Consider the following 50,923-nt stretch of genomic DNA (forward strand, 5'->3'; position numbering starts at 1 on the left):
ACATGATGACTGTAGTCAATAGTACTATATTGAATGCAGTACTGGAAATCTCCTAAGACAGTAGATTTCAAGTGCCCTTATGACAAAAAAAAAAAACAGGTAAGTATGTGAGGACATGACATGTTAAATAGCTTGATCGAAATAATCATTTCACTATATATACGTATGCCAAATCATCATGCTGTATACCTTAAATATATTCAATTTTTACTTTAAAAAAAAGCAATGCTATGAAGAAAAAGAGAAAGTACTAAATAATAGTGAGGTATCCCCAAATATCTTGTTTCTCCACCAGCTTCAGTCAAAATGAGCATCTATTTAGATTAGCAGACAGTATCAAGCAGTAGATAGTGCTGAGTAATTATTGATCTCATGCTAGTCACACTTCTACAAAAAGTTCAAATAATAAAATTGCAATGATAATTAAGTTTATTGGTAAAATTTCAGGTTCATTCTTATATCCCTTACGTTTATCCTATGAAGCTAATAGTTGGCTTTTGCTCAATTTTGGATGAATATTGATTTTAACATTTGGTTGTTATGCACAGGGTCAAAATAAGTACAATGAGCTACCAGGGGCAATATAACATATATAAGCAATAGAACTTCAGGTTCTAATTCCAAGATTCATACAAAGGCTCTGTTTGCCTACACACTGTTTTTGGAAATTTTTATTTGGTTTCCAATCACTATCAAATTAGAATATTTTGTATGATGTCCAACTACCTTTGAAAGATCTGGAGGGGTAACAGCCTGGGCCCACATTTCACAGTAGCCAGAGGTAGGAATTCTTAGATTGATTGAAGTGATGGCCCCAATTAATGGCCTCAGTTTGACTTTGAAGGTCCTCTCATCTAGAGAAGTCTCTTTCACCACACTTTGAATCTGGGCAGACCTTGTGACTTGCTTTGATCAATACAATACAGCAAATAAGATCTTGCACACACCCAGTGTGTCTCTTGAAACTCTGCCATTGTCATCAAGTAAACAAGCCTAAGTACCTACAGGAGGATAAGAGACCACCTAGAGGAGAATCCAGTTGTCCCAGCCTAGGCCTAGACCAGCCTGCTCCTAGCTAATCTACAAGCTGACCTCAAACACATGAGGGAGCCCAACTAAGAGCAGAAGAACAGTAGATTTATAAATAATTAAAAGTGCTTATTGCTTTAAACCATTGGGTTTTGGTGTGGTTTGTTACACAGCAATTACTAACTAATACAGAAGAAAATGGATAATCGCTAATCCTAATTAGATAACATACTCCCAGCAAAACCAACATGTAACACATACGATAATTAAGTCCTTTATATATATATATATATATATATATACATATACATATACATATATATATATATATATATATACATATATATATATACACACACATATATATATGGATACATATATATGTATATACACATGTATATAATCCAGACCAACTGGATTCTCCTCCAGGTGGTCTCTTATCCTCCTGCAGGTACTTAGGCTGGTTAATATGTATATATTACATATATGAGTGTATGTGTATATATACATACACATATATATATGTATATATATATATATATACATATTTCTTCAGTTTAGTTTTACCTGGGGTTGGGGTGACAGAGAAGAAGGAGGCTGAGTGAACAAGAAGCTTGGGCACGTGTGTTTAGAACTGGTAGTTGGGGTTAGGTGCTGGTAGGCATTCTGGCGTGGACTCTCTGTCTCTGCCTGCATGGTAACAGCCAGAGCCTTAGCCTGGAAGTCAGAGGATGTTTAATTCTAGTTCTGCTGCTTGCTGACTGTGTGAACTTTAGCAAATCCCACTTCCTCATCCATTAAAAGAAATTGGCTGTAACGATACCTGAGTGGCCACCTCGTTGGCAGGATGGAGTGAGATGGTGCTGTGAATGCACCCTGAAGGCTGAATAATAGTCATTTGCAAACACGTGCACTGGGTGATGTGACGATGGGATCTGGAGCCTCAGCTGATCACACCCTAGTTTGGTGTGGGCTATTCAATATGTCTGCTACAACTTAAGAAATTCATCTAATAAAAAAAGTCAGTGTTTGATCTGTATGATGCCAAATACTCAGATTTTATTTTATAAAATAAAGAAAAGTTTTGTTCTGCTTATAAAGCAATGCATGTTTTACTCCCTACTCCTGTCTCCCTGCCAGTTGCAGGTATAAAGCATTCTGTAAACACAGCCATGACCTTCTTAGCTGCCCATGTGCATCTCTCCTGTTAGTTCTATTGTCTTCTGTGGAGTTCAGTGTTCTTACTACCTTGGGCTTACCCTCTGGTAGACCGTCAGGAGGTGACACCTAATGTTGTGCAGGGATTCTAGTCCTGTAAGTTGGATACAAGTAACATGATGTACCATCTGGTATGAGCTTTCTAGTGTCCTTTTTCTAACAGAGTAATAAGGGTAGTAAGTTAATGAACCAGATTATTTTCTACTCTTTTGGAAAAAAACTTGTTACTTGCCTTGACTCTGTCAAAGAGAGGCAGATTTATGCTTGGCTGGAGCATCAGTCTTTCTAAAATATTATATACCTGATGTAATTGTAGATGTACTTACAACAGGAAGGGGAACTAATATGTGTTGAATTCCCACTAGAATATGATCTCCCTGAGAGCAGGGTTGTTCACCACCAAATCCCTACACCTAGAAGAGTGCTGACCATAAAGTCTATTGAACACATTGGTGAATGAGCAGCTACTCTCTATGCCGTGACCTTTGCCTACATCATCTCCTTTGACCCTTGATAGCCAATTATTCCACTTCATAGATGAAGTGAGTGAGGCTCTGAGAGGTTAAGTAATTCTCAAGGGCCACAGTTGTTAAGTGGTAGAGACTTAAAGACTCTTTCCATTCTACCATCAAGGTTTCTAAAAAGAATTGATAGCGGGCCTGCCTCAAAGGCACATGCACCTCAGTTACTCTGAGAAGGTACCTTCTTGTGGGATGATGGTCAGGCGTCTTCACAAGAACGAAGCATAAAATTCCGAGGACAAATCCCTTCAGCCAGGAAGCTTTGAGGGATCTCCAGGGTTTTCTTTCCTCGCTCTGCAGGTAGTAGATGAACCATGAGCCCGGTAGGCAGCTCTGGAAGTCACCAGGAGCTGAACTCATGGTCAGTGAAAACACTAGAGGTGTCCTGGATCAGGCAGAGGTAAGACTCTGTGGATGATGGCAGCTGTGAGATTGTGGCCCATGTGGGGACTCATAGCCAGTGAGTATTTGCACATGGGAGAAGGGAAGTGGCTGATGTTTCTTCTGTCTAAAACATAACTGTCTAGGGAGTTTCCTGGCAGTCCAGTGGTTAAGATTTGGTGCTTTCACTGCCATGGCCCAGGGTTCAAACCCTGGTCAGGGAACTAAGATCCCGCACGCTACGCAGCACGGCAAAAAAGAAAAGAAAAAAAAAAACCCACAACTGTCTAAACTGTTTGCCAGAAAGTGTTCAACATGATGTTATTTTTCAGGTGTTCCCCCCAACGGGAGAAAATACCATGCTTCAATCAGGTAGGATAATCTCTCCTCTCCCTCTCTGCCCTCCCCCTAAGATACCCCCCTCACCCCACCTTGCCAGTTACATGCACTCTTAAGTAGCTCTCAATTCAGTTGTGAACAAGCAATGAATGGATACTCTTAAGTGTTAAGTGGAATTTTAAAATGCATTCAAAATTACACAGGAAGCACAAAAGCATGGAAATCCCAGCCTTGGAAACTTTAGGTAATTAACTATATGGTTATTCTAAAAGTATCAAAACTGTGGGTTTAAGAAGTAAATAAATGATCCTATCTTGCATTTCCACAAGTCAGGTTTTATAGTTGTGTGAGGTGGCCATCATTATCACCATCATCACCATTATCAGTTAATAGTTTATGGTGCTTCAATTAAGTGACGGTACTGTACCAGGTACAGTCAAGGACTTAACCTTTCTAAAAGATATAGTCACTGTCTTTAAGGAGTGGTTCATCTCCTTTTCTGGGGCAGAGGTTAAGACGAAAGTTTTTGATGTGGTGATGAGTTTGGAAAGTCGATGTAGCCTTGAAAGTCTCAGGAAGGGAGAACGTTGCAGACTGTTGACTTCTAAAGTCATTGCACAGATAACCAGTGTGGCTCCAGCGGCTTACAGGGAAAAATGAAATGCTGCAGAGGTCAAAGAAGAGTGAGGCCTGAGAAATGGGCACTGGATCAGTCATGCAGTGACTCATTCTATAGTGAGCCCAGGGCAGGAACTAGACAAGAGGTTAACAAATCAGGTGGGACCAGGAACTGGAGAGAGGGGCTTGATCACTAAAGGAAACCAAGAAGTAGGGTGGTAGCTGAGGGAAGGAGCAGGGCCGAGGGAAGATGTTTCTAAGAAAAAAATTCAAAAGTGGCAAACTTTGATAATGATTCAAGTTAGTGAATGGGTAAAAAGGAGTTCGTTATATAATTTTGTCTACTTGGCAAATATTTTTTTTTGAAGTACAGTTGATTTACAACGTTGTATTAGTTTCAGATGTACAACATAGTGGTTTGATATTTTTATAGATTATACTCTATTTAAAGTTATTATAAAATATTGGTTATACTTGGCAGATATTTTTTAACTTCCTTAATAAAAATTTAGGAAAAGAAAGGTAAGAACCTAACATCTGGGAAGAGGGTAGAGAAACGAGTAAAGGGAGGATACTAAAAATATATGAGATCACACAGTCTCAGAGGAGGTGTGTTGGAATGGAAACAAGAGCACAGGTGAGAGAATTTACCTTCTTATAGGAAAGATAATAAAAATCAATGAAAATAAGGACAAAATTTGTGTTGAAGAGGAAGTGTTGGTATAAAAATATAACAAAGTTAAAAGGAAGATGAGGGACTTTCCTGGCAGTCCAGTGGTTAAGACTCCATGCTTCCACTGAGGGGGTGCGGGTGCGATCCCTCGTCAGGGAACTAAGATCTTGCATGCCGTGCAGCCAAAAAAAAAAAAAAAGGAAGATGAATAAAGGAACTTGAGCTTCCTTTTTCACAAAGTGGAATGAGAGATTATAAGATGCAAAGGAGTGGGGATGAAAGGAGGAAGGACTTGGGGAATGTGGAAAGGGCTAGAATAACAGTCATGGAATGCAGTAGGGACTGAGTGAGTATGAGGGAGAAGACGACTGCTGAGTGGTAAGGCCCTTCCAGTGGACATCAGCAAAAATTTTTAATGGACCCACACTTTGAGAACTACTGCCTTAAAGCGCACAGAAATCAGTAAGCCAGAGTGATGAGAGCCCTCTTGCAATCTCAGAACCTTCTGAAATCCCCAAGTTGGCAGTAACTATCTCCAGAACAAAGTTTGCTAGAGCAAGTAGCAACTGTCCAAAACACCCCACCCAGGGCAGATCCAGTGGGAAGTCAAAGTGAAGGTGTCCATTTGGCCCAAAATACATATACTAATAAATGTGTACATATTCACCGTATGGTCCTAGGATCACAGGTATGTCATAAGACATGACCACCAGCATCACCTGGAAACTTGTTAGAAATGCAAAATCTCAAGCCCCACCCCAGACCTTCTAAATCAGAATCTACCTTTTAACAAGATAGTAGATGAGTCATATACTCACTAAAGTTTGAGAAACCGTGGTCTTTAATTTTTGCTAACAGCTTTGATATACATATAGGTAATCACAGTAATGCTAATCTCAACAAAGGAAAATATTGGGCCTCTGCAATGTCCCTCAAGCTGTACGGGGTACTGTGAAGACCACCAAAGACCTCTAGGATGCATTCTATACCCTCTAAGTTTAATCAGCATAGTTATTACTGGGAGGATTTTTTTTTTTTTTTTTTTTTTTGCAATTATAGTTCAGTCTCCAAAGGAAAGCAGTTTATTTTAACTTTGACTTTCTGTGATTTGGAGCTGGTCATTCGATTTCAAGTGAGTGATGCTTATCGTTCAACGCGGGCTTCTGAACACCACCACCAGCAGTGGAAGGGCAGCCCAAGTCAGCCACAGAGTAAGTAAATACTCATCACACCAGCTCCCTACAACAAGACCTGCCTTTTAAATTTTGGGTTTAATATTTTCACCACCCTAGTATTTAGTCTTACCCATAATTTTTGCTCTCTTTGCTCAGTTCTTTTGCAGCTGGGAATCAGTCCTTAAAGTTAGTGTGAGTATCTTTGGGCAGCGGGCCAGTGTGAGCCCTCCCATCTCCCCGAGCACTGCCTTCTCCTTTTATTAAGACAAGCAGTGTGCGGGCTTGGGTTCAAATGCTGACTTGAAGTTTTCTACTGCAGGGTCCTCAGCAAGCTCCTTACCCCTCTGAGTCTCAGTTTCCTCCCATGTAGGAAAGAGTGAGTTACTGTACCCACTGCAGAGGGACACTGTCACGATTAAATGAGCTAATAATGAAAAGCATTAAAGCCACACCTAGCAAGTAACAAGCATACAATAAATATTAACTATACAATTTTGTTAAAATTTTTTTCTTGGCAATAAAGTTTCAAAAGTACATTACCTTCTCAGAGAAGCCTCAATATTTTCCGAATTTTGCTTGTTTTATTTTATTTTTTTACTGTTTTCTAGCATATTTGTGAATTTTTAGGAAGTAAATATGACTGGGGAAATACCTGTGCAGAGGCATAGACCAAAAAAATAATATATAATTTCATAAAGTCAGCTTTATAAACATAAAAAAATAAATGCAGTGTTCACGTTTCTCTGCCTTTTAAAACCATGAGATGAATTTCTAAACTTAGTCTACTTTAGAACCTGTGAGTATATTTAATTTTAAAAAGAGGATGAGTAGCCTCAATTAGTGATGTTCCACTTTACGGAGAGCGGGTGGTGGCCGAGTTTCCAGCAAAAGCTAACTTACCACCTACAACCATAGCAGCATAAGGCTAAAAAGAAAGAACGCTGAAACCAATCGATATCTGAGCAGATCTCTCAGAAGAGATTCATCAGCCAGAGTTCATGCCTCTCTGAGGGGTCAAGCTGTGCCCTTTTGTACTGAGACCTGGGAGGGCCACAGCACACCCCTTTGAGTCATGAGGCAGGGTATGCTTGCTCATTCTGATTTTGAAAACAACTGGAGATACTGACGTTTAGGTGTCGATGGTGCTTGCAAAATCCCCAAGTCCAAATCCTAATCAAGCTGTGTCCACCCATCTAAAATGGAGAGAATTATCCAGATTAGTCAGCCTGTAGCTGAGAAGGGCCCTGGATGCGAACCTAAGTGCACACAGGCAGCCCTCCCCGTGTTGATCGAAGCACAGTGTATTGAGGCATTACGTCGTGGTAGTTAAGAGCTCGGCCTCTGGAGCCAGATTCCCTGGGTTTGAATCCTACCTCTACCACTGTGGCTGGTTAAAGATGGCCACAAATACTTTGACACTCTTTTCACACAGAGGTGAGGTCTATGCCCCTCTCCTGAATCTTAGGTGACTCTGACCAAGAGGATATGATAAAAGTGGCCCTGTCCCAGTTTCTGACTCAGGTCTTAGGAAACTGGCAGCTTCTATTTCTTGTCTCTTGAGCCACCATGTAAAATCTCACTACCTTACTGCAGAGACCATGTACGGACCCCTGAGATTACGGGGGGAGAGAGGGACGCTACTGAACCCAATCTTACCACCCTTCCCATCAAGCCACATGGCATGTGAGTGAAGCCGTCTTGGACCCTAAAAACCAGTGCAATGCAGCCCCTAGCTGATCAAGAGCGAGTAACCCCAATGACAATATGTAGAGCTGAAGAATTACCTGATCTACTTTAAGACGAACAGAAGAACCTAGTCTACTTCTGCTCAGGAGCAGTTAACTCATTTAACCTCTGCGCGTGATTTTTTTTTTTTTTTTACCTCTTGTCCCAAGTAAAAGATTGTAATACTGTTGAGGGCAGAAAGTAAGTCAGATTTATTTTGTTCACTAGGACAGCACTTGGCACACTGGTGGACACGTTGTGGGTGCTTCAAACACACTTACTGATTGCACTGAATTGATGATTCTTCATCTATTGCCAGGCGAAGAGTTTAGCAGGCTGAGAAAGCATCACCCAAGTATTGTGCACGCCTCCCGCAGGTGGGCAGAGTCACCTGGAAAACATCTCCAAGTGCACTGCTCGTTGGCTTAGGGATGGAGTGCCTGCATCACCGCCAGGAACCCCCGGACTTTCTGCTGCTTAATCCCCTGCCATCAAACTCCCAGAGGGTGTGGTCCAAGAGGAGAGCCACCAGACTCATGTTCTTCTCCTTTTTTTTCTGCAAGGATCCCTTTCTGTCCCTTCCAGGGCTGCCAGCTGCTCCCACTTCTGAGGTCTTCTTCCTGCAGGACAGGATCCAAAGTGGGGCTCAGTCCCAGCCACCTCCTCCTCGCTGTCTCTGAAAAGGGGGGCTCTAGCCCTTGTGGTTCAAGGGCTTCACTGCTAAACAGAGTGAACAGCAAACGTCAAGCATGGGTGTCACAAGATCAGTTGCCAGAATCTCATGAATGCCTAGAACAATGACCCCACCCTTCCTGAGGGTGAATTTCACCAAGCCTCCCTCCCCTCCCCATCCCCTTCCCCCAGATTAGGTGTTCCACTTCCTGCTTGCAGGTCTAAAGGCACAATGAATAGCTGAACAATAAATGAATTAATCACCCTCCAATTGTCTGAAGTCAGGGCATTCCAGAAGGGTGACAGTCAGTGTTTCCCTTTCTCCACACAGGAAATAAATGACCTCAGGCCTCTCCCTCATAGTTACTCATGTACCGCATCTTCTCAAAAATCGTGGAAGAAAACTGAACTGTGGTCCACAGTATCTTTTACTTTCACCTGTTCACTTAGCGATTGGTAACTCCAGTTACTAGTCTGAAAAGTCTAGGACATCAGGGCTGTGTTGCCCAGTGTTATTCAAATGCCTTGGGTAACTTCTAGGGGCTAAAGTCTCTGAAGAAAGAAAAAACTGCCCAGTTCCCAAAGGAGAGCTGCCTAGCTCCAAGGGGGCATCTACAAAGATGAACTCAACACTTACATCCTGAGAACTTTTGTCTTCCTCCTGGCACTATTCTCAGAACTCCTTGTCAAAGCCGGTGGGTTACAAAGAAAGCTCATTTGCACCTGCTCAGAGTGATGGAAAACAACTTCCAGCAAAGTGATAACAGTCCTTACCTGCTGGTGGTAGGAATACAGCTGGTTTTCCTTTTCTTTCTTTTACTTCTCTATTTATGTGACTTTTCTACCCCTCACCCCACAGAAAAAATCCTGTATTACTTTGTAATAAGAAAAAAAAATCACAATTGTTTGTCGTTGTTCAGAAGGAAGTATGTCCCACTGTACCCATATACTTCACACATGGCGTCATTCTATTGTTTATATCGAAAAGATAATATTTTGTTAATTTCTAAAAGAGAAAATCTATTAGGAGACAATAGCCTGGGTTGTGGCGACAAAGAATCTTGTTTTAAAATCTTAACTCCTCGCCTTATTATGCTGGGATGAACTTGCAAAATGTACTTAACCTCTCTGAGCCCTAGTGCCTTCCCCTGTAGAAGGGACATGACATCTTCGTGGTTTGTGCTTAGTACACTATGCATGCTCAATAAACATTTGCTGTTTTTCTTCTCGTCCCAACCCTGAGATCTCAGAAAGTATCTTTATAGAGCAACCAATGCACATTTCACAGAATCTTCAGAAGGAAACTCAGCGTCCATCCTACCTGACTTCTCTGGAATCCTGTCCACAGCTTCCCTGGTCAAGGGTCCCTGAGCCCTGGCAGAACACTGCCCACTGCTTCCCTGGAAACAGCTGGCCAACTCCATTGTAGGACAGGTCTCACCATGCTAATGATGTGACTTGCTTTTTATTTAGCTACAGATTGACTATGAAATTCTACCTACTGTCTTATTCTAACCTCTAGGCTCTCAACAAAGAGCTAGCAGGCTCCGTTTCCACCCCATAGTCCTTCAGCTGTTACATAGCACCAGTACTGAGCAGGGTCATTGCATAAGGTGGGGCTTGGGATAGGCATGGCAGAGACTTTCTTAAAGTGACACAAAGCAAATTAGTAACCGAATCCTGCCCTGGGAAGTTGGCAAAATTTCCAGTAGAGGTCCCATCTTACCTCCTCTTACGCTCCCTGACTGCTCTGCCTCCAATCCACTCATCAGTATCTTTCTTCTCCTCCACCCAACGCCGACCTCCCTTTCCCCTTATCCTTTGTAAAGGTGGAGCTTTTTATTCCTGCATGGAAGCTATAGGTGAACAAGGTGATTGGGAAAACAGTTTTTGCTATTTCTATCACGCCAGGTTGGGAAAGAGATAGAACTTAATAGAGTAGCAAGTATAGAAATAGAGTAATCAGGCAATAAAATAAATAGTTATTCTGATTTTATCCTTTAAAAAATTCCTGTAGGCCTGAGCTCAGCAATACCCAACAAGACCATCAAATTGTTGTTTTCCTATTGAGGAAAAAAGAAGCTCTTTCAAATAACTCTTTTGCATGCTAGGCTTTCAGCGGAAAAAACAAAGACACGCACTGTAGACCATTAAGTACTCAGGAGACATGATTTCAGCTAGGATGTAACTCAATTTTACAGTGATTTATAAAGGGCCTGGGGGAAATATTTCTTGATTTGTGTAGGGCCATTGTCAGTTTAAAGGTGCAGGAGTCCCAGATGCTGTTTGTTCCAGCCCTAAGTTCAATCGCAGCAAGGTTGAGTGTCTTGTCTGTGCTGGTGGATTATTAACAGAGGTTATTGGTCTCCATGGCAAAATGATTGCAATGAACGTAATCTTATTTATGAGGGTGCAGAAAAAAAAAAAGAAGACTTCGGGTCAGGGAGAATGTATAAATGTCCATCGCCATCGAGGTTCTGCTATATTTGAGAAGCTGAAGCGAACTCCAAGGACACAGTTCACAGGCTGATTTTGCTTCTCCGCTCCAAAGTTCGGATTGATCTGGGGACAATTATTACGCCTCTGCGGCGGATAACTCAGAAGAGAGCCTGTGAAGGAGGCATCGAGGGGGCTCATATCGAGACCTGCATCCTACCTCCCCGGCATGTGCACTGCGAGGTGTGCCAAGTGCCTGGGCAGCACCCTCATTCCCCTCGCTGTGGCTGGCTTCCTGGCTCACCTCCTGCTATTTTTCCCTGGAGGAAAAGTGATAGACAACAATGACCACCTTTCTGACGAGGTCTGGTATTTTGGAGGAATATTAGGAAGCGGGGTCTTGGTGAGTAAGGAAACCTTAAAATCTCCCCAAAGGAGATTTTCCTCTCCATCCTTTTAAAATTGGGTACTTACTGAACAGGAAGAGATTTAGTTGCTAACGAAAGCCCAAGCATCGCATGATGAAAAGTGAGCACTTTAATCTTTTCCCTTCCCCATTGGGACTTGCCAGAGACACGTGCACTAAATTGACTAAGTAATGAAATCCCCAAGCTTAGGCTGGCAGCTCCCATGGGTCAGTTGACTTCCCTGAACCAAACTGAGAGCCGCATAATATCTTTAACAAGATAATGCTGCGGTGCTGGGTTGAGGAGGTTGGGGAAGGAGCACACATTTTCTAGTTAATCGATTGACTAAAACCCACCAAGAGAAGGAGGTGTCTGTGGGTTCCTCTTCCACTCTTGTGCTAATGATTTCTTTACCCCTTGTTTCCAATAGCAGTTGGGGACCTCTGGTTTAGAGAGAGAGAGAGATTCATGTTTCATGACAACTGAGGACAAGTTTCTTATCCCTGTCCTAACCCACCATGTAAATGGAAACTTGGGGTGTCGTATCTTGACATCTTGCCTTGGAGCTGCAGTTAGGCCAAACAGAACCTAAAGACCCCATAATACTTGTCTACCCACCAGCCAGGCTCCGTTAGCTCTTGCCATCCTCTTTGGTCACCGAGTCCCACGTTGCGGATGTGGTTCCTCACACAGGCAGGCAGGCAGGCTCGGGCCCCCTTTCACATGCCAGACCAGACCCACCCTGAGATGCTTCTTTTGCCGGTAGATGATCTTCCCTGCGCTGGTGTTCTTGGGCCTGAAGAACAATGACTGCTGCACGTGCTGTGGCAATGAGAGCTGTGGGAAGCGCTTTGCGGTGAGTTTCGGGGGGGGGGAGGGAGATGGGGCGGCCACCAGAACTGCTCTGGGGCGCACTGCCTCCTTGCGCTGGACATTGTGGGGATGAGTTACCGGCCGCAGGCAGGACTCTGGGGGCAGCTGGTACAGGAATGAAGGTGGGATTCTTGCTGGTGCAAAATAACAATAATCATAAAAATTTAAAACCATAGCCCTCCTACTTATAGGGTATGAGTACCATTTAAAATGTTACAAACAGGCAGGGATATCAGAGTTGGAAAGTTGCAGTGATGCCATATAAGGAATGCATGCTCGGAAGGCAGAGATGGGGGCTGTGACTCTCCCTCTGCCACTTCGAAGCCCTGAGACCTTGGGCAAGTCATTTCCCTTCTCTGGCTCTGCATTGTCTCACCTGTAAAGGGGAGCTGGGACAGGATAACAGATGGTAACCTCCTCTCCACAATAGCCCCCTAAACTCTCCATCCACACCGCTGCCTGCTTCACTGCTTCAGAGGCTCAGCACTTCCCTACCTGTACCTGGATTTTGCCTCTGGCCTTCTGTTTCCTTTCTTGTTTCCTGCAGCCATCCATCTTTAGTGGGCAAGCTAGAGAAACTAGGCTTCACCATTCCAAGCTGGAGTGGGAAGAAGGCTGGGAGTGGGGTTGGGTTCCATTTCCACAACTGGGGTGCCCTCTGCCTTCCTCTGTTCATCTATAAGATGAGGAAGTTGGACTAGATCAGAATGTCCCAAGTACAGACAAGCTCTGCTAGTACACAGATGTGCTCTATCTTCCAATAACATAGAAAGTTAATTTTGATTCTCCTTCAGTCCTCTCGATTCTATCAAGAAAACTCTTATTTTGATGGAAATGTCTGTACTATTTCTAATCCTTTGTAACCTCCCTTTCTACCAAGTTTCCAGCTCCAGGAATGCAAGAAACATTAACTAGAAATTCAATAATATTTTGTTTATGTGTGTTAATGATTCTACTTTTTCATTCATAGAGGTGATATAAATGAATAAAATAGAGAGTTGACGTACAGAAAAATATTGAGTTCAGGTACATTGACGTGGCCAAAATGAAGAAGGCTGAACTGGAATTACTGGCTGGATGATGAGTAAGACCAGCTCCTGCTCTAATTTCCCAAGATTCAATTGTCCATCTAAGAGAACCCCAATGATGAATTATACACTCTTACCTTAACCTCTTAAAGGTAAAGGTGTAGCGATCTGTCCTGAAACAGAATCATCTCTAACATTTCCTTCTCATCACTATTTGCTCAGTCAATTAAAAAATATCTATTGACTACATATGAAGGGCTGAGGCTCGTGCACCGCAAATACAATGATGCTTTTCCATGTGAGATCGAGGATCATTCAAAGAGAATGTTCTCACCTTTTTAACACCATCAAGCATTGGTTATTATAGCAACGTTTAAAATCATCATTTACAAAGAGATGTAAAAATCAACCACAATTCATTTGATACAATTATGTAACATGTGATGTATATAATGATATTTTACTATACTTAATTATAAAGGAAAGGAATAAATATGTAACTCATTTTCTCTTTGAAATGTAATCCCACTATACCTTGTGGATTTGGGGGCAATAGGTTGGAAATAAGAATTTGAAAAAAATTAGCAATTAAGAAAGTTGGATGAATTGCTTAGAAATCTAACAGCTCATTCCCTGGTGCTGAGTAGAAGTCTGAAGATTAGCCAGTATAAAACCAGGGTTTTTGTTTGTTTATTTCTTTTGTTTTTAGGTTTATACATAACCAAAGTGAGATGCGAAACAATATTCAAAGTATTGTGCCAAGAGTGTTTTTAAATTAGATTTATGTGAAGTCCAAGAGGAAGGCAGAAAAGTCACATTTTTACAAGCACCGTTGAGTCAATACAATCTGAAACATTTGGTCTGCCCAATTCAAGTTGTCTGATTGGGTTTCCTCACCCTACGGGGGGGCATCTGCCCTTGGTGTGGGTAGAGGATGACTCCTCCCAGCCACTGGCTGACCGTCCACAAGGGCAGTGCCCGTCAGAGGACCAGCTCTGCCAGCTGGAAACCAAGACACAGCCAGAGCTGCCCTGTACCAGGGGCAACCACACTCTAGGGGGCGAGCAGAACGATTTCTTGTTTGGGGTTGATTTGTTTGTTAGTCAGCTGCCAACTTTTAAAAGTAGAGAGATTTCACAAAAAATATCTAGATATCTTACTTCTTTTTCGAAAAACAAAAAATTAACCTGTTACTCCTGGGCCTCTATTTTGGCACAAAAACAGCCTGCACTGGGCATGACTGAGCTCTTCACCCACCCCTAAGGGCCACTGGATTCATGCCCCTGCTTTAGAGCCAAGTTTCCTTAATGTCCTGAGGTTCTGGAGCAATCATCAGTTTCTAAAGAAAGGTATTTACAAACATTTTGTCAGACAAAAAGAAAAAAAGCTGTAGCATAATTTGATCGGTACTATAATGCTAAAGACTTGAATTAGTTTTCCAAAGGCTCACAGCCTTCCCCTCCGGGTGTTTAAGGAACACTGGGCTTCTGAGGAACGTGGTGTAAGAAATCCTGTGGGTAGAAAGGTCTGTGAGGCAGGAACAGACTAGGCCAAGGGCTGCTGAGCTAAATCCTGTGGCTGTCTTCACAGCTTTGCTCTCCATCATTTGTTTCCTGGCCTCTCTCTCTCCTCTCTTCTTTGCTGCATCTTTCTGGAATATTCCCCAGAAGTCAGCTGCATTATTCTCTTCCCTTCCCTTGGGTAGTTAAACCAGGACACATGAATCAATAGTGGAAGCAGGATGTGATGGCTGTAGAGATAAAGCAAGACAATGAGCTGGAAAAAAAAAAATCTTGAGGTCACCCAATTGATAGTTTCATAGTGAAACTAAAAAATAGAGGCAAACTCTCCTCTGAGGCAGAGCAAGACTGAAATCCAGTCCCAGGGATCTGCAATCTTTTAAATAAATTAGGGTAAATGAGAGTTGAGAAAAGGGAGCCCTGGGGCAAAAGCTATGAGAGGAGGGTAACTTCCAAGGTGGGCTTTGGAAACCCTGGCCTGGGTTTGTGGTTAGGTCTCAAACTCGTTCTCCAAAACTGGAGGTGCCCTAGCTGCTGATCTGTGGTTGGTCAGGGTCTCCTGCCCTCTAATCCTTAAAAAGAAAAAAAAAAAAAATTTGACATCTCAGGGTTGATTAATTTTATCAACTCTTTCGTGTTAAGTATGTTCTTTAATAAGAGCCTTTAGAAGACCTTGACCTTGACTCAAAAGAGTGTCTCTAATAATGAGCCTGATAAAGGAGATATTTAGGGATAGGCTGGCATTTCAGCATCCTGAAAGTATGTCAGGCAAAGGCCTCCCCACCCCCATCCACAGGCAGGGCCAGATGGTTGACAGACCTGTTCTGAAGGAAGATCTTGGTTAGGTCATAAATCAGTCTATTCACTGTAGAGTCAGCACTTCTCCCCATGACCAGCTCGGCTCGCCAGTGCCCCTTAGGGATGCCTTCTGCGTAAGCACTTCTGCCATCAGTACTTCCTGAGGCCAAGAGCACTGGTGCTGACAGCCGCCTCTGCATTCCTTGGAAGGACAGCCCGTTTGAGGGGGATTTAAGAAAGACACTTCTTTTGAAATAATAGATTATCTTAAAAGGAGAAATAATGTATGAAACCCTATTTCTTCAGTAAAGGTTTTCTATGCTTCAAAATCCTCTGCTGTAAAATGGACCGTGGCAGTTGCTACCTTTCGTAAGGACATTGCAAGAGTGGGGGAAGAGGTTGCAAGCCTTAGCGTGCAGGGCAGGGGAGAGTAGTACCAAGTGCCTGGGGTACTGAGAACACATAGGTCCTCGATAAATGCTTGTTGGATGAATGAAGTAAATGAACGCTCTGGGAGGATTTCAGGTGATTTCCGTACTTTATCAGTCTCAATTCTCACAATAGCCCCTAATGAGTTAGGCGTTAAACTTCTCGTTTCATAAATAAGGAAACTGAAGCTCTTGCAAGTTGAGTTTCTGACCACCACACCCACGACGCCCCAGTCTGTCTTCCGGGCTTCCCAAGACTGAGGCAGAAAATACAGGAGGACATTCACGTTTAAGCGAGAAAACACTTCAAGTAGTATCTATGTACCTCTTAGAAAACTTGCTGAGAGGAACCTTCATGCCCACCAGAGATGTTTCCCCAACATGTTGCCACTACCCAAGCCTCAAAATACCATGTCTCCGAACCACCCACCCTTCCCCCCTTCTCAGCCCCCCGCCCCTCCTCCCTCTGCTTCAGCTGACATAAGTACACGCCACGGACCAGGGCAGAGGTGGGATCTCGTCCCACATAGTCTGCCTCCAGAGCCCAGTAGAGGGGGAGGCCTTAAAGCTGACACATGGTGAATTCGAGAGCATCTTCTTCCGTTTCAAGGGAAGTATTTACAGCACATACATTAACACACATTTCTTTAGAAATACAAACTGAACATGTGTGCTGAGCAACCATGAGATAGTCAGCCTGTTTACTTTTATTTTTCTCCCCAGAGCTATACTCTCTGTATTTCTGGAAGGTTAAAGTATGTGAGGCTATGATTATTAAAGCATTATAATATAATAATGACATTTGTCAAGTGCTTGTTAATGTCATGGGAAATTATCCAAATCTTGGAAATAGGCAAAAGAGATTTCTGGGTATCCCCACGGTGAAGTACCAGGCATTATCTAAGAGCCTACCCCACCTGGGGGTTATCTGATTTGCTAGACAATGTGTACATTTGATTCCCTATTTCCTATTTTTGATTAGCTATCTTACATATTATGATCTCTAGGAGACAGGTAGTTATTATCGAGGCTTATCTTACAGAAGAAGAAATGGAGATCTTAGAAAGATGACCTTCCCAAGGTCATGAGGAAGGAACCAGGACTCAAACCCAGATCTGTCTGCCTGTATCCCATGCCCTTGACCACTACACTACACAGTAGTGTCCCCCTTTACTACTTATTCATTTAGAATAGGGAAAACATGTCCATAGTACAAAAACTACAACGGAAGCCACACATTCCTGACTCCAAAGTCTAGCAACGCCCTTCCCCAGAGGTTACCAGTGTTTCCAATTATTGTGTCTCTTTCCAGAAATATTCCAGGCCTTTTGCCTGTTTAGTTTAAAAAACACCAACTTGAAGCATCTGCTCCCTAACATATTCAACTTGATTTCAATAACTTCTCTTTTAACATGAAAAATTTTGTATCATGAAACCCATGATAAATGGAATGGACTTCATCTGATTTTAAGATTGATAATATCTCAGAGTAGTAAATTTAGCAATTTTTTAAAGACTTCTGAACACGAAATGACTTAAAACAAAGTGACATAAAGTGTACCTTGCTTCATGTAGGTCATCCATTCTGGAAAAGTTATGAAAAATTATTTGGAGTATTTTTTTTTATTTCAAGGTGAGATATTTCAAATGTGAATACAAAAACAAAACATACTACCTGTAGCTTTATGAAATTGTAACCTGATGCCATATTTTCTTCAGAAAGTTTTGTAAAGAAATAAAACCTTATTGCTTCAGTTGAGGGTCACTGTCTTGCCCTCCTCTGTCATACATCTCTCCCTCCTGTGGGTAACTGTAATCAGGGAAGCAGTACAGACCATAACCAACTGTTTTTTTTAACTTTTACTACCAAAAATCAATCTTCCAAATGTTCTAGACTGTACTGTCCAATACAGGAGCCACTATCCACATGTGGCTATTGAGCATATGGAATGTGGCCAATCAAAATTGAGATGTACTAATTTCGTTCTTTTACATGTAGCTAGGGGCAGGACGGGAATAAAGGTGCAGACCTACTAGAGAATGGACTTGAGGACATGGGGAGGGGGAAGGGTAAGCTGGGACGAAGTGAGAGAGTGGCATGGACATATATACACTACCAAATGTAAAATAGATAGCTAGTGGGAAGCAGCCGCATAGCACAGGGAGATCAGCTGGTGCTTTGTGACCACCTAGAGGGGTGGGATAGGGAGGGTGGGAGGGAGGGAGACGCAACAGAGAGGAGATGGGATATATGTGTGTGTGTGGCTGATTCACTATGTTTGTAAAGCAGAAACTAGCATACCATTGTGAAGCAATTATACTGCAATAAAGATGTTATAAATAAATAAATAAATATAAATTAATTAATTAAACAAAATTTTTTTTTTAAATTGAGATGTACCTGGGACTTCCCTCGCGGTCCAGTGGTTAAGACTCTGCGCTTCCACTGCAGGGGGCGCGGGTTCAATCTCTGGTCGGGGAACTAAGATCCTGCATGCTGTGAGGCTTGGCCACAAAAAATAAAAGAAAAATTGAGATGTACCATAAGTATAAAACACATACCAGATTTCAAAGAATTGGTACAAAAGAAGAATGTAAAATATCTCATTAGTAGTTTTTATATTGATTACCTGTTGAAATGATATGTTGGATATGCTGAGTTAAAGAAAATATATTATCAAAATTAATCTCATTTTTTTAAACCTTTTAAGAAGTGCTACTAGAAAATTTTAAATTATGTATATGGCTCACATTATATTTCAGTTGGACAGTGTTGGGATAGAGGTGCTTACAAGGGGGACTCTTCAATAAAGGGGAAAATTATCTCATTGCTATTTTATATTAACCTGGTTTTTCATTTACTCAGACTTGCCTAAAATGAGGACTGTTTGCATTGTGCTCACTTTTTGTGTCTGTAAACATTTGCCTGTTGAAATGTTCCAGGAATGATATCTAAAATCCTCCACTCATCTCACACAGCAGGAATAGCACAAGACAGATTTCTCCTCTCATTACCAGCCAGTGGATGATGAAATCTGGAGTTGTTTTAGTCGAAGGGACCTTCTAGAACCACCCACCCCTTTCTTCTGTTTACCTCCAGAAACCCAGGCCAGGGAGGCAGGGGCCTGGGTGACTCAGGAGGCCGGGACCCTGGTTTCCTCAGACTACCAAACTGCCTTCCTGGAAACGTGACCTTTCTTTTCTATTACAGCAATTTTAGATACTCTTCCATTCTTAATAATCAATAGTTTCATGATTCCTGACTAATAATTAGAACTCAAAATCAGAAGGTCAAATATGCAGAAAGATATTTTTTTCCTTATCTGTCATTTTATTTCTATGAGAGAACCAACATCATTCACAGAGAAATTTGCAAATGACAGAATATCTGGTGCTAGTGGCAGTGTGTTTTGTGTGTGTGTGTGTGTATTTGAAGAGGTGGTAGGTACAAGATCCTAGACTGGGAGGGAGACCCAGTTCTTTTTTTTGTTTTTTGTTTTTTTTGAAGTATAGTTGCTGTACAATATTATATGTTACAGGTGTACAATATAGTGATTCATAATTTTTAAAGGTTATACTCCATTTATAGTTACTATAAAATTTTGGCTATATTCTCCGTGTTGTCCAATATATCCTTGTAGCATGTTTTATACCTAATAGTTCGTACCTCTTATCCTCCACCCCTATGTTGCCCCTTCCCCCGAGACCCCAGTTCTTAATCTAGTTCAGCCACCTTCTAGATGTGTGATTTGAGAAAGTCACAAAAGCATTTGGAAACAAGTGGCCATGGACTGATCCTAGTTCCACCACTTTACTCTTTGTTTGACTTAGAGCAATTGTCTTTATTTCTAGTAGTCTCAGTTTCCTGTCTGGAAAATGTAGATAATCACACCCACCTCACAGGTTTGTTGAGAAGATTAAATGAGATAATACATCTAAGGCTGTCACAGAATGAAGCTCTTTGCATTATCTAGAAAGTGAGATGATTGCACTAGAAGGTTTTTGAGATCGTCATTTTTGTGAAAACATAATTATGAGAATATTTAACCATTTATTTAGTGGAAATTCTGGCTTTTGAAGACTTTTAAGCAATTTTAAGATGAGAGACCCTTCCTTCATAGAATCTTCTTTTTTAATTGAGACAATCCAATCCATCCCAAGGACCACATGTCAAAAATGTTTCCAGACCACTCAGAGCTTCACTCTGAAAGGATAAGAGGTAAAACATTAGGAAAAACTGACCTGAGCGTCAGCTTCCAATTGCTCTACTGGAACGTTCTGGCCATTCCTAGATTAATACCAGCTGTGTCTAACTAAACAGCAAGTTGATTGGAGCATGGAGGTAGCTCAGAGACAGAGAAGTAGCTAGATAAGCTCTCTTTAAATTGGAGCAGCATCTCCCCAAGTGTGTCGTTGCAAGGGCTCAAGGGAAGAAGTTATAGGCTCCTATGAGATCAGAAAACTCTGCAAATTACAATACATACCCAAATATAAGGTGAAACTTTGTATGAAACCACCTCTTATTTTCCCAGAAAGCAGTTTCAAAAAAAGTTCTTTGACTAACGTGAATATATGCAAAAGCGTTCTGTGATATATGCATATTTTAAATCACATGTATAAAATATAAAATAATTTTAATATATTGATTTTGAAATATTACTCCTCCCCTCTCATTTATTTTAAAATGTTTTCATGGTTTTTTTTGTTTTGTCTTGTTTTTAATTATTTATTTATTTATTATTATTTATTTATTATTTATTTTTGGCTGTGTTGGGTCCTCGTTTCTGTGCGAGGGCTTTCTCTAGTTGCGGCAAGCGGGGGCCACTCTTCATCGCAATGCGCGGGCCTCTCACTACTGCGGCCTCTCTTGTTGCGGAGCACAGACTCCAGACGCACAGGCTCAGTAGTTGTGGCGCACGGGCCTAGTTGCTCCACGGCATGTGGGATCTTCCCAGACCAGGGCTCGAACCCGTGTCCCCTGCATTGGCAGGCAGACTCTCAACCACTGCGCCACCAGGGAAGCCCTGTTTTCATGTTTTTTAACCTTAATGTCTTTGCTCCCACTAAAGACACCATTGGAGCCATCAAAAGTTTCCCACAGCACACCTTTTTTTCCATTTAATGACATTTTTGTATCCATGTATGATGCTGTCAGGGGAAATTTCACTGTTAGTCATAAATATCAATTCAGATAAGACGAAGACAGTATTCAGACATCCCTCTTGCAAGTATATATTAATGATCCTCACAATTGTAAACACTAAACATACTTATATTAGAATGCCCTTTGAAAGGCTTGTTAACTATAATATCTGGAACTAGGAATTGTGAGGTCAACTTTCCTAGAATAATTAGCAAATCTGTGTTAAGAAGGAAATGTATAAATAATTCTGTCATCCAACAGTAATTGGGTTGTTTCTGACTAATGTCTTTCCCATACAATACTTGTTTGTTCAAATTTGAGGAAATGTCCTGTTACCTGATGGATGAAATAAGGGCACAGCTCTAAAGCAAGTCCCTCACTTCTGAGGGATAATTTGAGAGCTAATAATTTTCCTAACATTCCAGTATACATGTATATCCCCTTCTTGGAGCTTCATACATATTAGCATATCACAAAGATTCTTAGAAGTACAAGAGGAATGAAACCTATTTAACTTTATACAATTCAACAATTTCTAAAATTATTCAACAAGACATCCTTTGGAAAAGAGATTGCCTGTTCTAACATGATAAATTGACTCAAATTTTTATTTACTTCTGACCTAGATTATATTCACAATGTTCTTGATGGTGGGAATGGGTTTAGGATACCCTAGGCATAAAAATTAAGAGGAAAATCTAAATAATGTGTTATGAACTTTAGCCATTGAAAATATCCAATAAGTAGTTATCCAGTGCCTTTGATAAGCTGGGGAGGAAAAAAAAAAAAACCAAACTGTTGGTGGTAGGGGTGGAGTAATGTCCTAACTATCTTCAAATAACCCACTGTCCATGGCTTCAAGGAGTCTGTCCTCTGGTTGGGGAAGACAGACACAAACAGCTATGCAGTAATGCCTTATATATACTGTGCTGTGATGGGAGTTGATACATTCTAGAGCCCTGGAGGTGGGAGATATGGATGCTGAAAACTTGGCCTCTGTACACCAGTGCCAAATTGAATCTCTGAGACAGAGTTTTGGGTGAAGTAGAAAAGAATAGCTTTATTGCTTTGCCTGGCAAAGGGGAACACAGCAGGCTCATGCCCTGAAAAACTGTGTCCCAACCCAGGAGGATTTGGTGAGGAGTTTTATAGCAATGGTTCAAGGGTAGCTTTGCTGATAAGGATCAGGGTGTGTGCAGGGCCTGAACTTCTTTAATCTGGTCTCAAGTGGTCTCCTGATGAGTTTCTCAAGGTTATCAAACTGTGACCTTCTCTGGAATGAAGAATGCTAACATCTTCCATTTGTTGGGGGTTTTAATTCTATAAAGAGCTCAAAGATATTATTACGTGTATCCTTTGAGATGGAACCAGGACCCTGCCCCAAGGCTGAATTATTGTTTCTTGGCTGTTCCTCCCTTGTCTCTGCATCCCCTCCATTCCCTGATTAGCAACTGTTCAAATCTGCTCTTTGGGATTCTGGGAAGGTCATGGAGACTAGAGTCTGTTCCCTACAAACAAGAAACAGGGACATGGAAAGGCTTCCATGCCCAGGAACTCCACAGGGTCTTGTTCTGTTTCAATATGAAGAAGGGAATGGTCAGTTCTACATGGGAAGTCAGACACGGTGCATGGAGCCAGAGCTCAGTCTTGGAAAGTTGCACCAAAAATACATTTATAGGGACTTCCCTGGTGGCGCAGTGGTTAAGAATCCGCCTGCCAAGGCAGGCGACACAGGTTCGAGCCCTGGTCCAGGAAGATCCCACATGCCGCGGAGCAACTAAGCCCATGTGCCACAACTACTGAGCCTGCCTGCCACAACTACTGAAGTCCATGTGCCTAGAGCCCGTGCTCGACAACAAAGAGAAGCCACCACAATGAGAAGCCCATGCACCTCAACGAGGAGTAGCCCCTGCTGGCTGCAACTAGAGAGACAGCGCGCACACTGCAACGAGGACCCAACGCAGCCAAAAATAAATAGATAAATAAATAAATTTTCAAAAAAACACATTTATATTTGATATGACATATGATATGAATACGAATCCCAGCTAAATAGATTACACAGATTCCAGTTGCCCAGGCACAGTTAGATCCTCTCTACACTCTAACCCCACCCTCAAACCCTCAAATATATACTGTAAAAAGATTGATAGTAATACAGGGAAGGGGAAAGAGGAAGTAACTGACATTTAACTTGGGTTATCACATCTAATTTAGGTAGGCTTTATCATGCCCATTTTATAGATGAGAAACTAAGAGCCAGTCATCACACAGAGAAAAGTAGCAAAACTGAGATTTGAGACTGGGTTCTGCTGACTTTTAAACTCTTGTACTTTGCACTACACCTTCATGTCCCAAAGCAATAGAGGTGATCATTTGCCACCTCTATTTACAGAATTATTAATGTTTCCACACTACTCTTTAATTACTGTTTAGAATGGACATTGCCTCTCTAGGCCCTTTTTTTTTTTATCTCTAAGATGGAGTTAGCCTGGATGGGCTCCAGGATTGTTTCTGCCTTTTATATTCTATATTCTGTCTTGATTTTATAATTTAAAAAAAAAAAGATGTAGTACAATCTATTTTTCACTAATTAATCTCTGTCATATAAAAATATTTAAAAGAACTGGAATCGTTGGGCTTGTGTAACCCAAAGAAGAGAAAACGCACAGAGGGTGGAAGGGGTGGAGAGATGTCATATAGAAAATATTTTTGTGTAAGATATAAAATATCTTCAGATATTTTAAATGTTGCTACCTCATGGAAGAGAGGTTGGACTTAATCTTTTTGAACTCAAGGAATGTAACTAGGACTGATGAGGAGAAATTCTAGACTTCTACCCTTTCTCATAAGCAGAACCTTCCTGCCACATGAGGCCCCACTGTGACTTAGCCTCAGTGAGATAATTGGACCACAGAACTGAATATCACTTCCCATTCTAAGATTCTTTGATTCTGTGATAGACTGGTCTTCCATATTAGGCCTGTGAAGGACAATCTGTTCTTAACAAGGTTAAAAATCCTGGTTCAAAGGTATCAAACCATAACTAGCACTTGAGTCATCAATGAATAGGTGAAAAAGATGGGGATGGGGGTGGAGAAAGGGACATGAGACACCAAAATTCATTCTAGGAGACCCCACAGACCCCATTTCCAGTAAAAACTGGCTGCATACCCCATAACTTCCCCATATTCACCATGCTCAATGACAGGCCAGTTGGGCGTGCTGTGTGTAATCTCTGGATACCTTAAGAACCTGACGGTCTCTCTCCTTCTCTTTCAGATGTTCACCTCCACAATATTTGCTGTGGTTGGAGTCTTGGGTGCCGGATACTCATTTATCATCTCAGCTGTCTCAATCAACAAGGGTCCAAAATGCCTCATGGTCAATAATAGCACGTGGGGCTATCCCTTCCTGGACGGGTAAGGTACACCCTTCAATGCTCGCATGTCACCATTGGGGGCACCAGCAGGTAAAGTCCCACGGGGGATACAGCTCAAGGTCCGCCATCTTCAGTTTACAAGTCTCAGGCATGTTGCTCCTTTGAGGCAGAGCTGGAGTTGTGGGGTGAAGTTACACAAGATCTCACCTCTAGGTGCTCTTTTGACAGACACCAGGAGAAATAATGGAAGAGGGCACCTCAGTTGACCTGAGAGAAGGAGGTTGGTGGTGTCACCACTTGCATTCAAACATTTATTAGCATCAACATGAGGCAACTAATAATATTAATAAACAGAGAGCAGTGCCTTCCATTGAAAATCTTATAATAGAAAACGAGAATGATTACTCATTAACAGAGCTCAAAGGCTTTCACTAATACCCCAAATGATGGATAACTAAACAATCTCCTAAGGTGCAGATTTATGGAAAACGACCTTGAAAACACTGTAGGTTCTTCATGAGAGTTATTGTTAATAGAACTCATTAAAGTAACACTTCATATTTTCACGGTACTTTGTAGTTTATAAAGAACTTTTTTAAAAATAAATTTATAATTTAATCTCCACAACAACGTCAAGAGGTAGTAACTCCCCACCGAGGCAGGCTGAATAAGTGTGATGTGCTCCAAGTCTCACAATTAGTGGGCAGCAGAGACAGGGAGCAAACTCACGTCTTCTAACTTCGAGTATTATTAGTCTTTTTATATTACACATCCTTCTGCCCCTAGACCGCACTGCTCAAGGCAGTAGACAGTTGCCATACGTGTCTACTTAAACTTAAATTCACGGAAATGAAATAAAGTTTAAAATTCCTCAGTCACACTAGCCATATTTCAAGCACTCCGTAGCTGCACACGGCTATTAGGGACAAAATTGAGCATCATTAGATAGGGCTGCACTAGACGCTAACTTCCAAGGGGGCTGGGACAATCTCTGTTTTGTTCATCATTATGGACAATAGCACAGGGAGTGACATATCTAGGTGGTCGGGAATTAGAGTTGATGGGTCCTCCTGTACACAGAGGATGGGGCCATGCCTAAAAAAATCTGACACCGATTATTTAAGTCAGACCCCTATTTATTAATGTATAGTGAGAGACTACAGAACCTCGAGAGCAGGCTTCAGATGGAGGAGATGGAGGAGGCTGGTTCTGTATGACACCAGGTCTCAGTTTGCCCACAAGTGTTTCACCTAAAATATCATCCCCACGCTTCTCTGTAGTTAAACAGGAGTACAAGCGCTCTAATGTCCTCATATCACATGCAGTGATTGCCATGGGTGTTTATTTTACTGTGGAAAGCCCTCTCCTCTTACAGAGGACCGCTGTGGGCTTGGCTTGCTTGAGCACAGCATTCAGACAGCATAAGGTTGAGCCACCTCCTGAGGTCCCTCCCCCGACGGTTCCCTCTCCCCCACCCAGGGGTGTGACTGTGAAGCTACCTGTTATGTCTCCTTTCAAGGACCCTTTGCTAGTATTTCTATCCACAGCGTCAGTGCAGTATTAAACCTGTTTTCTATTTATTCTGTAATGTGAACGCTACTCCCCTTGATGGACTTAAAATCAATTTGAATAAATCTATGTCCAAAACAAAGGAGAAAGAAACACAAGGCATGCCAAGTAACACCCCAAGGCAGTACAATGGTCTTATATTGTTCTGACATGAGGGCCTCACACCCTCCCCTGGCACACTCACACCTGCTTGGGGGAGGACAGGAAACCACTTTTTTTTTTTTTTAATTTCTTTCTTTTTTTTTTAGTTGAAGTATAGTTGATTTACAATGTTGTATCAATTTCTGGTATACAGCAAAGCAATTCAGTTATACATACATATACATTCTTTTTCATATTCTTTTCCATTATGGTTTATTACAGGATATTGAATATAGTTCCCTGTGCTATACAGTAGGACCTTGTTATTTACCCCTTCTCTATATAATAGTTTCATCTGCTAACCCCAAACACCCAATCCATCCCTCTCCCGGCCCACCCCCACTTGGCAACCACAAGTCGTTCTTTATATCTGTGAATCTGTTTCTGTTTCATAGATACGTTCATTTGTGTCATATTTTAGATTCCACATATAAGTGATAGCATATGATATTTGTCTTTCTCTTTCTGACTTAGTTCGCTTAGTATGATAACCTCTAGGTCCATCCATGTTGCTGCAAATGGCATCATTTCATTCTTTTTTATGGCTAATATTCCATTGTATATATGTACCATATCTTCTTTATCCATTCATCTATCGATGGACATTTAGGTTGAGGAAACCACTTTCCAAAGCCCTCTGCATCTGTCCTCCTGCTGAAGCAGGTTTGCATTCACATCAGACCCATGTATCACACGTTACTCTGTGATAGATGCTTTCATATGTGTTGTTTTATCTACTCCTCACAACAGCAACTAACCCATCCATTAACAGGTGTCAGATTAGAGCGCTTTAATAACAAACACAGAATAAACTGTGCAGGAAAGCAGGAACATTTCAGAATTCTCCACCCATCCTCTGTTCACTGTTGGGCTTTGATAGTTATCTGAAGGGGAAAGGTTTGTGTATCTAGACATCTGCAGAGTGGCTTCAAACCATAGTATGATCAAAAATGGCTGCATAGGGGTTTATTACAAAATCATATATATTATACTTTCTAGGTGATTTATAAGATAAGAATGATTTTGACTATTCGTGCTCTTTCCCATCATGCCCTGACTCTAGAATTTAATCCCACATAAAATGCAAGTCCACTCTTGGTGTGAAATAGGCCACGACTGCTACAGGAAGGGCTTTCAGGAGGATGGGTCCAGGCAGGGTGTCTCACCGCACCCTCTGTCACCTGGCGGGCTTTCCTCAGCTTGCCATTCTCCCTACATCCCATGTCCTGTCTTCCTTTATGATCTTATCTCCCACTGCCAGCTCCAAACCTCCCCTCCAACTGCAGAAGCTCATCTTGAGTTTCTTACAACAATCCTTGCACCCTGTGTTGCTTGGTGTTTTCAGTTAACAACGTGCCTTCACCCACAGTGTTTCATCTGATCCTCACAAAAAGCGTTCCTTCAGAGGTAATTCAGCTGAGGCCCGGAGAGGAGAACTGACTTGCCCAAAGGAATACTGTTCCTAATGATGGAAGCTCGAATCCAAGTTTTCTGACTTCAAGTCACAATGCTTTTTCTAGAGCACAGTTTATACTGACTTGCACTATCTGATTTTTGTAGAGTCCCTCTCGAAAAGCTCAGTGGCCTCTGTCTCCAATCTTTTTTACTATCACAGGGACTCTTCTTATCCATCGGATCCCAGTGTGTAATCATCACAGGAGTTGTTGTTGTAGCTGCAAGTGTAACATTCATACACAGCTACTTAGTGAGTGAAAAGAAATAATCACTTGTATGAGACCAAAGAAGAGGACTCAGGACAGTTTCCCTTATCACCAAATGGCAGTGGCAGCATCTCTCCCTTCTCCTCCTCTTCCTCCTTCCCCTCCTCCTCCACCACCTCCTCCTCGTTTTTCTCCTCCTCCTCCTTCTAATGATTAATGGCTGAGTGCTTTTGCATGCATTATCTCACCTAATCTTCCTAATAAATCTCAGAAGATTTCTTATCCCTACAGTAGAAAAATACAGTTCAAAAAGTTAATTCGCCCAGGGCTTCACAGCTAATGATTAGTAGGAGAATTAAAAAAACAAAAGCACTTGACAGGACCTTACTTTGTGCTTTGAAGCCTGTCCCAAACATGGAGCACAGAAGGACAGACATGATCCCTGCCCCAGTGAGTATGTGGTAAGTTAGGGTGACGACAGGGAACAGACCCTCACTTGCCGAAAGGGGGAAATGGAGGCGTGCGAGGGAAACTTCTGGGAGGAGGTGACATGGGCTGGTTTTGGAAGATACACAGAACTGTGCCTTCCAGAGAGGATGGGAAGCACGTTTCAGGCAGAGAGAAGAGAAAGTCCTGAGGCAACTTCGAAAAGGGCCCACATGCTCAGAGAATGTCTGTTCGCTGAGTGGCCGGAAGCTCAGGGTGAATGTTGGGGGTGGTGAAGAGGGACCCACAGGATGCGGGTGATTGAGAGGCAGGTAGACCTTCAAGACGTCGGGGAACAGCAGAGGACTTCAAGCAGGACAAGCCACGACCATTTGGGAGTTTCAGGACGGTCATGATGGTAGCGACGTGCAGGATGAATGGAAGGTCTCAGTAACTGAACGAGGGAGCAAGGTCGGAGATTAGAGTAACAATCCAGATAAAATCCTGACCATCTCCAAGGCAGCGGAATTGGGGCTCAAAAGGAGAGAAATGTCAGAGACTGTCTGAGATGGAATCATCAGGATTAGGTATGAGGAGAAAGAGGGAAGTTTATCAAGGTGGATTCTGAGGTTTCCAGCTTGGGACACAAAAATCAGGACTCTTCAAGTCCGTAGAATTTAGTTCTGTTTTCCTTAAAAATGTTTGTTGGCGCTCATTTTAAAGGAACAAAGACAGTTAACTTTTTCTGTCATGGGAACCATACTAAAGAGGCATCCTAGAAGGGAAAAGAAATCTGGGACATTTTGAGATACACCCTCTTGGCTTCCTTTGAAGTAGGACCTCCTCCCAAACAAGGTCTTCCTTTCTGAGACAATTGGCTACCTCTACCTTGACCCTGAGCTGCTAAAAGGGAAGCAGCTTGCACAGGGCATGGGGACAGCTGCGGGAGGGAATGCAGGAGGCAAGGCCAAAGACAATCAGCAGCGGGAGAGAGACAAGCAACACAGCCAAGCACAGCACTGCCCGGTCAGGCTGCAGCCCTCCCTGCTCCCTGGGGAAGGAATTCAGGGGTGAGGAGAGGGCTCTCTCATTAAGCACAGAACTGACACCATTCAGTGTTCTGCCTGGCCTTTCAGTTAAGACTATCTGCAGCTGCTCTTCAATGATTACTTATTAGCAAGAAACCCCATACACTGCTGCAAGCACACTCCCCAGAGCTGAAAGCCACATGGATGGGGTGAGATGGCATGGCAGCAACCTGTTCTCAGCTTTCATGAAGCAGGAAACCCCCAGAGATGTTAAGATCTGGCTTTGCCCTTGGCCCGACTTGACTTAGGGTCCAGTTCCACCTCTGCCACATACCAGTGGTGTGATCTTGGGTGATGCGTTCACCTTTCAGCTCTTTCTCTGTGAAATGGGGTGGCAGCAAGATCTACCTCACAGGTTCAGGCAAGAATGAAATAACATGATGTACATAATGTACCATTACTGCCACGTAGCACTTGCCAAACATTCAATGTTATGATTCATTTTTATGAATATAGCATCGCTGTGAATAGAATTTATTATGATGCATCAGAACTTTCTAAAATGTTATGCTTTTATGATAATTTTGTGATTAATTTCAATATTTTCAACCAGTCGCATGAAGGTTCAAAGAGAATAATTTCTTTATTATGGTATAGGAAAACTTTGATTGACATACTATTAGAGATAACTATACACACTATTAGAGATGTGTTGTGTAAATCAAATTTCATAAATTAATCGTATTTTAATTATTCTAAAGGGATAAAATTACTCAAATACAGGGAACGTGTGTAACGATTAAGAGCACCGGCTTTGGAGTCAGACAGAAGGAAGATCAAATCCAGGCACTTACATTCTCTAGCCTCAGCTTTTTTTTTTACACTTTCTAAATACTTAATGTCTTTTTTTTAGCAGTACATTTCTTGTAATTGAAGTATAGTTGATGTACAATATTACACAAGTTACAGGTGTACAATGTAGTGATTCACAGTTTTTAAAGGTTATACTCCATTTATAGTTATTATAAAATATTGGCTATATTCCCTGTGTTGTCCAATATATCCTGTAGCTTATTTTATACCTAATTGTTTGTACCTCTTAATCCCCTCCCCCATGTTGCCCCTCCCCCCTCAACTTCTTAATCTGTGTATATGTTCATTCATTCAGTGAATATTTCCTGGGGCATTGTTCAAGAAAAGTAGCACCTCCTCGTAGGATTGGGAGGGATGACGGAACGCAGCTAGCCCAGCGCCCAGAAATCATGGGCAGGACCCCATACATGAAAGCTGCTCATTTACTGAACACTCCCTGTGCTGGAACTGGGGACAGAGATGGGGGACATGGTCTCTACCCTTGTGGATGTATAGTCACAAAGAGAAGACAGACAAGTGGACAGATGAGGACAGCTCAGGGTCCGGGGCACTGTGTACCAGAAGGAACCAGAGGGCTGGGAAGCACAGAAGGGGTACCACAGCCAGCTGGGGGCAGGAGGAGCATCAGGGGGTCTGTCTCAGAGGAGGAGGTGGCACCTGAGTTACCCAGGCAAAGCCCTCGGGCTCCCCGGCTCCTTCCTTCAGCTGCCTTTGTTGCTGGCAAGAAGTGAGTTGTATGAAATCCATGATGTTCTACTCTGAGGTTGATGGAATTACTGCATCTCAGGTGGGACCGCCCTTCACAGTGATGAGATTCAGTGGGTTTAAACTGCCTCAGCTCTCCTCATGTCACAGAATGTGGAAGCGTGATTAGCCTGCAGATCCATGAAAAATTAGGGCCCTCTCTCACCTGGGGTTGGAGGGTTGGACACAGCAATCATTTCCGGGGATCTGAGACTCTCAGAACCTGAGAGTTTGGGGGGAAAGAAGAAGGGCCTGTGGAACAGCTATCCGTGAGGGTTTGTAAGGGGTGAGGCAGCAGTTGGAGTGAAACTGAGAGCATTTCTGCACCCAAACTCAATCCTTGCTTCCAAATTCCCCCGTGAGCGGTTCATCAATATCACCACCAGGGGGTGGTGTCGTCCCACCAGTGGACAAACTCTTCAGCCGAGGGTCCAAACTGGGGACTGTCAATTACTTCACCTTAGGATCTTTTCTTTATAAAATGTGCCTGGAAAATATTGTCTTTTTATAACCTCTTATAATCAGCAAGTTGAAAAATTGTAAAGGTAGGAAGGACTACATGGAAAAAAACAGAATGGCAAAATGAGTGTTTTAAAAATAACATAATGGGGGCTTCCCTGGTGGCGCAGTGGTTGAGAATCCGCCTGCCAATCTTCCCGGACACGGGTTGGAGCCCTGGTCCGGGAAGATCCCACATGCCGCAGAGCAACTAAGCCCGTGTGCCACAACTACTGAGCCCACGTGCCACAACTACTGAAGCCCACGTGCCTAGAGCCTGTGCTCCGCAACAAGAGAAGCCACCGCAGTAAGAAGCCCGTGCACCGCAACGAAGAGTAGCCCCCACTTGCCTCAACTAGAGAAAGCCCGCACGCAGCAACGAAGACCCAACGCAGCCAAAAATAAATTAATAAATAAATTTTAAAAATAATAGTAACATAATGAAAAGAAGTTTTATACAGCAGTACATAGGTATATTATCTCAGTGAAATTTCACAATTGTGAGGTTGTTCTCAGCCCATTTTATAGATGAAGAAACTGATGTGAAGGCCAGGGGGTGGGGCGGTGGAAGGTGACTTGTGTGAGGAATACACAGCCAGTGAGAGGAATGCTTCGATTCAAACCCAGGTCCATCTGAATCCGAAATACCAGCCTTTTTCCTTTAGACCAGACTGTTAGGGTTTATTGAAAACTTACTATATGCTAGGCACTGTTCTAAGTGCTTTACTCGTGTTAACTCATTTAATCCTCACTTTAATTTAATCCTTATTTAACCCTATGATTTGATATTGTTATTCCCATTTTACAGAGAGATACACAAGTCACCCAGCCAGTGAGATGCTAGAACCTGTATTCTCATGGGAAGGTGAATCAATGTGATAAACAATGTTTTATTTTATTTTATTTTATTTTTATTTTTTGTAAATTTATTTATTTTATTTATTTTTGGCTGTGTTAGGTCTTCGTTTCTGTGCGAGGGCTTTCTCTAGTTGTGGCAAGCGGGGGCCACTCTTCATCGCCGTGCACGGGCCTCTCACTATCGCGGCCTCTCTTGTTGCGGAGCACAGGCTCCAGACGCGCAGGCTCAGTAGTTGTGGCTCACGGGCCTAGTTGCTCCGCGGCATGTGGGATCCTCCCAGACCAGGGCTCGAACCCGTGTCCCCTGCATTAGCAGGCAGATTCTCAACCACTGCGCCACCAGGGAAGCCCCAACAATGTATTATTTTTAAATCAAGAGCAAAAGTCTCATTCTTTCCTTTACCCCTTCTGCTCTACTAAACTCTGGGGCATCTTCCATCATTTCAAAGATTTTTCAAAATCTTAATACAGAATGTATCTCAAATAAATGTGTACTGATGCACTGGAGAAATCATCAGAGACAGATCGTCAAAATGATCTAAAAGCAATGAGGTGGATATTACTTTAGCAGTCAGATGGAGAGTTTCCTATTGAGGCCTTGAAAGGAGAGAGGACGCATAAAGGAAGAAGGAGAGACCAATTTGCAGCTTTAAGAATGTGAGAAGGAATATAAAGATGCAGAGATTTTACCCGCTTTACCCTCATTGTTGTCTTAAAGATACCACACTTCACATTTCTCCTTCAAGGCACAATGCCCTTGATATTGCAGTGGACTCCTAATGTATATATTTTACAAATATATTGCAGTTTCTCCTATTTCAAAGTTTTTATAAAATGTGTATTAAGGCAGCAGATTATTTCTTCCTTTTAGTTATTAATTAACTCTTTTTGCAGGTGGAATCCCTACATCTTCACAAAAATATAGCTGAGTCAGTTCACAATTTGGCTAGAAGCAGGCCTTAAAAGAATCAAGCTCTTCCCTTTAACTATATGACACAATTGTACTTTACATGGCTTCACACGGCCACTAGACGTGACAGATAATTTATCAGAAGTCCAAAAGGTCCCTAAGGACAATAGTAGGATAAAGGCCGTGAACATTTGTGAGATTCTGCTCCTGGAGTGTCTTCATTTTCATTGCCCCTTAATGGATATTAAACTTACCCATTCTCCTGGTCAGCTCATAAAAATCACTCTGTCACTCAGTAGCTGTGTGAGCTGGGGTAAGTCACTTAACAACTCTGTGCCTCAATGTTCTCATTTGTGAAATGGAAGAAAAGAACCATAAAGTTTCTATGAGAAATAAAGGAGTGAATATGTGTTAAATGTTCAGAACAGGGTCTGGCACCATAGTCTATACTCAATAAAATTGTTAGGTATTGTTTTTAAAAGTGTTGTTATTATGGGATTTTTTTTTTTTTCTCATGGAGCTTATATCTTGGAGAGATAGTATTGCAAAAGAAGAATCGTTATGGTGACTTTCTAGCCTAGGGTATTGCACACTTTTTACCAACATCTCCTTTCTCCCCCATGTCCCCGACAGAAATTACCTCAGGGACAGTGACCTATGGAGCCAGTGCCAAAAGCCTGACAACGTGATTCCCTGGCATCTGACCCTCTTCTCCATCCTGCTGATCATAGGGGCGGTTCAGATACTTATCTGTGCCATCCAGGTGATCAACGGCCTCCTGGGGACCCTGTGTGGAGACTGCCAGTGCTGTGGCTGCTGTCAGGTGAGTTGGGGTCTTTGTCCTTCCTTCTCGGCACGCAGGAGGCCAAGTCAGGCCACCAGCGCTAACGGGATGAGGGGGTGGAAAGGGTGACGGTGACCGCAGGAAACCAGAGCCAGGCTGGAAAGTCCAGGCAGCCCCTCTAGCAGCTGAGGGAAGTTCTGCTCTCGGTGATGCTAACGTACCCAGGCTGAAGCTGACCGAAGTTTTCAGTCTTACCCCTACTCCATATACATATAGAAGTTTATGATGATGTTTACATGAAGATCCCCACAGGAAGTGGACATCTGTTGTAGGCACATATTGTCAGGAATACGCATCACGGTCTGTCCCCAAATGTTTTATTTCCTAAATAGATCTAGAAGTGGGTTAAAGTTGTCGAGTAATATATTGAAGGGTATTTTCTTTCCCTTGGAAAAGATATAGAAGAGAAAAATCATTCTTAAGTGCAAAAAATAAAATGAAATCATTTTGGGATTTACTCTCCAAATAAGACTGTAAATTATCAACAATATGAAAAATAAAAATAAACCTATGGATAGTAGGACAAGGTGATTATTTCAACTCCTGAACAAGCCAGATCAGTCAATTATTCATACACATAAAGTTATTTTAAAGCACAGGTTGAAGTATGAGGAAAAAACTTAAATAGAACTTGAGAGTTGGGGACTTCCCTGGTGGTCCAGTGGTTAAGACTCCATGCTTCCACTGCAGGGTGCACGGGTTTGATCCCTGGTCGGGGAACTAAGATCCCACATGCCAAGCAGCACAGCCAAGAAAAAAAGCATCCATGTTAATAACAGAAGGCTCAGTACATTGTACTGACTGTTATTTCCTTAAGAGGATGGAAATCCGTGTGACAGCATAGCTTTAAGGAAAGGAACACAGTCTCTGGGTTCCACCTCCCCAGGTTCTCTACTTATGAACTCCTGGCTCCTCTACTTATTAACTGTGGCTTCAGATACATCACTTGAGCCCCATGTGCCACTTATCAAAATTAATTTTAATAATAAAATGATGGAAAATAAAATGAAGTTTCCACACCTATAGCCTAAGCACAAGTTAAGTAACAGATTAAAACTCTGAAACAGAGTCAGAAAACATTCAGTAGGTAACCAATAAGGGGTAGGAGTAATCAGGAATAAGAGGGGTGATGGGGAGGGGAAAGGGAAGGGAGGAGAAAGCAAAAAAAAAAAAAAATGATGTTGTAATTAATTAACTCTTTCTACCTTCCAGGGAGATGGACCAGTCTAAACCTCCATGATTAGCTGCTCTAACTTAATGGTGTGTGAGAAGATACATCAACCTTATTCTTCTCTTCTTGGGATTGCCAATTCCTATCTGCTTCCTAACTGACAAAGCTTAGGGAAGCCAGAGTTATTCCTTCTCCTTTCCAACCCGGTCAGCTCAACTTAGAATCTTATGTTAGTTTCAAATAAAAAATAGTTTGGCCACTTAAGTAATATTTATGAATCTTTCAAATTAGCTTCCTCTTAGAATCGAAGGGCAAGTTCAAAGCAAATATTTCATAATTTTTTCTTTAAGAGTGAAAAATGTATAAGGTCACATGTACTGCCACACTGCTTCTTTGTATATAGAGGTGTTGATATCTTTGGTAGTTTTACAGAAGTCAAAGGAAGAAAGCACATTGAAAATGAGAAGCTAAGACCAATTTTTATTTTTAAGATTTGTGGGAAAAAAGAATGACTGATGGATCATAAATAATTTTTATTTGTTTTCTTTTGTGCTAACATGTTTGAATTACTTGTAACTAATCTTCTGGGCCTGCCATCATTCGCTAGGGTTTCCTTGTGTATATTAAATTAAAATCAGAATTCAGAGGTAATAAAGATTGTGTGCTTTTGGGGAGGTAGGGGCAAAAGATTGAATGAATAACACCCTCTTTTCATCTTTTCTACAAATGCTTCCTTTGTTCAAACAAAAAACAATGTTTTTAAATAGTTGATTTGGGTAATAATTTTGTCAGCCTATGTATGGCCCAGGATTAAGATAATAAGTGTTATCAGTTCTACGTGTTATGTTAAGACATTAGCTTTGGGGGCTTCCCTGGTGGAGCAGTGGTTGAGAGTCTGCCTGCTAATGCAGGGGACACGGGTTTGAGCCCTGGCCTGGGAAGATCCCACATGCCACGGAGCAACTAGGCCCGTGAGCCACAACTGCTGAGCCTGCGTGTCTGGAGCCTGTGCTCCGCAACAGGAGAGGCCGCGATGGTGAGAGGCCCGCGCACCGCGATGAGGAGTGGCCCCCGCTTGCCGCGACTAGAGAAAGCCCTCGCACAGAAACTAAGACCCGACACAGCCAAAAATAAAAAAAATAAATAAATAAAGACCTCAGTGTAAAAAGTAAATTTTCAAAGTTAATAGGAAATATTGTAGGAGAATATTTAAAAAAAAAAAAAAGACATTAGCTTTGGTTTTATGAGTCAGGCACTAATATGGAGTCAAATCCATTCCGTTGATTTCAGCTCAAACCCCAACTACCCACATATCAGCTTGGGGATCCTGGGAAAGTTGCTTTCTAAGTCTCAGTTTCCCCATCTGTAAAAGGACTACTGAAAGGCAATCAATCATCAAGAAATTTTGGAGTCCCCCAAGGGTGAAACAAAGAGGCCTGTGGGATTGTCTATATGACTGATGTATAATACGGAGGATCTTAGAGGGTGTTACAAGCTAGAGTCTCACTTCTGCTCCTGCCAAGCTGATTGGCTGCACTATGTAAATTAGGCACACCAAAAACTGGGTTTCTCACAGTCACCAAGAAAGCAATTACTAATCATAGTGCTGGCCACTGGGGGCTGGGCACTGAAGACACAGAGAGTTACATGCTGTAATTCTTCCCTCACTATAATGAGAACTCTGAGGTCAGAGAGTGAGTCTGGCACTTGCTTAAGTGGAAGGAAGAAAGGCAGGCAGATAGGCAATTAAGATCTCATTGGCAGAACTATAAATACAAACACGCACATACACATACACTCACACACTTACACACAACGTGTTTCAATTCAGTTTAGACCATTGGTTCTCCAACATGGCTGATCATTAGAATCACCAAGGAAATGTTCTAAAGTTATGATTCCTGAACCCCAGCGTAGACCTACTGCATCTGAAAATCTAGGCGTGAGGCATGAAAGTTTGTCTTTTTTCCCTTATGTAGTGTTGAAAGCTCACCAGGTGATGCTAAAATCCAGCCACTTTGAGCAACCATTGATCTAGACCACAGATTGGCATGCACCAACAATGACGAGTCAGACCCCATAACAGTCCATTGGGAGCTCACACTCTTCTGATTAATACTAATCAATGTAGTACATGCTAAACCCTAAAGGTGACACAGGTAATGGTGTTCCAGAGATTCAGAGTTGTCAGGGCATTAGGGACTGATTCACTACCAAAGTTCTTTGATGAGGAAATAAGAATGTGGAGAAGACACATCAATTCTTTTTTCAGGAGTTTTCATTGACTCAGAACTTTAGAAATGAAGGGATTGTAGTCATCATCAACTCTAGTCTCATTATTTTACAGATAAAGAACTAAAACAAGTCTTTGACACGTTTTCACACAAAAGGTTTCAAATCTAATTGTTATGAAGTTAGGGAAAATAGCTTACCATGGATAAGAGGACTTAAAAAGAAGAGATAGGAAACAAACGGTAAAGATGAATGGGCCCCTCCCTTGGTACATCCTCCTATAAATACACACACCTCTCAAGGTTGGTCATCCAACTGTCCAGAAAATTTAGTTTTTATTGAACTATAGTTGACATACAATATTATGTCAGGTTCAGGTATACTACATAGTGATTCAACATTTATATACATTATGAAATGATCATCACAGTAAGTCTAGCAACCATCTGTCCCCACACAAAGTTATTACAATATTATTGCTTTTGTTTCCTTTGCCTTAGGAGACAGGTCCAAAAAAAAATATTACTATGATTTATGTCAAAAAGTGTTCTGCTTATGTTTTCTTCTAGGAGTTTTATGGTTTCCAGTCTTACATTTAGGTCTTTAATCCATTTTCAGTTTATTTTTGTATATGGTGTGAGAAAATGTTCTAATTTCATTCTTTTACACATAGCTGTCCAATTTTCCCAGCACTGCTTGTTGAAGAGACTATCTTTTCCCCATTGTATATTCTTGGCTGCTCTGTCATAGATTAATTGACCACAAGCGCATGGGTTTATTTCTGGGCTCTCTATTCTATTTCATTGATCTATGTACCAGTACCATACTGTTTTGATTACTGTAGCTTTGTAGTATAGTCTGAAGTCAGGGAGTGTGATACCTCCAGCTTTGCTTTTTTCTCTCAAGATTGTTTGGCTATTTGGGGTCTTTTGTTGTTCCACACAAATTTTAGGATTATTTGTTCTAGTTCTGTGAAAAATGTCATGGGTATTTTGATAGGGATTGCATTACATCTGTACATTGCTTTGGGTAGTATGGACATTTTAACAATATTAATTCTCCCAGGTCCATGGTGCTAATAGGCTGGAGGGAGGATTTGAAAATGGCACTTGCCAATGCTGGTGTTATCCCAATAGAATGAGCTCCCCCGACTTCCCTGCTGGTCCAGCGGTTAAGATTCTGTGCTCCCAATGCAGGGGGGCTGGGTTTGACCCCTGGTCAGGGAACTAGATCTCGCATGCCACAACGAAGATCCTGCGTGCCACAACTAAGACCTGGTGCAGCCAAATAAATAAATAAATATTAAAAAAAAAAAAGAATGAGCTCCCCAAAAGGACCACCATCCCCATTCTCGGAGGGTAGGGGTGGTCCCAGTTGCCTCCTGAGTCTCCAGGATGCTCTCCAACATCAGCAAGTGGGTGTGATTCGGTCTCCTTTAAAACTACCACCTCTGGACTGGGTCTCAGAGCATGTGAGATTTTGCATGTGCCCTTTAAGAGTAGAGTCTCTGCTTCCTATAACTCCCCAGCTCTCCCAAACATAAGCCCTGCTGGTTTTCAAAGCCAGACATTCTGGGAGTTCATCTTCCTAGTATAGGATCCCTAGGCTGGGGAGTCCCATGTGGGACTTAGACCCCTCACTCCTTGAAGAGGACCTCTATGACTGTGATATTCTTCCTGTTTGTGGACTGCCAACCCAGGGGTGTGGGTCCTGACTATAACGTGTCTCCACTCCTCCCACCGGTCTTGTTGTGATTCCTCTTTATGTCTTTCGTTGTGGAATATCTTTTCGCTGGTCTTCACGTCCTCCTCACAGATAGTTGCTCTGTAAATAGTTGTAATTTTGCTGTGCTGTGGGCAGAGGTGAGCTCAGGGTCTTCCTACTCTGCCTTCTTGGCCATCTCCCTGCAGAAACTTCTTTTATGGGAGTTACCAACCTCGTGTTGCTTTCTGGAGTACATGACATATCTCTACACTTTGGACTACAAATTCTTTGAGGTAAGGACAGTATCTGGATTCAAGTCTACATCCCCAGTGCCTAACAGGGGACCTGGCACATAATAGGCAATCGATAAATTTGTTGTGTCAATGAAGGTGCCCAGGGCCCATTTTTCTTTCTCCTATACCCTCAGACTGAGTGAAGTAGTGCCCCTCATCCTGAGATAAACTGTAGGAAGATTTCAAAAATGAGTAGCCAAAAAAAAGTAGGAAGTGGGCGTCTGTGTTACAAACTGAACAAGGGGCTGGGGTGATCCATGAGCATAAAAGTTAAAATTGTGTTTCTATAACTGCGTTTGGTTTCTGACTCTGAGCGCCGCTGAGCCGGGGTTTAACTTGGGTTGTTCTTGGGGTTTTCCCTTCTGTGTCAGCATTCTACTGGGCCCATGAGCACAGAGACCCACTTGAATGGGGGAAAGGGAAAGTGGGGTACTAGGAAGAGCAAAATAAAACCTAAATTATTTTCTGAAAATGTTACCCAGCTACATACACATAACACGCTGATGAGCCTGAGCTCTTAGTGGTGATGGAGGAAAAGAGAGAAAAAGAAATTCCAGGTTTTACCCAAACACACCAGTCACAAATACAGTTGTAGGCAAGAAGTTATAATGAAGTGCTGAACAATGACATGTAAGTAGCACCCAGCTTCTCCTCCCACTGTTCAAGCCCTAGGAGAAGTCTGCCCAAGAACTGAGGACAGCTCCCCTCTGAGCAGCTTAAGGAAGACACAAGGTCTCTGGAGGATCTCCAGATGGAGACAAAAACAACAACAACAAAAAACAAATGGTCAGATGGAACATCTCAAGACAGGCATCATAATCCTTCAATCGCCAAAGACCCAGGTAGCAACAGGATATGACGGATGACTTTGGATGATCGCGTGGAAAGTGTACATGAAGTACATTCCTATTTAGCCAACAAACTATGGAATAACTATGGGTGCTAATCTATGGAGTATATTCATCCAAAAGGGGACATAGGACAAATAAAAAAATAGAGAAGAGGGAAGAGGAGGAGAAGGAGAAAAAAGAAAAGAATAGGTCCAGGATTTAGAACAATTCATGGGAGAGGACCACTGAGATTGGCCCCAGGGAGGAAAAAAATCTGCCTTTCTACAAAATTACTTCGTCCTGTGTTAGAAATACTAACAGACTGACACTGACCTCAGCCCAGCATATCAGTCATGGTTCAGTCAGAGATTAAAGATCCATGTGTGTAAAAATTACAAGGATTTTCCCTTACTAATTGTGGGAGCTAGTTAAGCAGTCTCTGATAGACTGTTGTCTCTGTGTCTGATGCTGGGGCTTGAAGTCCACAGGGCAGGCAATCAGCAAGGGAAGATGGTTGTAAAGGGTGAGAGAGCATGAACAAACTGGAATCCACAGCATGAGCTGAAGACCAGGAGGATGGATTGAAACCCGTGTCAGTTCTCGTTGCCTCTGACTTCAGTGGTACGTGTGTCCTGCAGAAGGTAGAACCCTTTACCATGGAGCTAAACACACACTGGGTGTGGTGTGGGCCCCGGGGGTCAGAGAAGCTGAAGATCCTGGGGAAGGCGAGCAGTTGTAGATCCAGCTGCTGCCTTATGTCAACGACAGTGTGCAGGAGTTACAAGGTGCTACTGCTTCCTGTCTGCCCTCCAGAGCTGGCAGGAATCGCTCTTGCGGTGCACCCTAACGGGAGAGCGTAACTTTGGGAAATGCAGTTTGACCTAGCCAAGTCAACATGTTACAAAGCCGCCATACTCAATTTGGAGAAGGGAATGGGTTTTTTTTACTTTCTTGACTGGGTACACGTCCTGTTTCTTAGTGTAGATCAGGGCTTCTCAGCCTCCTCATAGCTGACATCTGGGTGAGGTAATCCTTTGTCAGGTGTGAGAAGAGCTGCCCAGGGTACTGTAGGATGTCTAGCAGCGTCCCTGGCTTCTACCAACTAGATGCTAGTATCAACCTCTCCTTCTCAGTTGTGAGAACCAAAAGTATCTCCAGATGTTGCCAAATGTCCCCTGGGGGGCAAAGTCACCCACTGTTGAGAATCACTCGTCTAGAATGTGTACTGCTTGAGGAGAAGAGCCATAGTTCTTTACCCTGGAAACCAACAGTGTTTACACACAGAAAGTGCTCAGTAATTGGTTGAATGCCCAAATACGTGCATAAACAAATATCTGCCCATCACCAAAGTGACATACATACATTGGAAAGAAGGTACTCTGTTCCTTAAATGTTCTGACTTCAGAGCACTGCTTTTCTTGGTCTAAATATACTCCCAGATGAATGATCTTCACTGCTGTGGTTTCATGACTATGTTCATGACCCCCATGTCTGTATCTCCCGCCCAGACCACTGCCTTGCCTGCTAAATGTCTGTTTTTGAATTCCTCGCTGGCATCTCAAAGCAACATTTCTAAGCTGAACTCCCCCAGTCCCTCCATACACGCTTGTCCTGAAATCCTCGTCTTAGGGAATGTCATCATATGTATTAGGTAGACTTAGAACCGCAGGAGTGAGCCGAGATGTGTCCTAAACACAAACCTTAGCATGCTCCTGTCCTTTCGATGGCTTCCATCACCCAGCCCCCACTGGCCTCTGCCCTTGCTCTGCCTGGAACTCAGGGATCCAGTAACTACCTGTTGTCATTGGCATCCCATACACTCTTTGAAATCCTGGCTTTGCATGTGCTGTTCTGTCTGCCTGGGAACACTCTTTCCCTCTTATTCATTAGGGTAACTGCTTCTTCTCCTTTATTTTTAAAATTTGGGGGGGGGTCTTTGTTGCTGCACGCAGGCTTTCTCTAGTTGCGGCGAGCGGGGGCTACTCTTCCTTGCGGTGCACGGGCTTCTCGTTACGGTGGCTTCTCTTGGTGCGGAGCACAAGCTCTAGGCACGTGGGTTCAGTAGTTGTGGCACACGGGCTTAGTTCCTCCGCAGCATGTGGAATCTTCCCGGACCAGGGCTCGAACCCGTGTCCCCTGCATTGGCAGGCAGATTCTTAACCACAGCCCCACCAGGGAAGCCCTTCTCCTCCTTTAAGACTCAGCTCACTTCTCATCTTGTCCTTCCTTCATCACAGTACCGCCAGCTAATTGACAACCCCTCCACTTTCTCCCATGACATCCTGTATATGTCAGAACAGTTGCCCTTTGCAAGTTATATCACATAACACTTCCTTCTTTCCCCCTGGACTGAGAACTCCTTGTGCTCAGAAACTCTGTCTCATCAATATTTGTACTTCTTCCCACCATTGGGCCTGGAACATAGTAAATGCTCATTGAATAGACTGTTACCCTTGTTATGGCGCCATGAATAAATTATTCTGCTCAAGGGAAAGAAAAAGCTACTCTCACGCATTTTAGAATCAAGCATTTGTAATAAAAAAAAATAACTCGGCATTCATTGTATATACCCAGAAATCTTGGTAAGTGATATACGTGGAGAATTTCACTTAATCCTCAAAACAACCAGCCAAGTGTCCACAACGGCCCATATCTTCCCTGTTTCTTTGTCTTGACCAAGCTTTAGTGATCCTCCTCTCCTCGTCACAGGACCCTGAACTCTGCTTGCTCCTAAGCCTGGGCAAGCACTCAAGTGTCCCTTTATCAGCTTATCCGGGGAATGGGCTGACCACAGCGAGACACCGTTCCTGTCAGACCCCCGGCCATCAAGCCCCCTTGCTCACCCAACATCCCATTGCTGCGAAGGTCTGCTTACCCCTCCCATAAAAGAAAAGCCTTTTTGATTTGTTTCTGAGATGCCTGCAGGTTCCTGAGATTGGTGATTTTCCTGTTGCAATAGTCGTTTTGAATAAAGTTTCCCCTATTCTAAGCCTGCGTTTGTTTTTATTTGATACAACTCTAAGATAAAGAAACTACGATTAGCCCATTTAGTATAAGACTAAAGTGAAGTTTAGAAAAAATAAATTCCCCAGGACCTCATAAAAAGCAAGTGGGAAGTCCATGATATAAACCCAGAGAGACGAAAAAAAAAGTGAAAAATAAATAAAGGGACTTCCCTGGCTGTCCAGTGGTTAGGACTCAGCGCTTCCACTGCAGGGGGCACAGTTTGATCCCCGGTTTGGGAACTAAGATCCCGCATGCCTCGAGGCACGGCCAACAAATAAAGAAAGAAAGAATAAAATAAATCCAGAGAGTCGGACTATTTGAGGGTGAAAGTCCACACTCTCGGCCCTGTACTCCCTGCCTCCCTAATTCTTCTAAAAGCACCTAGGAAGGGATGCTTTCTTATGCTAACTTAAAGTTCCATTGTAAAACTGAAATATCAAAATTTTGTTACTTTTTAAAATATCATAATTTATACTGTTCATTAATTCATGCTAACCTGAATTAGTGAAAACTATCAATTAAAACATGATAATCAAAATCATTATTTTTATAGAATCTTTTAAAGTGCCTATATAAAGACACCCACACACAGAGTCCCCTGGTTGCTCACTCCTATAATTTTTATTTCCCAATTATTTCTATTTAATGATTTTATTCTCTCTGTGTGGAATAAGCTGGAATGCCGAGGCAGAATTCTATAACCCTTGGGGTTAAAAAAGAAAAAGAAAAGGAAAGAAGCAAAAAGAAAAGGAAAAAGGGGAGAAGAAAAGAAAAAAGAGAAGAGAAGAAATGAGAAAAGAAAGGAAAAGAAAAGGAAAGGAAAGAAAAGAAAAGCAGGTTCCTAAACAATCTGCCCCCATGCCTGCCACCAGCTGAGAAGCCGACTCTTGCATAGCATGCGCTGTGAGGCAGACATCAGTCTTGACCTCTGTCAAACCCATTTAATCACAACCTGCGCCTGGGGGTTAATTATGCTAATATTATCACCCTTAAGTGAGAAGTGAGGAAACTGAGGCATGAAGAGGTTGAGCAAGAGGCCCAAGGTCACAGAGCAAGGCAGTGGCAGAGCTGGCATTAGACCCGGGACACCTGGCTCCAAGCCTGAGCCTCCCTCTGACCCCACCAGGCTCTCCGCAGGGCACCCGCAAGTGTCAACACCAAGACCGCCCTCTCCCCACACTCCAGCTCCGCTGCTTTCCAACGGCCAGGCACAGGTTAAGCTCATTCTCAAGAAAGCGCCAGGTGGGACTTCCCCGGTGGCGCAGTGGTTGAGAATCCGCCTGCCAATGCAGGGGACACGGGTCCGAGGCCTGGTCTGGGAAGATCCCACATGCCGCGGAGCAGCTAAGCCCGTGAGCCACAACTACTGAGCCTGCGCTCTAGAGCCCGTGCTCCGCAACAAGAGAGGCCGCGACAGTGAGAGGCCCGCGCACCGCGATGAAGAGTGGCCCCCGCTCGCCGCAACTAGAGAAAGCCTGCGCACAGCAACGAAGACCCAACATAGCCAAAAATAAATAAATAAAATAAATAAATAAATTTATTTATTTAAAAAAAAGAAAGCGCCAGGAGCTGAGTTCAGTGCAAATGGGCAGCAGGTACTGCAGACAGTGGACTAAAGAATAAAAGCATCTGGGAGTTGATGTCAATGATCTGCTTCAGCAAATGCAGAGATCTCGGCTACTGCTGAATACGCACGTCTTCCCCGTCCAGGCTTCCTCAGGAACGTGACCGGTTCGCTGTTTCAGTGCGTGGCCCCTCCTGGAACAGGGAACGGTGGAGAGCTGGATGCTGCCTGAGACAGTCAGTACCTGTGCGGTCTTGGGGAAAGCTCCAGGCCTCAGTTTCCTCGCCGGTAAATGAGAGCGATGAGTCAGGCCATTCAAAGTTCCTCTGTAGGAGGAACTAGTTTGCTCTGAATAGCCTAGCTTATTAAAATCTGGGTCCACAGAGCTTAACTCCTTGGAGAGCTTTTTAAAATCCCAGTGTCCCCTCACACCAGTCAGAATGGCCATCACCAAAAAATCTGTAAATAATAAATGCTGGAGTCGGTGTGGAGAAAAGGGAACCCTCCTACACTATTGGTGGGAATGTAAGTTGGTGCAGACACTATGGAGAACAGTATGGAGGTTCCTTAAAAAAACTAAAACTAGAGCTACCATATGATCCAGCAATCCCACTCCTGCGCATCTATCCAGAGAAAAGCATAATCTGAAAAGACACATGCACCCCAATGTTCGTTGCAGCACTATTTACAATATCTAGGACACGGAAGCAACCTAAATGGTACATATATACAATGGAATATTACTCAGCCATAAAAAAGAACAAAATAACGCCATTTGCAGCAACATGGATGGGCTTAGAGATTGTCATATACTGAGTGAAGTAAATCAGAGAAAGACAAATATGATATCACTTATATGTAGAATCTAAAAAAATGGTACAGTGAACTTATTTACAAAACAGAAATAAGAGTCACAGATGTAGAAAACAAACTTATGGTTACCAAGGGGAGAAGGGGGGAGGAGGGATGAATTGGGACATTTGGATTGACATGTACACACTACTGTATATAAAATAGATAACTAATAAGGACCTACAGTATAGCATAGGGAATGCTACTCAGTACTCTGAAATGGGCTATATGGGAAAATAATCTAAAAAAGTGTGGGTACATGTACATGTATAACTGATTCACTTTGCTGTACAGCAGAAACTAACACAACATTGTAAATCAACTCTACTCCAATAAAAATTAATTTTAAAAAATCCCAATGTCCAGGCCTCACCTCCAGAGATACTGATTTAATTAAAAGAGATTGAAGCCCAGGCATCAGTGCTTTTTTTTTTAAAACTCACCAGGTGATTCTAATAAGGAGGCAGTTTTGAGAACCATTGCTCTGGAGTGTTTCCAAACTTGACTATTCACCAAAAATACCTGGAGGGCTTATTCCCACGCAAAGTTTCTGATTCAGTAGGCTTTGAGGGTGGAGTATTTCTAGCAAGTTCCCAGAAAACACTGATCCTGCTGCTGGCTCAGAGCCCCCACTTCGAGAACTCCAGAAATTTTCACACCCTCTGAAATGGTGTATGCAGTCAGATGAGTAATTTTTACCCCCCAATCCTGGAGAGAAAATTCATAGGTTTCATCAGATCCTCCAAGAGACCTTTGACCTCAGACAGTGAAGAGCCAAATTTAGAGTTTAATCACAAATTTAAAGCTTTTTGTAGGCAGAGTTTCATAGCAGATGATTCTGCAACTTGTTCCATCTTGAAGTAGCCCCAGAGGGGTGTGTGTGTGTGTGTGTGTGTGTGTGTGTGTGTGTGTGTGTGTGTGTGTAAGTACCTGGGCATTGCTGGGCTCTATGATGCCAACACACTGACCAATCCACACTCAGTTTCCCACCCAGAAGTTGCACTCAGGGCATCAGGTTGGGGAAGAGGGTGAACGTGACAACTTTCCCCAGCACCAAATGTGAATTCTGGGGCGAAGGAGAAGGAGAGAGAGAATTCCCAGTGACTCTTTGGCGCAGAAATAAAACCTCTATGCATAATCATGTTGCCTCATGCCCGTTGATGTTGGGGCCATAAACTTGAGAAAATGAATACTGTGCCATCACAATCAGCCTGAAGATCAGATAAACAACATTTCATCAGCATGAATTATCCTTATCCTCTCATCCAAAATGTGGCGTGGGAAGTTCATACATAAAATTTAACATATGTTTTTTCAACCTTTCAAAATTTTCATTTTTGTGAAATGTTTTATAATGTACAAGATACATTCAGACAACATCTATGTGTATAATTTACAAATAGAGAAATGAGCAGGCAAACATACATACCTTGGGGTTCCATGATAGAAAAGTTTAGAGACTACTCATCAGGTGTGGTGGTCCTCAAACTTGAGAGTCCACCAGAATCACCTGGAAGTTTGCTAAATAAATGCAGATTCCCAGCCCTCAGCGTCGTTCAGATTCGGGAAGTCAGGGGAAGTCACATTCTACGCTGACATCTTAGGATAATCTGAGGCAGGTGATCGGTTGACTCCACTATAAACCTTGCTCTGAGAATGCCTTATTTTTTCCTTTTTTTTTTCCTATGTACTTAAAAATAACTTTATTCTCACTCAAAAGCTATAGTTCTTCCTGGCAAGGGATATATAGGTGAGTGCAAAGAAGGTTAACAAAAATATCAGTATTCTGTATGTCCTTCTATTTCCTGCTCCCGTGATGTCCCACTCCTTCCCCAGCCTCTCCTGGCGTTGGTCACCACACATGACAAAGCCATCTGCTGCCCTCTAATGGCAACTCGGCCTAGCTGATCACTCAGCAAATAATTTCTCAGCAGGCAGGTTTGGCCATCTTTCTAAAGAATCCAATTTTTCTAATATTTCCCCATCGAGGAACACTTTCCAGAAGCCTCTTTAATTCAAGACATAGAAGTGCAAGCAAACAAGTCAGTCAAAGATGGTGCCGTCCACAGGAAGGGTTGCAGTGTGAAATACAAATTCTCACAAACATATTCATTCATCCAACAGATGTTCTGAAAATATTTTTGAACAGTGTACCAGGTATGGTTCAAGGTGCTAGATGCTAAAGAAAAAACATCTCTGCTCTCACAGCACTGACAGGCTAATGGGGGGAGACAGTGACATCTTACTGTTAGATGGTGGTAAATGCTGTTGAGAAAAATGTGGCCTGGGAAGAAGAGAAGGAAAAGCTCACCAAAAGAAGAAGGAAATGAACATTTATTGACCATTTTTGAATTACTGAGTATTCTACATAAGTCACGTCTCTTGATCTTCACCACTCTCTCATTGTAACCCCCTTTTTTAAACTGTAATTGCCAATTTACATGTAAAGAAACTGAAGTTGCACAACCCTAGAAACTTGGCTAAGGCCAGGATGTTAATTCATAGCGACATGGTGCTGACCTTCTTAACTAGTTGTAGGAAGTGAAGCCCAGGGCAAATTTGTAAAGGAGACTGCCCACACCTGCCCTTCCTCAGCTCCCACACCCACCCTTCTCCAGGACCTTCAGTGCTGCATGGAATGGGCTGGACTCACCTTTCCCCATTAATCTTTCCCTTGTTCTCATTCTCTGAAGCTCTTATTTTACTCTATGCTAATTCCACAAATGGATTCTCCTAGAGTGCGGATGTTTAGTGACTGTTAATGTCTGCTAATCCCATAATTTTCTCCACTTATAGCCTAACTAGTCACATCATCATTACCCAGGTAAGATATTTGAGGGGGCCCTTTTTCTGGAAACAGTCTGTAATCTTAATAGTGGAAATATCAGGCCCTCTGGTTGAGTAGAAATGAACATGCTTGTTGAAATGGTATTATTTATGGGGATTAGAGTCATATTAAAATATCAGTTTCTCATCTTCCTGTCTGTTGTAAGTATTGAACTCTCAAAAATGCTATAAGAAAAGAGCATGTCTTTGTGTGCACGACACAAATCCATCGATCTCCTGTGAGATTTGAAAGATAGAGAACTTTCACTTTTTACTTTATACATGTTGGTATTTATAACACTTTCAACAGTGAGCTCCCGGTACCTTAAAAGTGATGATGAAGGACTTCCCTGGAGGTGCAGTGGTTAAGAATCTGCCTGCCTATAAAAGCAGAAACTAACACACCATTGTAAAGCAATTATACTCCAATAAAGAGGTTAAAAAAAAAAAAAGAAAACTCAGATTTGACTGAAATGTACTGGAAGCAGGACATATATTTGAAACTCAATGACTCTGGGCTAGAAATACTATCAACAGTGTTAAGGACATATACAAAATGAATGCTTTGTGTGATTCTCTTTCCATAACAAATTGTCTTTTTTAACATTGTATTGTTCAATATTTAATTAGATTATATTTTGAAAGCAAAAAAAAAAAAATCTGCCTGCCAATGCAGGGGACACGGGTTCGATCCCTGGTCCGGGAAGACCCCACATGCCGCAGGGCAACAACTACTGAGCCTGCGCTCTCGACCCGGGAGCCACAACTACTGAAGCCCGCGTGCCTACAGCCCGTGCTCCACAACAAGAGACACCACCACAATGAGAAACCGGCGCACCACAAAGAAGAGTAGCCCCTGCTCGCTGCAACTAGAGAAAGCCCGCGCACAGCAACGAAGACCCAACGCAGCCAAAAATAAATCTTAAAAAAAGTGATGATGAAATACAGCTTTTAAAACGATGCTTGAGACTTAGACTCTGGACTGTGGCTAAGTTGTTTCCACCAGGATCTCTTCTTTCTGTTGTTTAGCTGAATGCTTCTGCTTAAAAACACTCTGCTATTAAGAGTGCCCTCACCTCATAAGGTATCACCACAGCAAGAATCAAGGGACTCAACAGACAGAGAAAATACACTGTCACAAGCCTACACTCAGAATGAATGATAAGCTGTTTTTAGTTTTGACGAGAAGCCACAGCTTATTGTTAATAACAGAGGAACGCCTAAGAATCCTATAGTTCTGATGTCTCAGTCAAATCTGTGAGGGTGTTGGAAGGACTGTGTGATTAAAAAAAATATATATATATATATATATATATATTTATATAGTTTTTAAAGTCTCAGTGAGTTACTTCAAATAAAGTCTCAGTGAGTTACTTCAAATAAAGTAGAAACCAGAATTCTGTGGATATTTAGAATATTGAAGACCAGGCATTTGAGCCAAAAACATGTTTGCCTACAAAATTTTATTTCTTTCATTGTCTGCCAGGAGGGTTACATAAGCCTTTCTTCAGTACCACCCAAAGCCCTCAGTAAAAGGAACACACACAAATAATGACGAGATAAAGGCTCCAAGTGGAAATTCAACTGTATTTATTTTTCTTATACAGAATCAGAGAAGTAAAAACCAGTACCAAACTCCAGTTAAAATGGTTTGATCTGACTGATTTTTCTGCATACTTTCTGTATGTATAGCAATCTAAATTAAAAATAAACACACATATATCATATTACAAAATGTAGAAATAATTTTTTAAAAAGTTAAAATACTAACACATAAATGATGTAGTGTGTTAGGGAAACGGTCTCTGTCAATCACCCATTTTCCCAATTAAATTAATCTACAATTTCCTTTTAACAGCTTTTATTTTTCATAAAAGTTGCACTTTCGGAAGTTACTTTCCAATTATGCCATGAGAACACAACTTGTCATTAACAAAACTCACTCCAGATCACCTTCTTCTACAGAGGTTTTCTCCCAAGCTGGAGTCAGCAGTATCCCCAGCAAGCTAAATGTTTTACTCTGTTTTCATGTATATTGTATAATCAGTGAAAAGAAATGGCATTTCACATCCTAAATTCTATGGTGAAACACTAACAATTACTGATTTCACAGAATTGCAAATAGGTTTTGACAATGTATTTACTTCAAGAAAATGTGTTTTACCAGGGGGGAAAAAAAAAACCTTGAAAGATCTCTGAAATTATTTTTCAATTTCAATTTTTAATCTGCCTTTTCTCTGGCAAAATTATTGGATGAAATGTTGAAATTTATTGATTGATTTACGACTAAAAAGATGAGATATTGTGGCAGTTCTTTTATAATAAGAAATATAGTATAAATAGCACCTTATCATGAATCCTGCAGGGGTTTTAACACTTACAATAATAGGAAAGAGCCTTTAAAAAGTTGTTCTTACTTTAGATTTCTAGCTTTAGTGTTCTTTAACAAAGGCCATATTTTATGGCCTTAAAAATAACAACAAAAATTATATCTGGCTTCATTTATTAGTAAACACGTAGTCAGGGT

General features: G+C 42.2%; 1 protein-coding gene across 1 annotated transcript; it reads left to right on the plus strand.

Annotated features, from left to right (window-relative positions):
* The first annotated feature begins 10,824 nt into the window (after positions 1–10,824).
* Positions 10,825–35,353, plus strand: TM4SF4 (transmembrane 4 L six family member 4). The gene is made up of 5 exons (XM_082459691.1): positions 10,825–11,190; positions 11,961–12,050; positions 24,267–24,406; positions 33,708–33,897; positions 35,131–35,353. The coding sequence occupies exons 1-5, from the start codon at positions 11,017–11,019 to the stop codon at positions 35,146–35,148; spliced, it is 612 nt and encodes a 203-aa protein (XP_082315817.1). The 5' UTR covers positions 10,825–11,016; the 3' UTR covers positions 35,149–35,353.
* Positions 35,354–50,923: the final 15,570 nt, after the last annotated feature.

This window comes from Balaenoptera physalus (assembly GCF_965194825.1).
Source record: "Balaenoptera physalus genome assembly, chromosome: 4".
NCBI lineage: Eukaryota > Metazoa > Chordata > Mammalia > Artiodactyla > Balaenopteridae > Balaenoptera > Balaenoptera physalus.

Bases quoted from the DNA above. Each gene is read 5' to 3' on its own strand.
- TM4SF4 (XM_082459691.1), top strand. From the start codon at position 11,017: ATGTGCACTGCGAGGTGTGCCAAGTGCCTGGGCAGCACCCTCATTCCC. The intron at 12,051-24,266 runs GTGAGTTTCGGG...CTTCTCTTTCAG, and splicing joins GCTGTGGGAAGCGCTTTGCG to ATGTTCACCTCCACAATATT. The intron at 24,407-33,707 runs GTAAGGTACACC...TGTCCCCGACAG, and splicing joins GGCTATCCCTTCCTGGACGG to AAATTACCTCAGGGACAGTG.